This window comes from Leuresthes tenuis, unplaced genomic scaffold (genome assembly GCF_036924035.1).
Source record: "Leuresthes tenuis unplaced genomic scaffold, fLeuTen1.0.hap1 SCAF_12, whole genome shotgun sequence".
In the NCBI taxonomy this organism is placed as follows: domain Eukaryota; kingdom Metazoa; phylum Chordata; class Actinopteri; order Atheriniformes; family Atherinopsidae; genus Leuresthes; species Leuresthes tenuis.
In genome coordinates, this window is record NW_027325366.1 from 2022675 (window position 1) to 2094287 (window position 71613).

Consider the following 71613-nt stretch of genomic DNA (forward strand, 5'->3'; position numbering starts at 1 on the left):
TACATAACATCTAATATTTCATCTGATATTTTTCAGGAAGAAAAGGAAAATAAGAAACATCCATATTGTCCCCATTTATGAAGCAGTGAAAGACGGCAGCACAGAGGGACCGGGGGGGGGGGCCTCAGACCATGAGGCAAGCTCCTGCGCAGGGGTCAGAACATCACCTCAAACTCCTGCGTTCATCACACAGGAAATAAGCTTCCTGAAGGCAACATGGTCTGGGTGTTACTGAAGGGAAGGTTGAACATCAGTGGCCACATTCAGTCCTTTTTCAGCCATGCTGTCCATCACTGTGAGTCAGAGAAACTGGTTTCTTCTTTTAATCTCTGTCATCAAAGTTATTCTGGGTCTTTTATTATTGTGTTGAAGCAAATCAGTGAGGTACCTAAATGTTTCCTGCTGATGGTGTCGGTGATACTTTCTCCTGATAGTTTACACAGAGAGAGGCTGACAGGGGCACTAAAACCCCACCCGAGAAAAGAAAAAGCTCGCTGTGACAGTTTGTTCCATGCAAACACATTTCTGTCCAGGACTCAGATATCCTGGCATGTTTTTCAAATACTTTTTTCACTCTCCAGTATGTGGCAGCACTTCCCTCTTAGTGATATCTCAGCTGTTTCCGCAGCTCCATCAGCTTGCTGAACTCTGCTGCCCCCCTGTGGTGTTAAGGTTGTATTGACGCCCCATTCATCGTCTCCCAGTTTAACCTGTCTGGTGTTCCTCCTCCAGATGAAGTACATCACACACATGGCAATGTGAGATGATATATACCAGAGTATATATATATATGTGTGTGGTTTGCACTGGTCTCATCTGTGCTCACTACTGTGTAAAGTCCATATTAAACCAAATGATCTCACACATTATATCTCATTTCGCGGATATCACAGTGACACACCAATAACTGTTAACTGAAGAGTTTATTGCTTTTTTGTGACATTTTAAGTGTACTGCAAAAAAACAAGAGTTATTTTTAAAAATCTATAAAGCATTTCAGTATATTTACAACATGTCAGTAACCCATTTGAGCTGAACACTTAAGGGGAAGTGATACCTTAACACTGCTTCTCAGGTCCATCTTTAGACGTTACGAGTGAGTCAGGGTCATTTGCCACATGGAGATGGGACTCTGTCTGGTATAAGGTCTTCCCCCAAGCACCAGCAGCAGATCAGGGAGATGCTGGTAGATATCCCCGTCCTCCTCACCAAGCAGCTCCTCTTCTGTGCAGCTCCACTGCTTCCTGAAAGCTTTATTCTCAAATGTCAAACAGCTTCCAGTCAACTGCGGTTTGTTCCTCATGCCAGCCTGGTTGCTGCTGCTGTCCACTTCTGAAGAAGGGTGTGTTTTGCTTTTGTAACATTTCTCAGGAGTGAACGTCTCCAGCTCGATAGCGCCCTCTGACCCCAGAAAAGTGAGTTGTGCTGGGAAGAGTTTGTTTTTAAAAGGCCTGACTTTCCCATCCAGCTGCCTGGACTGGAGCGTGGAGCTGGGGCAGGGGCTGCTGGACCTGTAACTGGGACCGAGCCCGGCGCAGCAGTGCTGGATTTTGTCCGGGGGGCTGGAGCCCGGCAGGGCGGCGACCTGGCTCCAGGTCTGGGTGGTGAAGCTGTACATCCACAGACAGCCGGTGGGAGAGTTCTGGCTCTCGCCACCTCCAAACAGAAGCATACTGTCTTTGTAGGCCACAGCTGAGTGGCCCATCAGTCTCGGGGGCCCGGACCTAAAAACAAACATCAGTGGTGTTAGTAGGATGGAGCACTGTCTGGGGGGGGGGGGGTGCAGATGTGGCTCAGCAGACAGAGACAGATGTGTTCATCCGAGAGAGATGCTCTGAAGATAGAATAAGTGTGAATGTGGCTCGTATTGTGGAGAGCTCTCCAACCGTTTTCCCTTATTCAATGAACTGGATTTGATTGGATTGTGATTGCAATGATTTGGACTCTAAATGTATTATTGAAGTGCTTTGAGAAGACATTTGTCTTTGAATGAATAAATAGAATGAACATAAACATGTAAAAGTATACATGCTGTCTTAGTGCAGATCTACTTCTAATGTACACCCTCCAGTATGCAGCAGCACTTCCTGGGTCCAAGCAGTCCCATCATGCAACAGTTTGCTGAACTCTGCTGCCCCCCTGAGGTATTAAGGTGTACTGAAGCCATCATTTTCATCTCCCACATTCAGTTTAAATTAAACAGAGCATTAGCTCAGTGCTCATCACACTCTTTAAAGAGTGTGGATCTTAAAAGATGAAGGAGTCATTTCCTAAACATGTGAGAGAAATATCCACATCCTCCTTCTGTTTCCTCTGAGAAGAATCATTCCTTCAGTTAAAGTCAAACAGCCAAACTTACTACTCACTTGTTTTTAAGACAAGTCCACATGTGGTTGGTGGAGTTCCACCTCCAGAAGTCTCTCTGCTCACGCAAACCCTTTAGGCCACCAAAAAGGTACATGCAGCTCTGGTAGGCCATGGCAGAGTGACTGTGTCTGGGGCCAGGGCCAGAGGAGCCCTGCTGGGAGCCACTCAGAAGGGACCAAACCGTGCCATCTGCCAAACACAGGAAGAGAATAATGCTGTGGCTTACAAAGGGAGTTAAAACGAGTTAAAACGCTGAGCTCCAACATGCTTCCATCAGCTGAAACTACAAAGTAAAAGGTCTGATGCTGAATCTTATGTATGTCTCTCTTTTATTTTTCTATAATGTGTCTGTTTATTAACAAAATATTTATTAATATAACATTCAACAGGAAGCTGGTTTTATCAGATGACACTGGACGTGTTTGTTCTGTAAGATTTACTGTGAAAAAGACAATAAAATACTAAAGAAAAGAAAGAAACGACCAGCTGACAGTATCTGTAATCTGCAGACGTGTGAGGCTCTTCCACAGATCCTCGCCACGAGTTACAGACCCCAAACCTCAAATAATGAAGGTCCTGCCTGAGATGGGGCATGTTAAAAGAACAAATAAACACTTTCCATGTGCCTGAGAGCGTGTGTTCAGGAGAAGTTACCCTGAAAACCCTAAAAACTTCCCCAGCCGGGGCTGCCTGGGACTAAAAATATCTGGTTCAGGGGACTCGGTGTGTTTTCCCAACCTGAGATCAGTGCCAGCTCTCCCAGTGTTTGACACTGAGGTTCGTGGTTTATTTCATTCTCAGCATGTTTTCTAACAGTTTGAGAAACATTTAAATGTGTGGCTCCAGGCCAGACGTATCTTTAGAGATTAAGATTCCTCTAAACCCTGTTTAAGTTTGCACGATCACTCAAGCTGTAACACACCCGGATGAAAAGAAGCCTGGAGTCCTGCTGCTAACTATGGTTTCAAAGGAGATCTCTGTGGCTTTTAGTTAGGAAAAAAGCAGAATATTTTTCTTTTAACAGTTGTGATCAACAGAGAGAAGCATTGAGATGTTTTTTATGGGACTCACCAAAATTCAGACTCCAGAAGTCCTGCGAGGATCCTTTAATGTCGACCAAACCTCCGTACATCAGCATGGCCGAGCCGATCACCACGGCACTGTGAGCCTTCCTGTTGGTTGGCCTCTGAGTCTGCAGGCACGTGAAAACACACACAAGCATCACCAGGAGCCGCTCATCAGCTGAAGGTGAACTAAAACTTTGCTGGTCTGGTTTGGGGCCCGTGGACGCGAGTTTGTGCACTCATTCAGGTGTGACGGGTTCACTTAATTTCAAGGCTTTCGAGGCTTTTTAAGCTCAATACTCAATTTAATCAATGTTTCTTTGGTTTGTGACAATCTGAAAATTGTGGCGTTATAATGACGCTCGCTGGAACCGGAAAAAGACGCTCTGATGCTTGAAAGAGCCGGCGGGAGAAGCATTTTATGGGGGGAGTCAGTTGGAGAGAGAGAAAGAAAGAATCATCAGGAACCGGAGCAAGGCTCAGTGTGCAGCGACTTAGAGACGACCAGAAAATCAGCTGGAGCGCAACCGTCATCTCACTGATTTATTTTGAAGAATTGAACTGAACTTTATTTTGAAGAACTGAACTTTATTTTGAAGAACTGAACTGAACTTTATTTTGAAGAATTGAACTGAACTTTATTTTGAAGAACTGAAATTGAATGAACTGATTTATTTTGAAGAACTGAACTTTATTTTGAAGAACTGAAATTGAATGAACTGATTTATTTTGAAGAACTGAACTTTGTTTTGAAGAACTGAACTTTATTTTGAAGAACTGAACTTTATTTTGAAGAATTGAACTGAACTTTATTTTGAAGAACTGAAATTGAATGAACTGATTTATTTTGAAGAACTGAACTTTATTTTGAAGAACTGAACTTTATTTTGAAGAACTGAACTTTATTTTGAAGAATTGAACTGAACTTTATTTTGAAGAACTGAAATTGAATGAACTGATTTATTTTGAAGAACTGAACTTTATTTTGAAGAACTGAACTTTGTTTTGAAGAACTGAACTTTATTTTGAAGAATTGAACTGAACATTATTTTGAAGAACTGAAATTGAATGAACTGATTTATTTTGAAGAACTGAACTGAACTTTATTTTGAAGAATTGAACTGAACTTTATTTTGAAGAACTGAAATTGAATGAACTGATTTATTTTGAAGAACTGAACTTTATTTTGAAGAACTGAAATTGAATGAACTGATTTATTTTGAAGAACTGAACTGAACTTTATTTTGAAGAACTGAACTTTATTTTGAAGAATTGAACTGAGCTTTATTTTGAAGAACTGAAATTGAATGAACTGATTTATTTTGAAGAACTGAACTGAACTTTATTTTGAAGAATTGAACTGAGCTTTATTTTGAAGAACTGAAATTGAATGAACTGATTTATTTTGAAGAACTGAACTTTGTTTTGTAGAATTGAAATTGAATGAACTGATTTCTTTGAAAAACAGAACTAAACTGCTTGTTTTCGTTTCCAGTTAATTACAACAGAGGGTGGTGCTATTTCAGGTTTCATCCTGTATGGTGTGTTTTGGGGAGTGTGTCTTGACTATCTTAAATGCCAGGAGAGAAACCCAAATCGTCACAGGTTTTGTCCAAAATTATTCTTCAAGTTTGACTTTGAGCCTCGGCAGCTTCCGTAGCCGACACTAACATTTAGGTACTAATGTATTTTCTAAGGTCTTATGATCCATGATGGGAGCACAGAACTGTGTCTACATGAACTTTAAAAGATGCTCTTCATCTGTCGTCTGTAAGAATGCTGACAGAAACTTTGCAAAGCGAGCGCTCTCCAGTGTGACTCCTGCTTCCCATCGCTGTGATATGAAAAGTGCTCTGTACCTGGGGGGGGCGTGTCTTTCCCTGGCAGTGCACCCACTTCTGCTTCGCTGAAACATGACAAAAATAAGGTCAAACAGAGCTTGTAACTCCAGATGAAACATTGAACAATAACTCAGCTGTGTAAGAGCACAGTAAACATCTCTCAGCCTCGATACAAACTATTCAAAAGTAAAGTGCTAAGGAGCTTTCAAGGGAAAATCAATGAAAAACAATGAAGAAATTGATCACAAAATGGGAGCAAAGCTCTGAAAAAATCTATTAATACGTTCCCGTTGTTCTCAAGTAGCTCATGTTGAAATGTAAAAGAATGAGGAGAATTAAAGGGGAACTCCGGTATTTTTAAACCTTTTTTAGACCTTATTTCTGGCATGAAATACGTTCATCTGCTCACCGAACAGTTTGGCGAAAGTCGGCGTGAGTAGATGAACATATTTCATGCCAGAAATAATGTCCAGGTGTAAAAATACCGGAGTTCCCCTTTAAGACCAGCTGTAACAGGCAGTGCCTGAACAGACAAAGGTAAGAAGCTAAGAAAACACAAGAGCCAGCAAGTTGTGGAATTTTACTGAGCAGGAAAAACATGCTGCTAAGCTCCAGGAGTCTGCTTTGGCACAGTTCTTTCATGTAACGGACATTTGACGTTTCATTCATCTATTTGCTTCTGTATTCTATCTTTTATTTATCTAGTTATTTAAAATCAGTATTCAGGAATATGTGTGGTTTGAGGACGTGTGTTTTTAAAGAACAGGCTTCACACACTGCTGGGATCTGCGGTAGGGAATGATTTCCCATGATCTGGAGACTGGAGCCAACATGAAACAACATGTTTAATCAGTTCAGCTAATTTGCTGGCACTAAGAATTTCTTCCCAGAGTAAATTGCACCTTCACAGTGAAACTCACCGATGTCAAACACCCAGAGGGCATATCTGCACTTTGTGTATGCAGAGTCCAACATGCCTCCAAACACATACAGGAAACCCTGGAAAGGTCAAAATGATAAAACATACAGAGGACAGCAGAAAATATGTTACGTGCTTCATGTCTTTGTGTTTTAGTGGAGAAACGTGAAGAAAATTGTATCATTTGTACCTCATGAGCCACCATAGAATGTTCCTCCAGCTCCTCTGGTGCAGCTTCGCCGGTGCAGTTCAACTCTGTCCATTCGTCGCTCACTGAAACATTAATATGAAAATATTAATAAATGCATCGCACGGGGTGGTGACATTTATGTATATGCCAGAGTCCTTCACATCATCGCACCATGAACGCTTCATGAACGTACCGTGAACGCAACATTAACGCACCGTGAACGCACCGTGAACGCACCATGAACGCTTCATGAACGTACCGTGAACGCAACATTAACGCACCGTGAACGCACCGTGAACGCACCATGAACGCATCGTGAACGCACCGTGAACGCACCATTAACGCACCGTGAACGCACCGTGAACGCACCGTGAACGCACCATTAACGCACCGTGAACGCACCGTGAACGCACCATGAACGCACCATGAACGCACCTTGAACGCACCGTGAACGCATCGTGAACGCATCGTGAACGCACCGTGAACGCATCGTGAACACACCATGAAAGCACCTTGAACGCACCGTGAACGCACCGTGAACGCATCGTGAACGCACCATGAACGCACCATAAACTCACCATAAATGCACAATTAACGCACCTTGAACGCACCGTGAACGCATCGTGAACGCACCATAAACGCACAATTAACGCACCTTGAACGCACCTTTAACGCATCGTGAACGCACCGTGAACGCACCATTAACGCACCGTGAATGCACCGTGAACGCACCGTGAACGCACCGTGAACGCATCATGAACGCACCATGAACGCACCTTGAACGCACCGTGAACGCATCGTGAACGCACCGTGAACGCATCGTGAACGCACCATGAACGCACCATAAACTCACCATAAATGCACAATTAACGCACCTTGAACGCACCGTGAACGCACCATAAACGCACAATTAACGCACCTTGAACGCACCTTTAACGCACCTTTAACGCATCGTGAACGCACCGTGAACGCACCATTAACGCACCGTGAATGCACCGTGAACGCACCGTGAACGCATCATGAACGCACCATGAACGCACCTTGAACGCACCGTGAACGCATCGTGAACGCACCGTGAACGCACCTTGAACGCACCGTGAACGCATCGTGAACGCACCGTGAACGCATCGTGAACACACCGTGAACGCATCGTGAACGCACCATGAAGGCACCGTGAACGCATCATGAACGCACCATAAACTAACCATAAATGCACAATTAACGCACCTTGAACGCACCGTGAACGCATCGTGAACGCACCGTAAACGCACAATTAACGCACCTTGAACGCACCATAAACGCACAATTAACGCATCGTGAACGCACCATAAACGCACCATGAAGGCACCTTGAACGCACCGTGAACGCACCATTAACGCACCTTGAACGCACCATGAACGCATCATGAAGGCACCTTGAACGCATCATGAACGCACCATAAACACACAATTAACGCACCGTGAACGCATCATGGACGCACCATAAACGCACAATTAAGGCACCATAAATGCACAATTAACGCACCTTGAACGCACCGTGAACGCACCATGAACGCATCATGAACGCACCATAAACGCACAATTAAGGCACCATAAATGCACAATTAACGCACCTTGAACGCACCGTGAACGCACCGTGAACGCACCATGAACGCATCATGAACGCACCATAAACGCACAATTAAGGCACCATAAATGCACAATTAACGCACCTTGAATGCACCTTCAACGCACCGTGAACGCACCATAAACGCACAATTAAGGCACCATAAATGCACAATTAACGCAGCGTGAACGCATCGTGAACGCACTATGAACGCACCATAAACACACAATTAACGCACCTTGAACGCACCGTGATCGCATCATGAACGCACCATAAACGTACAATTAACGCACCTTGAATGCACCTTCAACGCACCATGAACGCACCATAAACGCACAATTAACGCACCGTGAACGCATCATGACCGCACCGTAAATGCACAATAAAACACAATTAACGCACCACGAACGCATCATAAACGCACCGTGAACGCACCGTGAACGCACCACGAACCCACCACGAACGCACCACGAACGCATCACGAACGCACCGTGAACGCACCCTGAACGCACCGTGAACGCACCACGAACGCATCACGAACGCATCACGAATGCACCACGAACGCACCACGAACGCATCACGAACGCATCACGAACTCACCATAAACGCACCGTGAACGCACCACGAACGCATCACGAACGCACCACGAACGCATCATGAATTCCTTCACTTTTGCCAGCAGTCATAAAAATCCAAGTTACTGGCATAATAGATTGAAAACTTTCCGCTACCTCCCACTGTCCAAACAAACGTGAGCGCGCCCGTCGTCTGTAACAAAGGTTTGGTGAAGGGTGGAGACATGACGTTGGGTGCAGCCCACTGCCTCGGTCACGTGGACGGTGCATTTCTCAGTTTATCTTAAACAGTTAGCTGTTAGTTGAACCTGGAAAATGGCTGCACTCACACTGTCCTCTGCGTGCCGCTGCCTGTGCTCCACCGGTGGCACATGTGCCGCAGTCTGGGAAGCGTGGACATACAGTAAATTCTCTAAACTTGAATCAGTAGCAGTCCTTACCCACACTGTACTTCCAGAAGTCCCTCAGACTGTCATTTTTTCTGCCTCCCAGGACATAGACATTTCCACCAAAGCTGCAGCAGGCGTGCTTGTAGCGGTCACACGGGGACCGGCTGCTCTGAGGGAGCTGCCTCCACAGGCAAGGATTACTTTGACTCATAGCTGGAATCCATCAATCTCACCAGACCATTTTCTAAAAGAAGCAAGACGGGAATGTTAAGAAACAGATAATATAAAATGACCCAATCAATCAATGAGACCTTTGGTTTCAGAGCCTCTAAATGTAAAGTAAAGTGCAATAAACCCAACATACAACATTAAAAACTCTATCTCATTTAGAGCAACAGCTCTTACTTTTGAAATCAGAGGTTCAAACTGAGAAAGTTTCTGAGTGAAAAATCATCAAACAGTGTTTCCCAACCCTGGTCCTTAAGCCCCCCCCCCCCGTTTTCCATGTTTCCCTGCTCCGGCACACCTGAATCAAATGAATGGGTCAGGTCTTTAAGGTGCCTTGGGACCAGGACTGGGAAACACTGCCTTACGACACCGGCTTTGTGGGCAGACTGTGGAGGTTGTTCCAACTCTGGACTTCAAACTGTGAGTGAACCTGTGTGAGCTGGGTGGAGCTCGGTGTGATGTGCACCTGGGACTGTGACCCACAGAGCACATGACAGCTAATAAAGGCCTCGGTGTCGGGGGGAACACACTGACTCCAGGGAGAAAGTCTCCATGTGCAAAATGTTCTTCCACTTATGACGGCTTTAGTTTCTGCATTGAACTTCAAACCATGACTGAACACAGCTCCACTAACTTTATGCATCAGCCATGATGTCTGAACACTGAATCTGATGTGCAGCAGCTGATGCATGATGGGAAACACAGCTTCATCACAGCCTTTGAGCTTAGGAGCTGCTCCATTCTTTCAGTAAGAGCACGCTTTGCTTTGTTGTGAACATCACGTGAGAGCGTTTCCGTGTGATGACATCACAATCAGGCTCTGTAGCGCTGGGCTTACATCTGGTCCCAGATCGCTCAGGACTTTTCATTATATCAGGAACATGATTAATGTTTGTTTGTGTTTCTGTGTAATAATCAACCCTTTCAGCTCTGCTGAATACTTCCTGTATTTACAAAGCAGGCGGGGGTCAGGCTGGGTTGGACACCTGAGCCGTGCAGAGGAAACATTAAAAATGCAGGTATGTCACTTGATGCAGGTGGAATTTTACACCACATGCTGTGAAATGATTTTTTTCTTTTTCATGCATCAGTTGATCTGTAAAACATGAGAAAGTCCAACTGATTCTGTGTTTAAAACAGGCCGGAAGCATCAAATCATGGTCATGTTGAAAAGATGACGCCACTAACTTATTAAAAGCTATTATTTTCTGTCTCCCGACTAACTGATAAAACACTTAAAGTCCCACCTTGAAATGAACTCGTTCAGACAGCTGTTGGTTTGTTCAGGGCCGATCCACTGATTAATTAGGCTGTTCTGCATCTTTGTTTTGAACACAGGTTCCTCTGTCAGGTTATTCTGCAGGAACACCACCCGCACATCCACTTATCACAGGACTGTCTGACTGGATGTCATTTAAACTCTTTAAGGTTGTGCTCAGCTGGTTAGCCTGAGGCACCACTTCTGATAGTTAACCTGACGGAGGCCTGTTTTTCACTTGGTTTAGTCGTTTCTACAAAGATGCCTTCTATCTCTGTTCATGTTATTTAAAGATATAACTTTGTTCTTATGAAGATGGTGGAAGGTCGGGACCACAGAACCCGGCTCTAACTCCTCTCTGCATGGCTTTCAAACTGCACACCTGTGAGTCCACAGAGAGACTTCACCTGTGTTACCTGCTGACGCCACATGTTGCCAGGCAACAAGCACAACACCCCGACACAGTCGAGGGGTCCTCTGGAGATTTCAGCCACCTCTCTCTGCTACACTTTAACACTTTGTAAACTGATTATGATGTATGAATATATTGAGAATTATCATAAGTAATGACGCATTTTCCTCCATAATTTATAGTGAAACCACAGAAGTTCCCTTTGGGGATGAATTTAATTCAGTTTCATTTCAAACAGAGACACATTCATCTCTTCCACTGTTACACAATCAGTCATAGCCATGCCATCCACTATATCCCAACAAAGTGCAAACAGCTGTAAGGTCGTGTGTTGAAGAGACAACCACCTCCTTTCTACTTACTTAAAGAGACACTCACCTCCTTTCTACTTACTTAAAGAGACACTCACCTCCTTTCTACTTACTTAAAGAGACATGCACCTCCTTTCTACTTACTTAAAGAGACACCCACCTCCTTTCCACTTACTTAAAGAGACACTCACCTCCTTTCTACTTACTTAAAGAGACACTCACCTCCTTTCTACTTACTTAGAGAGACACTCACCTCCTTTCTACTTACTTAAAGAGACACTCACCTCCTTTCTACTTACTTAAAGAGACACTCACCTCCTTTCTACTTACTTAAAGAGACACTCACCTCCTTTCTACTTACTTAAAGAGACACTCACCTCCTTTCTACTTACTTAAAGAGACATGCACCTCCTTTCTACTTACTTAAAGAGACACCCACCTCCTTTCCACTTACTTAAAGAGACACTCACCTCCTTTCTACTTACTTAAAGAGACATGCACCTCCTTTCCACTTACTTAAAGAGACACTCACCTCCTTTCCACTTACTTAAAGAGACACTCACCTCCTTTCTACTTACTTAAAGAGACACTCACCTCCTTTCTACTTACTTAAAGAGACACTCACCTCCTTTCTACTTACTTAAAGAGACATGCACCTCCTTTCCACTTACTTAAAGAGACACTCACCTCCTTTCTACTTATTTAAAGATACACTCACCTCCTTTCCACTTACTTAAAGAGACATGCACCTCCTTTCCACTTACTTAAAGAGACACTCACCTCCTTTCTACTTATTTAAAGATACACTCACCTCCTTTCCACTTACTTAAAGAGACACTCACCTCCTTTCTACTTACTTAAAGAGACACTCACCTCCTTTCTACTTACTTAAAGAGACACTCACCTCCTTTCTACTTACTTAAAGAGACACCCACCTCCTTTCTACTTACTTAAAGAGACACGCACCTCCTTTCTACTTACTTAAAGAGACACTCACCTCCTTTCCACTTACTTAAAGAGACACGCACCTCCTTTCTACTTACTTAAAGAGACACCCACCTCCTTTCTACTTACTTAAAGAGACACTCACCTCCTTTCTACTTCCTTAAAGAGACACTCACTTCCTTTCTACTTACTTAAAGAGACACTCACCTCCTTTCCACTTACTTAAAGAGACATGCACCTCCTTTCTACTTACTTAAAGATACACTCACCTCCTTTCTACTTACTTAAAGAGACACTCACCTCCTTTCCACTTACTTAAAGAGACATGCACCTCCTTTCTACTTACTTAAAGAGACACTCACCTCCTTTCTACTTAGTTAAAGAGACACTCACCTCCTTTCTACTTACTTAAAGAGACATGCACCTCCTTTCTACTTACTTAAAGATACACTCACCTCCTTTCTACTTACTTAAAGAGACACTCACCTCCTTTCCACTTACGTAAAGAGACATGCACCTCCTTTCTACTTACTTAAAGAGACACTCACCTCCTTTCTACTTACTTAAAGAGACACTCACCTCCTTTCTACTTACTTAAAGATACACTCACCTCCTTTCTACTTACTTAAAGAGACACCCACCTCCTTTCTACTTACTTAAAGAGACACTCACCTCCTTTCCACTTACTTAAAGAGACATGCACCTCCTTTCTACTTACTTAAAGATACACTCACCTCCTTTCTACTTACTTAAAGAGACACTCACCTCCTTTCCACTTACTTAAAGAGACATGCACATCCTTTCTACTTACTTAAAGAGACACTCACCTCCTTTCTACTTACTTAAAGAGACACTCACCTCCTTTCTACTTACTTAAAGAGACATGCACCTCCTTTCTACTTACTTAAAGATACACTCACCTCCTTTCTACTTACTTAAAGAGACACTCACCTCCTTTCCACTTACATAAAGAGACATGCACCTCCTTTCTACTTACTTAAAGATACACTCACCTCCTTTCTACTTACTTAAAGAGACACCCACCTCCTTTCTACTTCCTTAAAGAGACACTCACCTCCTTTCTACTTACTTAAAGAGACATGCACCTCCTTTCTACTTACTTAAAGAGACACTTGCCTCCTTTCTACTTACTTAAAGAGACACTCGCCTCCTTTCTACTTACTTAGAGAGACACTCACCTCCTTTCTACTTACTTAAAGAGACATTCACCTCCTTTCTACTTACTTAAAGAGACATTCACCTCCTTTCTACTTACTTAAAGAGACACGCACCTCCTTTATACTTACTTAAAGAGACACGCACCTCCTTTATACTTACTTAAAGAGACACGCACCTCCTTTATACTTACTTAAAGATACATGCACCTCCTTTCTACTTACTTAAAGAGACACTCACCTCCTTTCTACTTACTTAAATAGACACCCACCTCCTTTCTACTTACTTAAAGAGACACGCACCTCCTTTATACTTACTTAAAGATACATGCACCTCCTTTCTACTTACTTAAAGAGACACTCACCTCCTTTCTACTTACATAAAGAGACACTCACCTCCTTTCTACTTACTTAAATAGACACCCACCTCCTTTCTACTTACTTAAAGAGACACTCACCTCCTTTTTACTTAGAGACATGCACCTCCTTTCTACTTACTTAAAGAGACACTCACCTCCTTTCTACTTACTTAAAGAGACACTCACCTCCTTTCTACTTACTTAAAGAGACACTCAGCTCCTTTCTACTTACTTAAAGAGACACTCACCTCCTTTCTACTTACTTAGAGACACTCACCTCCTTTCTACTTACTTAAAGAGACATACACCTCCTTTCTACTTACTTAAATAGACACCCACCTCCTTTCTACTTACTTAAAGAGACACTCACCTCCTTTTTACTTAGAGACATGCACCTCCTTTCTACTTACTTAAAGAGACACTCACCTCCTTTCTACTTACTTAAAGAGACACTCACCTCCTTTCCACTTACTTAAAGAGACACGCACCTCCTTTCTACTTACTTAAAGAGACACTCACCTCCTTTCTACTTACTTAAAGAGACACTCACCTCCTTTCTACTTACTTAAAGAGACACTCACCTCCTTTCTACTTACTTAAAGAGACATTCACCTCCTTTCTACTTACTTAAAGAGACACGCACCTCCTTTATACTTACTTAAAGAGACACGCACCTCCTTTATACTTACTTAAAGATACATGCACCTCCTTTCTACTTACTTAAAGAGACACTCACCTCCTTTCTACTTACTTAAATAGACACCCACCTCCTTTCTACTTACTTAAAGAGACACGCACCTCCTTTATACTTACTTAAAGATACATGCACCTCCTTTCTACTTACTTAAAGAGACACTCACCTCCTTTCTACTTACATAAAGAGACACTCACCTCCTTTCTACTTACTTAAATAGACACCCACCTCCTTTCTACTTACTTAAAGAGACACTCACCTCCTTTTTACTTAGAGACATGCACCTCCTTTCTACTTACTTAAAGAGACACTCACCTCCTTTCTACTTACTTAAAGAGACACTCACCTCCTTTCCACTTACTTAAAGAGACACGCACCTCCTTTCTACTTACTTAAAGAGACACTCACCTCCTTTCTACTTACTTAAAGAGACACTCACCTCCTTTCTACTTACTTAGAAACACTCACCTCCTTTCTACTTACTTAAAGAGACACTCAGCTCCTTTCTACTTACTTAAAGAGACACTCACCTCCTTTCTACTTACTTAGAGACACTCACCTCCTTTCTACTTACTTAAAGAGACACTCACCTCCTTTCTACTTACTTAAATAGACACCCACCTCCTTTCTACTTACTTAAAGAGGCACTCACCTCCTTTTTACTTAGAGACATGCACCTCCTTTCTACTTACTTAAAGAGACACTCACCTCCTTTCTACTTACTTAAAGAGACACGCACCTCCTTTCTACTTACTTAAAGAGACACTCACCTCCTTTCTACTTACTTAAAGAGACACTCACCTCCTTTCTACTTACTTAAAGAGACACTCACCTCCTTTCTACTTACTTAGAAACACTCACCTCCTTTCTACTTACTTAAAGAGACACTCACCTCCTTTCTACTTACTTAAAGAGACACTCACCTCCTTTCTACTTACTTAAAGAGACACTCACCTCCTTTCTACTTACTTAGAGACACTCACCTCCTTTCTACTTACTTAAAGAGACACTCACCTCCTTTCTACTTACTTAGAGACACTCACCTCCTTTCTACTTACTTAAAGAGACATACACCTCCTTTCTACTTACTTAGAGACACTCACCTCCTTTCTACTTACTTAGAGACACTCACCTCCTTTCTACTTACTTAAAGAGACACTCACCTCCTTTCTACTTACTTAAATAGACACCCACCTCCTTTCTACTTACTTAAAGAGGCACTCACCTCCTTTTTACTTAGAGACATGCACCTCCTTTCTACTTACTTAAAGAGACACTCACCTCCTTTCTACTTACTTAAAGAGACACTCACCTCCTTTCCACTTACTTAAAGAGACACGCACCTCCTTTCTACTTACTTAAAGAGACACTCACCTCCTTTCTACTTACTTAAAGAGACACTCACCTCCTTTCTACTTACTTAAAGAGACACTCACCTCCTTTCTACTTACTTAGAAACACTCACCTCCTTTCTACTTACTTAAAGAGACACTCACCTCCTTTCTACTTACTTAAAGAGACACTCACCTCCTTTCTACTTACTTAAAGAGACACTCACCTCCTTTCTACTTACTTAGAGACACTCACCTCCTTTCTACTTACTTAAAGAGACACTCACCTCCTTTCTACTTACTTAGAGACACTCACCTCCTTTCTACTTACTTAAAGAGACATACACCTCCTTTCTACTTACTTAGAGACACTCACCTCCTTTCTACTTACTTAAAGAGACACTCACAGAGTATTACTAAGCTATCATACCGAGTAATACCAAAGATCTAAAACTATTCTTTACTTTGATGTGATGTCTGTTGTTTATTGTCCTATTTGGATCATTTTACGCGGAATACTGATCGATAATGACACATTATTTGACCAAATAACACCTGCCGTCAGCCTTCTGACTCATGCTCATCTGACTGTACAGCCACACACCCTGTTGGAGAGAAGTTAGGACACCGTGTAATGGTCTCCCACAAAGCCAGTCAAAGTGACTTCGGCCCACCTATTTTCCGACTTGCACCAGACATTTCTGAGCATCTATCAGGTCACATTTAGTTAGCTAACGTGTGGAAATGTTGGCTGCTCCTGACTCCGCCTTTTGAAAGATAAGACAACTACTTTAGGAGGAATGTGAACCGTTAACTCAGATAAGCAACGATGCATATTTTTGGGATTCCAGATGCTGTTAACTCACAAAGTCAAGTTAGCACCATCTGTAAACTCAATCTGACAATTTACAGAGGACCGACACGGTTAAAACAGTTAGGCTGAAGAAGAGGAAATGAGATGGAACTTTTTGAGCTCCTTTACGACTGAGACGCTGTTTCCCACGCAAACAAGAGTCAGCGAAGACATGTTTCCATGCCTAACTATGAAACAGATATTTCGAGTACAAAACAAAAGGTGTTACACTGTTACAGACGGTACTTACGGCAACTTCACGGCGCCTCTCTGGTCGCCAGTTACTCCTCTGAGCCCCTCGGTCTGTGCTCCGAACGGATATTTGCTACATTCAATGTTGCCTCGTAAAATGCGCTTCCCTAATTTGGGGAGTTGTTGCAGAAAGAACACATACATTTTGGTTTTTCAACTAAATATGTAGCCATATGAATGTGGGAATGTTTCGTGTCATACAATCATAAGCTTCCGCAAATATACTAACCTAAATGCACCAGTGTGCAGACTTTATCTTTACGTGTGGTATTCATCTCCAGTTCTCACGAGGACAACCAAAAGAGGAGATGACACAACTGCGAATTTCAACATAGACTTCAAGATACTTTTTGGCCTCATACGGAAGTAAAACCGCTTTATTAAAAAAGAAAGCATTTTATTTTAGATCAGCTCGCTGAAACTGTCGCAAACTGTGCTGTCTTAGAGTGACATTTACCGAAACTGAGCCATGTTACCAGCCTCCTCAGTACTTTACCTGCTTTTACAAGCGGGAATGTTTCGATACATCTGCAGCAAACTAACTGCTATATTTGTTTCAAAAGCCTCGAATGAGAAGTAACGTAAAGAAGGTGAAGAAAGTAAAAGTAAAAGTAAAGTAAAGAAGAAAAGAGAATCCGTGACAGCTTTTTTTTCATATTACATGCGTAATTACTGCTTTGGAATCATGCAATATTGGTAATTTGCAAAAAAATGAGAATTCACAATCTTGAAATAACAGTGAAAGTAGCCTAATTGTACTCCTCAGTGGGAGGGGTTGTGTGCTGAGGGAGGGATGAGCACATGGACCATGTTTAAGAGGCTTAAAGAATTTTAACTCACTCTATGTCGTAAACAGCTGACCATATTTATGGTATGATAGTAGTTATAGTACGATAAACATGTTCCTGTCTGTGAATGTGCTTTTGCAATCATGTACTGGACTTTAAGCTAGATAGATAGATGGGTAAGAAAAAATTTATTATCATCATTTTACAACTGGAAATATGTTACTGATGATGCACTGGGACCTGGTCTGGAAATGTGAACATTTCACCACATTATGTGAACAGACAATGTTGTGCATATTGCATGCTTTCCCTCATGGGCACACAGGTCATGCTGAGCCTCACATCACCTCCAATGTGTGCATTTGTGTGTAATTGTGTGAAAAAATGTGAATTTGGCTTGAAAAGCTCTTTAAATGTTCAAAAAAGAAAAAAAAATCCACACAAACAGCCTTAAACAACATTTTATCAAACAAACTTTGATCACTGAAGCACAACACTGACATTAAAGACAGAATTATGTTGTTTAAAATATTTACAAAGGAATAAATTAGATGAATGGAAGGCCTTGTACAATTCAGCATAAAACAATATGATATGATGCTCGCTGCCCCCCTGAATTTAACTGTTGGCCGTATTCTAGAGAACATCTCCAGGTTATTTCAAACCTTTTCCACCTGACAGAATACAGCTGGCTCTGTATCACACACTTTTAGCCAGCTGAGTGGTGTGTGTTCACAGTTGAGTCAGGCTGCTGTCCTCAGGAGCTTTGTGGCAGTGGATGTTCAGAATACCAGTCCAGAGTCTGATTAGCAGAGTTGGGCTCTCACAGGTCTAGATTCTTGTAGGTGCCTTCTACATCATTTTTGTCAGTCTCATCAGTCTCATCAGGCTCAAAGGCACGATTTTCCAGGCCGAACTTTTTGGTTGTGTCACCGTCGACAGCTTCCGAGGACGGGGCCTCCATGTCTTCATCACCCAAGCCATGGCTAAAACGCTTTTTATAAACCTGGTAGCCTGAAGAGGAAAACACATGGATTCAGAAACAATGTTTGACCATCTTATTGTGTAGCCTCTAAAACAGCTTCTGCTGCTTTTATTATCACTTCCTTACAATTACAAAGATACAAATTCAAAGAGAGTTATCATGGGGCAAACCATAGGGATCCATTTGTTGACTTAACACAGTTAAATCTACAGCTCCATCATTAATTGCCAGCAGCTCAGACTGTCTCTCTGACAATGGATGAAAGCCCATCACCTCCAACTAAACCTTTCTAAAACTGAACTGCTTGTCTTCCCAGCCAAACCAACCATACACCACAGCATCTGCATCCAAACTGAGTCCCTATCTCTTGCTCCATCAAAGGTTGCTGAAACTACAAACCTTTTAACCTTCAAAGATCACGTTACCTCTGTTGCTCGTTCATGCCGCTTCGCTAAACATAAGAAAGATCAGACCATACCTAACCCAACATGCCACCCAGCTAGTGTTGGGAAGTTCGACTCTTTTGACTGAATTGGATCTTTTAATCTCGAACCGTAAATTGAACGAGTCTTTGAACAAGTCATTTTGTTCATTTTCCCAGCAGGTGGCGCTGTAGCCCTACTGTGGGCGTTGCACAAAACGGCCACGGTTCTAAACACTTAACACTGAAGGCAACAAAGTTTGCTTCAGCTGAGCTAACAAAATACAATACACAAAATGTCCTGCTGACTGAGTTTATGCAGCTGCCGCCTGCCATGTGGCGAGAGAGGGTACTGCATGAACATGAACGAATCACTCACTGAGACTACTCGTTACTCCCGAGTCACATAAAAGATTAGTTCATATCGAACATATCGTTCGTGAACGACACATCACTACACCCAACTCCTGGTGCAGGCTATGGTCATCTCCCGCCTTGACTACTGCAACGCTCTCCTAACTGGTCTCCCAGCCTGTACTATGAAACCTCTGCAGATGGTCCAGAACGCGGCGGCGCGTCTGGTCTTGGATCAGCCTAAAAGAACACGTCACCCCTCTGTTCATTGAACTCCATTGGCTACCCTATGCTAAATGCATAAAGATAAACATCTGTGCCTGTCAAACCCTTACCTCCAACAGCAATGAGCGCGACTGCTACCTGGAAGATGCTGTAGATAAGGGGGAAGGCAAACATGACGTTGAGCTCCTCTTGGCTGAAGGACAGCTGGATAATGGTGCTGCACAACTGGGAGTTCTGCATGCCCGTCTCCAGCGCAATGGTTCGACATCTGAAGAATGGGATAATGAACAACCACTTCAGAGGATAAATTTTGTGACAATCGTTTCATGGTTTCTTTTTAGAATTATGATGAAAACTGTTTAAACTGCACTTGGCAGTAGCTAAAACAAGCAATCAAACATGATAAATTGATCATTCTAGCATGAGTTCAAAACTGTCCCCCCACCTCTCCCACGGCTGACCCACAAAGCGGGCCATGAAGAACCCCAGGCTATATCCAATAACGGGGTAGATAGCTCCAATTATCCACAAGGAGGGAGAAATGGTCCAGGAAGATTGGTAGAGGACTCCTCCAACCACAGCCAGGACGATAATGAGAACAAAGCCAACAATGGACCCCACCTGTGCAAAGCAGTCATGATTTATTAAAACCCTGTCCAGGACTTTTCATTTCTTAAGCTAATGCTAAATGTAAACATCACAAGAACTCTCTTTGTACGATTTTGCAATAAAATGTTGACCATTTCTACCTTGAGGATTATTTTCGCCTTGTCGGGCCATCTGCGCTTGACATACATTCCCACAGCAATGGGAATAATAAAGCCTGCAAGTGTGATACCTGAAAAACACAGATAAATATCAGACTAAATCTTATTGACATTCCACCAATATTACATCTGCAGACACTGTAGCTGTTTGGTTACCAATGCTGTCGTATGGAATCTGAATGGCATCTCCAGAAGTCCATACACTCGTGTAAACGTATAGACAGAGAGGCATCATCCCCAAGGCCAAGATAGAGGAACAGGCCGTCATACTGATGCTGCAGAGGGGAGAATATAACAATCACAAGGAGAAAATACTGTATTGATCCTGAAGAGTAAACTGGATCATATTGAATTCAATTCAAGAAGAAACATAGAGGCATATGACAGCTTTAATGGGAAACACTTTGTTTAGCCCTTTGTAGAACCTAGTCACGCTTTCAATGCAACATAAATGTGGGCCTTTCTTCTGGATGTTACATCAAATGTGGTTTAAATATACACACAACACAAAACTGAAAACTCTTATCTTCAAATCCTCCCCCAGCAACAGTGGACCATTGATATTAAATGGGTTTCCAGCCCTGTGTCTTACCTCAGGTCCATGTCTCCATCCAGCCAGAAGCAGATGATGTTTGAGCTTGAACCTCCAGGACAGCAGCCCATAATGATGACGGCTATGGCCTGCACAGGCAGCACCCCAAAGGCAAATGACAGGGCAAAAGCTGTGAAGGGCATGATGCCAAACTGGCAGATGAATCCAATGATGATGCCCCAGGGCCTCCTGATGTGGCCCCACAGCCTTTTGGCTTCCACAGTGCAACCCATGGAAAACATGACCAGAGCAAGCATTACTGTGACCGATATGCTCATCACCAAGCTCAGAACAGAATTGAAGTTGCTGGGAGGAACAATGCAGTTTGCTCCTGAACAGACTGCGGCAGCAGGATCACAGGTAGAAGGAACCATGGCTGTCGCCCTCAGAGCGGACATTGTGGACAAGGCAAAGGAGGAAAAAAATGAAGGAAAGTTTCAGCAGGACCTGAGTTTCCACCTAACTTCTCAAATGTGTCCTCCCCTCTGTGATGATGATGACAGTGACAGGAAGCTTACAACTCACTGCTATTTATACCTGCAGTGATTCAGTCATAAAAAAAGTCATTCAGAAAATCTGAATAAAATATTAACCAATACTTAATGTTTTATAGGGTCAGTGTTCAGAGGTGAAAGCATATAAAAAGAAAATCATACTGATATACAAAAAGCGATTGCTCTGTGGATTAAACTTTTATAGCCCCTTGGCTATCAAAAGTTTACAGTTGTGGCATGCTGTGTTATCATATCAATGGCAGCAAAGAGGAAAGATGCATGTCTCAATGACTAGTTTTCCCCTTTGACCTCTTTTTAGATATAAAACACGGACAGTGGTTGTTGGAAAAAAAAGGTTAAATTATCCATCCATCCATCATCTACAGCTTTTCCAGGGGTCGGGTCGCGGGGGCAGCAGCTTTAACAGAGAAACCCAGACGTCCCTGTCCCCGGCCACTTCCTCCAGCTCTTCCGGGGGGACCCCGAGGTGTTCCCAGGCCAGCCGAGAGACATAGTCTCTCCAACATGTCCTGGGTCTAAATTTTCTCAGGATTAATTTAATCTTAGACTATGGTTCTCAGCTGGAAGAGGGTGGAATGCTCTCTCTGGGTCGGGAATGAGATCCTTCCCCAAGTGGAGGAGTTCAAGTATCTCGGGGTCTTGTTCACAGTGAGGGACGAATGGAGCGTGAGATTGACGGCGGATCGGTGCAGCGTCTGCAGTGTTGCTCTGCACCGACCCGTCGTTGTGAAGAAGGAGCTGAGCCAGAAGGTGAAGCTCTCTATTTACTGGTCAATCTAGGTTCCCATTTATATTTCTAGATTTTCTAGAAATCCTCACCTATGGTCACGAGTTGTGGGTAGTGACTGAAAGAACGAATACAAGCGGCCGAAATGGGTTTCCTCCGCAGGGTGTCTGGGCCTCCCTTAGAGATAGGGTGAGAAGCTCAGTCATCCGGGAGGGGCTCGGAGTAGAACCGCTGCTCCTCCGCATTGAGAGGAGTCAGATGAGGTGGCATCTGGTTAGGATGCCCCCTGGACGCCTCCCTGGGGAGGTGTTCTGGGCCCGTCCCACTGGGAGGAGACCCCGGGGAAGACCCAGGACACGTTGGAGAGACTGGCCTGGGAACGCCTCGGGGTCCCCCCGGAAGAGCTGGAGGAAGTGGCCGGGGACAGGGACGCCTGGGTTTCTCTGTTAAAGCTGCTGCCCCCGCGACCCGACCCCCGGAGAAGCTGTAGATGATGGATGGATGGATATTGCTGTTGTTAGCTCAGAGAGATCAACTGGGCAGAAGCTGTCTAAATATAAATCAGGTTCTAAAGATACTTCTAAAGCTGCTCTACTTGATGATACATCAGTGATAATAATGGGAAGGATTCCATTAATCTTCTCTCTGATAGAAACAATTTTATTGATGAAGAATCTCATGAAATCATCACTGCTGAGAGTTAAAGGAATACATGGCTCAACAGAGCTCGGACTCTTTGTCAGCCTGGCAACAGTGCTGAAAAGAAACCTGGGATTATTCTTATTCTCTTCTATCAATGATGAATAATAAGCAGTTCTAGCTTTACGAAGGGCTTTCTTATACGTTATTAAACTATCTTTCCAGACTAATTGAGACTCTTCTAAATTAGAGGAACGCCACTGTCTCTCCAGCTTTCTTGCAGTCTGCTTTAAAGCAGCTGTGAATTATACCAAGGAGCCAACCTCTTCTGACTGATTACCTTCCTTTTCAGAGGGGCAACATTGTCCAGTGTTGTACGCATTGAAGCTATAGTGCTGTCAACAAGAGAGTCAAGTTCTACTGGAGTAAAATTTAGGTAGCCGTCCTCTGTCATATCTGCACATGGCAGTGAAGAAAAGGATGATGAAATCAACTCTTTAAATCTGGTTACAGCATTCTCTGATAGACACCTTCTATATGTAAAATTCTTCTCAGAAGCCGTGTAGTCAAGTAATGTAAATTCAAAAGTTATTAAAAAATGGTCAGACAAGACAGGGTTATGAGGCAACACTGTTAACTGTTCACTCTCAATGCCATAAGTCAGCACAAGGTCAAGGGTATGATTAAGGCAGTGAGTAGGTCTGTGGACACTTTGAGAAAATCCAGTAGAGTCTAATATAGAATTAAAGTTAATATTTAGGCTGTCATTTTCAACATCTACATGAATATTAAAGTCACCCACTACAATGACTTTATCTGTACTCAGCACTAACTGGGATAAAAACTCTGAGAATTCAGTCAGAAACTCAGAATAAGGGCCAGGTGGACGATACACAACAACAAACACAAGAGGTTTTTGTGATTTCCACTTTGGGAAAAACTGAGAATCAGAGATTCAAAAGAGCTCAAACTAATCTTGGGTCTAGGACTGATTAGTAACCCTGATCTGAAGATAGCTGCCAATCCTCCTCCTCTGCTGTGGTTGGAGGAACGTGAACATTTAAATAGTCAGAGGGAGTTGATTCATTAATGCTAACATGATCCTCCTGCTGCAGCCAGGTTTCTGTAAGACAAAATATATCAATATGATGATCACAGATCAAATCTTGGAAGACTTGGAAAGGAGAGATCTAATATTCAGAAAACCACATTTAATTGTTTTTTGCTCAGTTAAAGTTTTGTCTTAATTTTTTCAAGGTTTTCTGGATTTGCTCCTTTTGTGTTTATTGATTGTCATGTTTTTGATATTTACTTTGTCCATATTTCTAGATATGAGAGCTGCTCCTTCCAAAGTGGGCCCAGGTTTTCTCCAGAAAGATTGCCAATTAGGCCGGAGGGAACGGAGGAAAAAGGTCAGGGAAATGGCCAAAAGCTGAAACCAGACAGAAAAACATAACAATACGTAGATCGTAGTGTAGTGGTATGATTTCCACCTTCCATGTGGGAGACCTGAGTTCAAATCCCCTGCATGAAAGGTACTATCTCCAGTAGGGGTCCTTAGGCAAGACCCCCTTACCCTACCTGTAAGTTGTTTTGGATAAAAGCGTCTGCTAAATGCAGAAACATAGATTGTGGGACATCTTTTTGGCTGGAATGATACAAATGAAAGTTTTTCAAAGTTTGAATAACGCATCCAGATAATGCAAATGGAAAATGCAAATTACTCCTACATGTATGCTTTCAGTTGTACTCACTGACCAAGGAACTCTGGGTAAACCCCACCACTTCTGTCCTTTGACCAGGAAATAAAAGAATAATAACGTACAGAAGTAGAAGCCAGTAAGAGCAGACAAGAAACACAGTTTTCTCATTCAAAGAATCATGAAGCATGCAGCACAATCATCTTAAAGCTGTACATTCAACCTGTTAATATCTTACCACCAGGTAACGTGTTTGTCAGTAACCTGGTGGTAACTGGTGAAAGGGGCGTATCACCACCTACTGTAGTAAAGTCGGACAAACCTCCGTCCATAATTGGATTCCCTCCTGTGCTTGTGTAGTGGGAACAATAGTTCAGTAAATTCAGCCAGAACCGTAACACCACTGAACTGTACATGTGAACATACTGAGGACACCTCTATAAAAGTTGGTGAATCGTATTTGTTCAGTACAATATACGTCAGTATAAAGGATATTTCAGTAAAGCCATGAGAAGAAACGAAAAGTTTAAACAAGCTGACAGAAAATAAGTAGAAGTGCAATGACTCCTTTCTGAAACGTCTCTTTAATATAACACAGTGCATATGTTACAATACAGTGGAATAATCGAGCCAGAATGTGTATTAAAATACACAGAGATAACTGTAAACCTTTGTTACTTCAGTTGGGAAAATGTCTAGCTTACTTATGACATGAAAAACTGAGGACAAGTCTCCCAGTGGTGTAAGACCTCTAACTTCTAACTCTCTGACTTCTGCCTCTCTTGTAGCTTTACGTGACATCTCTATCAGACTTCTTGTCATGTGGTTGGTTTATTTTGTTTTTCTGTTTGTAGAACGGTTATTAAAAAAGTTATGAATGGATGTGCATCACATTTTAGCAGAGGTGGAACATGGCCCAAGTAAAGTTATTCAGTTCTGAGTTTGAGACAGCTTTTGTTCCAGACAAAGAGTAGTGAAGCCTGCACACCTGTTTTAACTCTATGTTGTACTCTGAGATCCTCTGTAGTGACTTTGTTTAGAAAAGTGCTCATCGGCTAAATTATGGAAGTCACAAAATCACTGTAGCTGTATCCATCTTTACATTGCTGCACAAATATCTGACAGAAAATCCACACAAACAGCCTTAAACAACATTTTATCAAACTAACTTTGATCACTGAAGCACAACACTGACATTAAAGACATCTCCAGTTTATTTCAAACCTTTTCCACCTGACAGAATACAGCTGGCTCTGTATCACACACTTTTAGCCAGCTGAGTGGTGTGTGTTCACAGTTGAGTCAGGCTGCTGTCCTCAGGAGCTTTGTGGCAGTGGATGTTCAGAATACCAGTCCAGAGTCTGATTAGCAGAGTTGGGCTCTCACAGCTCTATATTCTTGTAGGTGCCTTTCACATAATTTTTGTCAGTCTCATCAGGCTCAAAGGCACGATTTTCCAGGCCGTACTTTTTGGTTGTGTCACCGTCGACAGCTTCCGAGGATGGGGCCTCCATGTCTTCATCACCCAAGCCACGGCTAAAACGCTTTTTATAAACCTGGTAGCCTGAAGAGGAAAACACATGGATTCAGAAACAATGTTTGACCATCTTATTGTGTAGCCTCTAAAACAGCCTCTGCTGCTTTTATTATCACTTCCTTAGAATTACAAAGATACAAATTCAAAGAAACAGAACATGAGGAATTTGATATATAACAGCTGAAATGACTTCACCACCAAAACCACTTCTGACCTTGTGAACCCTGGATCCTAGAGGAAAAACAACCCAGAACCCTTCTGGGGTCAGTGCCTCTGATAGATTCAGTTATCGAGGGGCAAACCATAGGGTTCAATTTGCTGACTTAACACGGTTAAATCTACAGGTCTATCATTAACTGCCAGCATCTGTGCCTGTCAAACCCTTACCTCCAACAGCAACAAGTGCGACAGCTAGCTGGAAGATGCTGTAGATAAGGGGGAAGGCAAACATGATTTCTAGCTCCTCTTGGCTGAAGGACAGCTGGACAATAGTGCTGCACAACTGGGAGTTCTGCATGCCCGTCTCCAGCGCAATGGTTCGACATCTGAATGAAGGAAGGGATAATGAACAACCATTTCCAAGGATAAATTTTGTGACAATCGTTTCATGGTTTCTTTTTGGAATTATGATGAAAACTGTTTAAACTGCACTTGGCAGTAGCTAAAACAAGCAATCAAACATGATAAATTGATCATTCTACCATGAGTTCAAAACTGTCCCCCCACCTGTCCCACGGCTGACCCACAAAGCGGGCCATGAAGAACCCCAGGCTATATCCAATAACGGGGTAGATAGCTCCAATTATCCACAAGGAGGGAGAAATGGTCCAGGAAGATTGGTAGAGGACTCCTCCAACCACAGCCAGGACGATAATGAGAACAAAGCCAACAATGGACCCCACCTGTGCAAAGCAGTCATGATTTATTAAAACCCTGTCCAGGACTTTTCATTTCTTAATCTAATGCTAAATGTAAACATCACAAGAACTCTCTTTGTACGATTTTGCAATAAAATGTTGACCATTTCTACCTTGAGGATTATTTTCGCCTTGTCGGGCCATCTGCGCTTGACATACATTCCCACAGCAATGGGGATAAGAAGGCCTGCAAGTGTGATACCTGAAAAACACAGATAAATCCATCCATTTTCTATACCGTCAATCGGGTAGCGGGGGGGGTTGGAGCCTATCTCAGCAGTCATCGGGCGAAAGGGGGGGTACACCCTGGACAGGTCGCCAGTCCATCACAGGGCCACACATAGAGACAAACGAGACAAACAACCATGCACGCTCACACTCACTCCTACGGACAATTTAGAGTCACCGATTAACCTAACATGCATGTTTTTGGACAGTGGGAGGAAGCTGGAGAGAAGCCACGCATACACGGGGAGAACATGCAGACTCCACACAGAAAGGCCCCCGGCAGGGATTGAACCTGGAGCCCTCTTGCTGTGAGGTGATGGTGCTAACCACCACACCACCGCGCAGCCCAACACAGATAAATATCAGACTAAATCTTATTGACATTCCACCAATATTACATCTGCAGACACTGTAGCTGTTTGGTTACCAATGCTGTCGTATGGAATCTGAATGGCATCTCCAGAAGTCCATACACTCGTGTAAACGTATAGACAGAGAGGCATCATCCCCAAGGCCAAGATAGAGGAACAGGCCGTCATACTGATGCTGCAGAGGGGAGAATATAACAATCACAAGGAGAAAATACTGTATTGATCCTGAAGAGTAAACTGGATCATATTGAAATTTAACCAATTCAAGAAGAAACATAGAGGCATATGACAGCTTTGATGGGGAAACACTTTGTTTATGTTTATGCATTTAGCAGACGCTTTTATCCAAAGCGACTTACAGCTAGGCAGATAGGATAAGGGGGTCTTGCCTAAGGACCCCTACTGGAGATAGCACCTTTCATGCAGGGGTTTTGAACCCAGATCTCCCACATGTAAGGTGGCAACCATATCACTACACTATCCAGTGTTTAGCCCTTTGTAGAACCTAATCATGCTATGTTACATGTTGCTATGTTGTCTGGATGTTACATCAAATGTGGTTTAAATATACACACAACACAAAACTGAAAACTCTTCTCTTCAAATCCTCCCCAGCAACAGTGGACCATTGATATTAAATGGGTTTCCAGCCCTGTGTCTTACCTCAGGTCCATGTCTCCATCCAGCCAGAAGCAGATGATGTTTGAGCTTGAACCTCCAGGACAGCAGCCCATAATGATTATGACTATGGCCTGCACAGGCAGCACCCCAAAGGCAAGTGACAGGGCAAAAGCTGTGAAGGGCATGATGCCAAACTGGCAGATGAATCCAATGATGATGCCCCAGGGCCTCCTGATGTGGCCCCACAGCCTTTTGGCTTCCACAGTGCAACCCATGGCAAACATGACCAGAGCAAGCATTACTGTGACCGATATGCTCATCACCAAGCTCAGAACAGCATTGAAGTTACTGGGAGGAACAATGCAGTTTGCTCCTGAACAGACTGCGGCAGCAGGATCACAGGTAGAAGGAACCATGGCTGTCGCCCTCAGAGCGGACATTGTGGACAAGGCAAAGGAGGAAAAAAATGAAGGAAAGTTTCAGCAGGATCTGAGTTTCCACCTAACTTCTCCAATGTGTCCTCCTCTCTGTGATGATGATGATGACAGTGACAGGAAGCTTACAACTCACTGCTCTTTATGCCTGCAGTGATTCAGTCTAATAAAATAGGGAGGGAAAATATTAACCAAAACTTAATGTTTTATGGGATGCATGTAAAAAGAAAATCATCCTGAAACACAAAAAATGATTGCTCTGTGGCTTAACTTTTATAGCTTCTTGGCTATTAAAAGTTTACAGCTGTGGCATGCTGTGTTATCAATGGCAGCAAAGAGGAAATATGCTTGCATGTCTCAATGACTAGTTTTCTCACAGGTCCTTTAAGAATGATCCCCTTTGACCTCTTTTTAGATATAAAACACAGACAGTGGTTGTTGGAAAAAAAAGATTAAATTAATCCTGAGAAAATGTATTTTCTGTAAAAGTAGAAGCAACTGATTTACAACTGATTTACAGACACTGATTTGTCTTCAACTGATTTACAAAGAATGGTTCTGAAGGTTGGAGGTAGAAATAATCCATTTGGTTACAGAGAAGTATTGAACCCAGAAATATTCAAAGGAACTGAATGCCAGATTGTCAGAATGTACAGCAGACACACTAGATCCTAATTATGAACCAGTTCTGGGGTCAAACTTGAATTTAAAACACATGTAGCTCAAACTGTGTTGCAGTACTTTTCAGCTGGTAGATTTGATCCTGTCTGGGAAGCACTTTGGTAAATGGACTTGTACTTGTATAGCGCTTTTCTAGTCTAACTGACCACTCAAAGCGCTTCACTACATGCTGCATTCACCCCACTCACACACATTCATACAGCACGTCTTAACTACATGCTTATTCTATGTGCCCCCCAGTGTATCCCAAATGATACACTGGGGGGCAACGTGGGTTTCAGTGTCTTGCCCAAGGACTCTTCGACATGTAGCCCGGGGAAGCCAGAGTCGAACCACCGACCTTCCGATTGGTCAACTTCCTCTTCCTCCTGAGCTACAGCCGCACTTTGTAACAGTATGTTTTCAATTTAATTTAGATACTTTAATCACAGTTTAATTTTTATCAATTTATTCAGCAAAATACTGAACAAATGGAACAAAAGGTAAAAGTGGTGAGAACCTCCTCATTCACTTATTTTCACTCCACATTTGCAGTATTGTATGTGAGTCTTTTTGGTTTTTAGTGTCATGATATCTCACTTATATCCAGTTAATGCTGTTAAACAATAGAATAACAAAAGGGAAGAGGGAATTTTACAAAAGCTGTAAGGCAACAAGTGGAGACAATAAAAAGTTTCATTATGATTCAATCCAAAGCCTCTAATCAGAGTTAGATTTTTTTGTTTTCAGTTTTCATGAAAATTTGTGTAATCAAGATGTTCTTACCTTCATGTCTCCTGCTGCAGTGTTACGCTACTGTGTCAGCGTTAAAGGGGTAATGCCTAACTTTATAGTTAAAGGAAAACCAGCAAATCACCAACTGAAAAGGGTTTCACATTTTATTGAAAATTCAAATCTGCTCAAGCAGCTATGTAGCTACGTCTACAAAAATAAAATGAATGAAGATGAACAAGTTGCTCTCACTTGTTTGTTTAATTTTAGTGGAGATGTTTAAAAAAGATCTAATGCAATCAAGAGGACAAAGGAGAGAACCAAAGCACAGTTTCAACAGTTTCAGACAAGTTCTGGTTTAAGGATTTCTGAAACCAAAGTTTGTGATACTGTTGTTTTGCTGCTACTTGAAAGAATTTTAATTTACCATAAAACTGCTCAATTGTTGCATGTATTTTGTAAAATAATAATAATAATAGTAATAGTAATAATTATTAATCCATTTTAGTTTTAGTAAAACATAGCTGTGGAATTTCTTAAAACACAAATTGCAGTTATATTGATGTTAGAACTGGTGTCCAGTAATTTTAAATAAAGCCTCTATCATTGCCACATTAACGTGATGCTTGTATTCGTTTTCTTCTTTCTCCTTTAAGCCAAGAAGGTGAAAATTTAAAAAAATTAAACCCTTAACACATATTCTCAGAGCACCACTATGAACATGTAAACAAAAAGATTACGTCATGATTCCAGTCACAGGCTGTCATTACCCTTACTCTCATTTGAAATACAGAGTTCCAGTTTGCACTTTGGCCAAACTTGTTAAAAAGTTGATGACGCTAACAACCGTTAGGAAAGCTCTGAGAGTTAATTGTGGCAAGAAAACTTTTCTTAACAAGTTAATTTTAATAGTACTGTGTGGACTGCTTTTATTGTTACCATCCAGCACAACTGTTGATTCACATTAGTGAATCTGTCTTTTAGAATGTGTTGATTTACATGTTACAAGTATAACAGTGATAATGAATTACCTTCGACAAAGATCTTTCTGTGTTTTCTGTGTCAATCTGCTTTGTAAAATGGTGACATGACAACTGCAACATCCTTGCAGTTAGATGATATCTGGTGCCTTTGGGGGCCACGGAGAAATAGCTTCGAGTTCAGGCCTCCAGCTGTTGTGGCGCACCAAGATGGTAAGAACCATTCATCAGGTGTTGTTTCAGTCTGCTACCACAGGCATGAATCAAACTCAAATGTTTTCTTTGTGATCATGTCTGTCAGCTGTGTGAAAAACATATGATAAAAGTGTGAAAACAAATAAAAGAAGAATAAGAGGGGTTTGTGAAATGTCAAAGGGATTTAACAGGGTCCCCTATGTAGAATCGCCATCTTAACGTGGAGGGGTTTGAGTATCCCTGTGATCTTGAACTGTTATTGGGGGTGTTAACACCTATTAGGGTCTCTGTTAGAAAAATTATGGAGTTATATTATGAGAAAAGCTGCAGTAATAAAGGTTTGTGATGGGGGAGGCTTCCTCATATCTTTTGGTTATCATAACACTGTGTAGCAAGCAAAATTGTATTTGACTGTCTGAACTCGTTTTCCCATAACACTGAATGGCTAGTAATGTTAGTTTCCCATAACATTGTGTGGCCATTTAATATAAATAATATAAATAGCAATAGTATAATTTTGTGAGTCAGACAACTCTGAGCCAGCTTCCTGATAGGTTGTGTGGACTTGTCTCTTTCTTGCAAGAAATAGATGTTTTGTGTTAATCGTATCCAACGACTCTGAGCCTAATCTTGAGAGATTTTTTCTAACAGTCTCTCATGGCAAATTGGTTTCAGGAGTGTGGTCAGACAAAGAGTGATTCAAAGACCTCGAAGGAACAACACCAGGGGAAATTGTGTTCTAGGGGAACACAATTTCCAGTGCGGTCACTGGTCCCTTATCCAGTGACCGCACCTGGATAAGGGAAACTGAGACACCTCAACTGGAGCCAGGCCTGGAGGAACTCGCTGGCGAGCACCTGGAGGCCGAGCTTAGCCCAAAGAGGAATCAGGAAGTTACTTCCACATGGGCCCACCACTCGTAGGGAGAATATTCGCGATCTCGCGATCTAGCTCTATCGGTCACTACCACAGCTCGTGACCATAGGTTGTGGCTCAGCTCCGTCTTTAGCACGATGGACCGGTGCAGAGCCAACCCTCCAACCCTCACCGGAAAGACGTCCGACTTACTGCCGGCAATGCGGAGCGGACTCTGACACCGGTCATACAGAGGCCGAACAGCCCCTAAGTGGTCTGGCACTCCCCCACAATACTCCCCGAGGGACACGGTCGAATGCCTTCTCCAAGTCCACAAAACACACCCCAGTTGGGTGAACTCCCATGCACTCTCCAGGACTCTGTTGGGGGTGTACAGCTGGTCCACTGTTCCACGGCCAGGACGAAAACCACACTACACCTCCTGAGTCCGAGATTCGACTATCCGACGGAGCCTCCTCTCCAGTACCCCCGAATAGACCTTACCAGTGAGGCTGAGGAGTGTGATACCCCTATAGTTGGAACACACCCTCCGGTCCCCCATTTTAAAGAGGGGGACCACCACCACGATCTGCCAGTCCAGAGGCACTCTTACCGATGTCCACGCAATGTTGCAGAGGCATGTCAACCAAGACAGCCTTACAATATCCAGAGCCTTGAGAAACTCTGGACGGACCTCATCCACCCTTGGGGCCTTACAACCGAGGAGCTTTTTGACCACTTCGGCAACCTCAGCTCCAGAAATGGGAGGCTCCATCTCCGAGCTCTCCGACTCTGTTTCCTTATCTGAGGGCGTGTTGGTAGGATTGAGGAGGTCCTCAAAGTATTCCCTCCACTGACTCACAATGTCCCTAGCTGAGGTCAGCAGAGCTCCGTAGAGTGATGTTTGCGGAAACCAGACTGAAATGCCTCATGGATGTTACTTTGATCCAGGAATAATGACAGAAGACCACCTTCTCTAGGATCTAGGACAAGTGTGGTAGCTTTGAAATAGGCCTGAAATTACTGCGGACAGTCGGGTCTTTTTAAGTAAAGGCTCCACTATGGCATGCTTAAATGTATTGGGAAACACACCTGAAGAAAGAGAGAGGTTTACAATTTCGGTAACCCAGGGCCAATTACATCAAACACTTTCACAAAGGCCTCCAGGGAAGGACGTCAGATGAGCAGGAGGAGGGTTTCATCTTGGTCAACAGTGCAGAGATATCAGCAAGAGTCACAGACTTAAATGAGGACCACAAGCTTGAGACAGGCTCAATGACAGCAGGGGTTCCACACAAAGGGGGAGGGATTTTCTCCTTTATCATCTTAATTTTGTCAATAAAAAATGTCAACAGTGCATTGCTGTCAGCTTTACAAGAAACAGGAGTAACTGGCGCAGCAGGACATACAAGAGAATTAATCGTGTCAAACAACACTTTGAGGTTTTTCTTATTTACTGTCACCAGTTGACAAATATAATCAGATCTGGCATTTTCCATCATCTCATTGTATGAGGACACAAGATCCCTGAGATAAAGTCTGTGCACCTCAAGCTTAGTGGATTTCCACAGACGTTCAGTCTTTCGACATAGTCTCTTCAGACAGAGGGAACTCAGAGTGGAGCTGCTCCTCCACATTGAAAAGAGTCAGTTGAGATGGTTCGGGCATCTGATTATGATGCCCCCTGGTAACCTCCGTTTGGAGTTTTTCCGAGCACATCCAACTGGGAGAGATTATACATCCCTTCTGGCCTAGGAACACCTGGGAATCCCCCAGCAGGAGCTACAGAGTGTCACTAGGGATGTCTAGGCTTCTTCTCCTCAACTCGTTGCCTTCGCGACCCAAACTCAGATAAGCAGAAGACAATAGATGGATATTTTCATATTTCTTATTTGTCATTTTAGATGATTCGTTATTAAACATACTGAAAAACTGCACCTATATTTCACTTTTTCTGATTTGAGATTGAATATCTTAAATTACATTTGAGTTGATACACGTTCTCACAGCAAAACCTATTACAACACAACAGATGAAGAAGTTTTTCTTTTTTTTCTTAGAAAAATACAGTATTACACTCAGATTAGCACTGTGATGGACTGGCGACCTGTTCAGGGTGTACCTCTCCTCTCGCCTGATGACCGCTGGGATAGGCTCCAGCAACCCGATCGATGGATTAAGCAGGTATAGAAAATGGATGGATGGATGGACATATGCCAATAATATCACGGTTCAGTGGTGGAGGCAAGGAAGGAGGACCCAGGTGCAGATACGGAGCAGGAGCCAGGGGGGGTCACTTAAACTCAGTTTATTTAGAATAGAAACACAGACCACAGCCACAAATTTAAACTAGTAAAAACAAAAAAAAAACCCTGAGAAATAACAAAAATCAGACTGACGGGATAACCAGGGGTACAACGACAAGGATCGGAATAAAACCGGTGTCTACATACTGTGTGGAGAGTGATTGGTGAATGAGTGCAGCTGAGGATAAGTGAAGACTAGTGAAGAGAGTGAAGCTGGCATCACCAGGCATTCAAGGTAAACACAAGAAACTTGTACTAAAGAAAAAATGGACCAGACTCAATGAATAATTCCCTGTAATCCCTATATAGACCAGTAGGCAGTGCTGGCCAACATGTTAATGTTTCTGCATTTATCAGACGCTTTTATCCAAAGCGACTTACAAATGAAGATATAACAAGCTATATAGAAAGCTAACAATAAGCTACATGGAAGGAACCCAGGAGTCCGACTCTGTCAGAGGTGACAGAGTAGAGATAGGGTGCAGGCATAGAGGGAAGTGCAGAAAGATAAAGTGCAGAGATAGAGGGGGTAGGGAAGTACAGGATAAGTGCTGGGATAGGAGATGCTCTCTGAAGTGCTGGGTTTTCAGGAGCTTCTTGAAGAAAGTCAGGGACGCCCCTGTTCTGGTAATGCTCGGTAGGTCATTCCCTCATCGTGGAATGACACATGAAAAGAGTTTGGATTGTCTTGAGCGTGGTGTAGGAGCTGCTAGACGACAATCCTGCGACGACTGGAGGGACCGAGTTGGGACAGAAGCCTTTGCAAAAGCATTCAAGTGGATGGGAGCCGTTCCATTAAGCACTTTGTAGGCTAACATCAGTGATTTGAATTTGATGTGAGCGGCTAAGGGTGACGTGTGTTCTTTTAGGCTGATCGAAACGCGCCGCCCCGTTCTGGACCATCTGCAGAGGTTTCACAGCACAGGCTGGGAGACCAGTTAGGAGAGTGTTGCAATAGTCAAGGCCGGAGATGACCATGGCCTGCACCAGGAGCTGGGTGGCATGTTTGGTTAGGTAGGGTCTGATCTTTCTTATGTTTAGCAATGCAAAGCGGCATGAACGAGCAGCAGAAGTAACGTGATCTTTAAAGCTTTCATCGGTGTTTCGTCTAGTTAGGCCCACAACTAGGAGGCTAGACAGCGATCACTGGCGTCCCAGAGTCACTCCCCTAATGCCAGCCATCACTGCTCCTCACACCACAACAACCATCTTCTTTTTTTTTTCCCACAACCACAAGCTACCCCAGCCTCTCACCAAGTGCACATTAGTCATAGCGGGGTGGGGATACAAACCTTGGTTCGGGTAGGGGGTAATGAAAGTGCTTTATCCTAAGTGCTCACCCTGCTGGGCCCCCAGATACTATTGCTTCTTCTAATCCAAATCCACTGACTGGACTTTACTGCCTCATATGACACTTCCTTCACCCAACTCCCTCAACAATGAGACAGACTTTGCAACAAATCCTCTACATCCTACTTCCACTGGACAGATCCTAACTTTCCATCCTCGCTGCTCTGCTTCTGCCCCATCTCCGCATACCTAAGCTTTTTCCTTTCATATGCTTCTCCCACTAATTCCTCCCAAGGAACAGTCAGCTCTATGACTCTCATTCTACTCCTAGATAACAAGACTATATCAGGCCTTAGATTTGTAGAGGCTATTTCCTGGGGAACAACAAGCTTTCCTTCTAAATCGAGCTGCATCTCCCAATCACAAGCATCCTCTAAGTTGCCTTGCCTCATTATTGTCGTATTAACGTCTTCACCTTGGACCCTCCAAAATTTACCTGCCTTCATTTATTTTCAATACCTGAAGCTAAGCTTCCTGATACTTGGTTATGCCACCACGTATACCGGCCTTGTGACAGACTGACCTTACAGCCTGACAAAATGTGCCTTAGAGTTGCAGTACCTGAACATAACAAACATAACGGGTCTCCATTTACCCAGAGTTTTAGGTTCTGGGAAGATGGCAACACATCGTATGTTGCCCCTATGAAAAATCTGATACTCCTTTCCTCCATACTCCACAGCTCTTTTCAACCTGCTCAACAACTAGCTTTCTCTTCTCCTTGGGACCTGCTCTACTCCACACTGGTTTGCCAGGACCAAGCCCCAAGCCTCCCCAGCTTATTTGAACATTACCCACAATCTCTGTGTGTCTAAGAGTTGCTTCTGCCGCCTGAGCTGCCATTCTTGGATTACATTTCCTCCCCTTGGTTGGGTTTGAACACACCTTACTAACTACCACATCTTTACTCTTAGCTAACAGGAGCTCTGTCCCAACTTTAGTACATTTGACTTCCTCTACTAGACTAGATGCTGGGAGCTGGACTATGCCTTTCGCATACAGTGCCATAATACTTAAGCATCTAGGAACACCTAGCCACTTCCGAATGTAAAAGCTAACTAATCTTTCCATTTTTTTCTGCAACAGATAATGGAATCTCATACGCAGACAAGCTTTTTCAGACCACAGCTTCAACTTTCCTGGAAGCCCTGATTTATCTATTCTATCCAGTCCCTCAGGAACATCTTTCTGAAACTGCACTGCCTGCTCTGCATCATTCACATCTGACTGGTACCACCTACCTAAACCTCTTTAGGAAAACCTTTTTTCTATATCTATTACAAACTTTCTATCACATAATTTCCGCCTACTTATTGAGATACTTCTAGACTTAATATGTTTGATTTTCATACCAGCTCACTCTAGATTTTGATTAAGTCTCTCAAGTATTCTCCTCATACATGGCACGGTTGTAGTCACCAACGTCATATCATCCATGTAGGCCCTAATTGGTGTAAGGCGCATGCCATCCTGACATCTCACTCCACCTACAACTCCACACAAACAGCCTTAAACAACATTTTATCAAACTAACTTTGATCACTGAAGCACAACACTGACATTAAATACATCTCCAGGTTATTTCAAACCTTTACCACCTGACAGAATACAGCTGGCTCTGTATCACACACTTTTAGCCAGCTGAGTGGTGTGTGTTCACAGTTGAGTCAGGCTGCTGTCCTCAGGAGCTTTGTGGCTGTGGATGTTCAGAATACCAGTCCAGAGTCTGATTAGCAGAGTTGGGCTCTCACTGCTCTATATTCTTGTAGGTGCCTTTCACATAATTTTTGTAAGTCTCATCAGGCTCAAAGGCACGATTTTCCAGGCCGTACTTTTTGGTTGTGTCACCGTTGACAGCTTCCGAGGACGGGGCCTCCATGTCTTCATCACCCAAGCCACGGCTAAAACGCTTTTTATAAACCTGGTAGCCTGAAGAGGAAAACACATGGATTCAGAAACAATGTTTGACCATCTTATTGTGTAGCCTCTAAAACAGCCTCTGCTGCTTTTATTATCACTTCCTTACAATTACAAAGACACAAATTCAAAGCGTTATCATGGGGCAAACTATAGGGTTCAATTTGCTGACTTAAAGGGGAACTCCGGTATTTTCAAACCGTTTTGGCGAAAGTCGGCGCCCCTCCGTTAGCTCTCCTATAGCTGCAAGTAGCCACATAACAGTAGCTATGAGCTAACAGAGCAATAGTACTTGTTTGTTCATTCATTCGTCTTAAAGTATTGGTGAAATAAAGACAGAAAATGCCTTATTTAGAGGCTGCATCGTCTGCTCTGTTCACTCCGTTATATGGATCGCGAGTTATCTAAATAGCTTCCAAAGGACACCAGCGTTCGCCAAGTTGTTCTCGGTGAGTAGATGAACGTATTTCTGAAACTGAAAACTCTTCTCTTCAAATCCTCCCCCGGCAACAGTGGACCATTGATATTAAATGGGTTTCCAGCCCTGTGTCTTACCTCAGGTCCATGTCTCCATCCAGCCAGAAGCAGATGATGTTTGAGCTTGAACCTCCAGGACAGCAGCCCATAATGATGACGGCTATGGCCTGCACAGGCAGCACCCCAAAGGCAAGTGACAGGGCAAAAGCTGTGAAGGGCATGATGCCAAACTGGCAGATGAATCCAATGATGATGCCCCAGGGCCTCCTGATGTGGCCCCACAGCCTTTTGGCTTCCACAGTGCAACCCATGGCAAACATGACCAGAGCAAGCATTACTGTGACCGATATGCTCATCACCAAGCTCAGAACAGCATTGAAGTTACTGGGAGGAACAATGCAGTTTGCTCCTGAACAGACTGCGGCAGCAGGATCACAGGTAGAAGGAACCATGGCTGTCGCCCTCAGAGCGGACATTGTGGACAAGGCACGGGAGCAACAAAATGAAGGAAAATTTCAGCAGGACCTGAGTTTCCACCTAACTTCTCCAAAGTGTCCTCCACTCTGTGATGATGATGATGACAGTGACAGGAAGCTTACAACTCACTGCTCATTATGCCTGCAGTGATTCAGTCAAATAAAATTAGGAGGGAAAATCAGATGGATATCAGATTGCATCATACAGAAATACAAAAAAGGGATTGCTCTGTGGCTTAACTTTTATAGCCCCATGGCTAATAAAAGTTTGGAATGCTGTATTATCATATAAATGCCAACAAAGAGGAAAGATGCTTGCATGTCTCAATGTCTAGTTTTCTCACAGTTCCACAGTTCCTGAACAAATGGAACAAAAGGTAAAAATGGTGAGAACTCCTTATTCACTTATTTTGCACTCAGCATTCGCAGTACAGGATGTGAGTCTTTTTGGGTTTTAGTGTCATGATATGATATCTCACTTATATCCAGCTAATGCTGTTAAACAATAAAATAATAAAAGGGAAGAGGGAATTTTACAACCCTATGTGTAAAAACTGTAAGACAATGTGTGGAGACAATAAAAAGACAATTTTTTCAAGATGTTCTTACCTTCATGTCTCCTGCTGAAAAGTTACAGAAGAGTCTGCTGACGTATGGAATCTGGAAGAACCCACCAGTACAGACAGGATTACTGGTGGGCAGAACACAAAAAGCAGCTCCTTCTCATCTAACCCTACCCGTGACCGTTCAACTAGGCTACATCACCCAGGTGCCTGTAGCTTTAGTGGCCTCGGGAGCTGAACAGAACGTCCTGGAAACTGGTGTGGCCTCCCTGCTTCATCTTCCTCCGGAGCCCCTGCCTACACCCATCATGGTCTCCGCCCTGGATGGAGATAGTTTAACCACAATCAGTCACAAGACCAAACCTGTCACTTTAATTGTCTCTGGAAATCATAGTGAAGTAATTGAGTTCCTCCTGGCCCGGGCTCTAGTGTTCCCATAATCCTTGGATTTTCCTAGTTTTACATAATCCACACATCCTCTGGCCAGACCATCGGATTGAGAGCTGGAGCATTTACTATCTCAGAATGTTTAAAATCAGCCCTCCAGTCTTCCGGTCAACCCACATCAGATACTTTAGTTCCTCCAGCAGATTTATCCTTGGTTCCCACTGAATACCATGACCTCAGCACAGTCTTCAGTAAAGACAGGGTCTTATCACTACCTCCTCTCTGCCCCCGATGACTGTGCAATAGATCTTCCAACTTATCGTCCTGAGCGTGAGGCTATGGAGATTTATATTCAAGAGTCTCTAGCGGCAGGAATGTTTTGGTCATCTTCTTCACCTGTGGGAGCTGGATTCTTTTTTTGTGCAAAAGACAGATAAGAGCCAGCAACCCTGCATTGACTAACAGGGCCTTAATCAGATCACCATGAAAAATAAATATCCCTTGTCTCTCATCTCGTCCGCTTTTGAGTCTATCAAGTTGGCAACTATCTTTACGAAACTCGATCTCCCCAACGCTTACCACCTGATCAGAATTCGTGAGGGAGTGAATGGATGATGGCCTTCAACAACACCCTTAGGTCATTTTGAGTACTTGGTCTTGCCGCTAGGCCTCATGAATGCTCCCGCAATTTTTCAAGTCTTCATTAAGGACATTCTGAGAGATTATCTAAATCTGTTTGTCTTTGTCTATCTTAATGACATCCTGATCTTTTCCAAGTCTCCCGCAGAACACGTAGAACATGTTCAGTTGGTACTTCAGAGACTCCTGGGCAATGGCTTCTACATCAAGGCTGAGAAGTGTGAGTTCCACGCATTTCCTCAGTAACTTTCCTCGGATATCTTTCAAACTTTTATGGTTGATTCATCCGTAACTACAGCATCATCACATCTCCACTAACCAAATGACCCTCTATGAAAACCCCCTTTTACTGGACCGCTGAAGCCGACTTGGAATTCCAGCAGCTGAAGGAGAGGTTCACCTCTTCACCCATCCTTGTTCAACCCAACCGCAATCAGCAGTTCGTTCTGGAGGTGGATTCTTCGGACTCAGGTGTGGAGACAGTACTATCCCAGAGGTCTGAGTCTGAGGGTAAGCTAGACAACTCTCCAAAACTGTCTGCAGCCGAACAAAATTATGATGTTGATAACCAGGAACTACCAAAATCATAAAGCTTCTTTGGAGGAATGGAGGCACTGGTTTGAGGGAGATCAACTGCCTTTTATTGTGTGAACCGACCATAAGAACCTCACTTACCTCCAGAATGCTAAGAGGCTACATTTCTCACCATCCAGGGACTCGTAATGTTAAGCTAGATGCCTGTCCCAACAGTTCACATCAGGGGAACAGTCAGAACAACCAGTCTGGATTCTCTCCTCTACCTATCGAATGGGTGGGATCTAGTCACAGATTGAGAACCAGATCTGCCAGGGGTTAGTCTCAGACCCAGATCCATGCAGTGGACCCCTTGGTCGTTGGTTTGTACCTTCTGCAGCCCTCTCCGCCGTCATCCATTGGGCCCACACTGCTAAGAAGCTTGTCATGCAGGAGTTCATAGAACCATCACTCTTCTTCAACGCTATTTTTGATGGCCATCTCTTGAAACAGATACCAAGGGAGTATGTGGGCGGCCGTAGCTCAGTGTGGGTGGCCGTAGCGCAGTGGTTAGAGTAGGTTGTTAAATAACTGGAAGGTTGGCAGTTTGAGTCCCACTTCCCACTTATGCAACTTCTTGGTCCTGCTTTTAGCCCTGGTCTCATATCTCTCTGGATTTCATCACTGGATGACCTCCCTCGCAAGGTAGGACTACCATACTCACCATTATCAATCGTTTTTCAAAGGCTGCTCATTTCAGTCAAGCATCTTTATTTGTCGCATGTACAATGAAATTGAAAAGTGTCCTCTAGTCAGTGCATTAAAAACGTAAAAAAGCATAGAAAAACAGATGACTAAATAACATACAAGCATACATATGAGCATTATTGCACCGATCTATCATTATTGCACCGATAGCAACCCTTAGACAAACTGCCACCATCCTCCAAGACTATGGATCTTCTGGTCAAACATGTTTTTCGTCTACATAGGTTTCCATTTCAAGTGGCCCCTAAATGCATCGGTCCCTATGTAATTGAGTCCACTATCAACACTTCCGCTGTTTGTCTCAGGTTCCCAGCCCATATGTCTTATTAAACCTATGTCTTCCAGCCTGTTGTGCCCTCCGGCCAATCCCCCTCCACTTGCCCAGGTCGTGGAGGTCTGCCGCATCCTGGATATCCACCGTTGGAGTCACAGCCTACAAAACCTGATGGACTGGGAGGGTTAATGTCCGGAAAAGCGTTCCTGGATTTCTCGTCGGTTAATCTTGGACCCTTCCCTCATCACTGACTTCAACAGATCATGGGGGGATGAGTCTTCCAGCATGCCTGGGCAGCCATGAGGGGGATCATGTCATAATCATGCTTTGCTGTGGTGTTTGTTTTGGTTTCTGAGCCTTAGGTGGGCTGAGCAGGTACCAGGAACTCTGGAGCAGAGTCTGGTTCTGCTCTCACACCTGTTCCTCTTCTGCCCTCATCAAGGCGTCTTCTTAAGGACCTGTAGGAGCAACCAGTCTCCGGAGAACCAATAATCATCTTCCTCTCCTCTCAGAGACTCCTGTTCACCTGGACCCCCCCTCTCCACACCAACTTTTTATGAATAAACCTAGTCTTTACTCAAGCTCTATTTCTGCATCTGCTCTTGGTTACTTTTTCAATTTAATTTCAATAATTTCTCAAAAAATCATTTTTTTGCTCTAAATTTGACCAGCTACTCCTTGTTTTTTGTCAAATCACACAAAGTTTCCCACGGCCTCCTGAGTCACTTCAAGACCATGCCAGTACAAGCAGCAATTACCAGCCAGATCACGAGTTGTAGCGTGCATCCCCTTGGTTTCTACACCAAACTCCATGGCATCTAATGGCATCTGGCATCTTATGGTCTCCCTCCTACGGTTACGTAGGACCACTGAGTAAAAACCTAACCCTACCCTGGGATTTCTTAAAACACAAACTGCAATGACATTGATGAACTGGTGTCCACCCATTTTAAATAAGGCCTCTATCATCATATTGCCACATTAACGTGATGCTTGTATTATTTTTTTCTTTCTCCATTCAGCCAAGAAGGTGCCACTGAGATACAAGATATTTTCTTCCAAGGTTTCCTGGTCAAGATGACAGCACAAACGGTTCTCAGAGTTTAGGGAAAACAACAGATGAAATTAAACCCTTAACACGTATTCTCAGAGCACCACTATGAACATGTAAACAAAAAGATTATGACATGATTCCAGTCACAGGCTGTCATTACCCTTACTCTCATTTGAAATACAGAGTTCCAGTTTGCACTTTGGCCAAGCTTGTTAAAAGGTTGATGACGCTAACAACCGTTACCTTGGTTACCAAGTGTTTTGAATGGAGAGGCAATATCGATGATATCTGGTGCCTTTGGGGGCCACAGAGGAATAGCTTCGAGTTCAGGCCTCCAGCTGTTGTGGCGCACCAAGATGGTAAGAACCATTCATCAGGTGTTGTTTCAGTCTGCTACCACAGGCATGAATCAAACTCAAATGTTTTCTTTGTGATCATGTCTGTCAGCTGTGTGAAAAACAGCGTGTGAAACAAGTGTGAAAACAAAAGAAGAATAAGAGGGGTCTGTGAGATTTCAATGGGATTTACCAGGGTGTGCTTTACCTAAATAAGTACAGGTTTAAGGAACTACTTTGATTTCATTTTCTACATTTAATATATTAACAGATTAACAATGTATTAACATGAATTAATTACTTAATTATTATTAGATGAAGAAAATAAGATTTAGTTTGATTTCACCTAAAAAAAAAGAAAAACTGTTTAAGATCAAATTCACAACTTATAAATTATATATATAAGTTATATATACTTATATAAACTTATATAAAAAATAGCAACTTGACTTCACAAATTGGAGCCCTTATAATCCTTTTAGATTTTTAATCTGAAGAAGTTCTTTGGCATCGTATAATAATATGAATATAAGTTTGTGCAACAGAAGATTGTTTCGACTCTTTTTTTTTGGCCACCAGCTGAAAATCCAACTCTTCTCATCAGCCCAACAACAGCCTCCTCACAGTGGAGCACGGTGGGGCCGTGTCATGCTTTGAGGTCTTCACCAGAAGGGAAATTGGATTGAATATTAAAAAGTGTGGTTCAGAGCCATCCAAGCAAATACTTTCAGAGAATTCAGACTGAGACAAATTCTGACAGATCAGCGTGACAATGACCCAGAGCATATTCCTCAACCAACAGGGGGAAATATTTAAATATCTTGAACCCCATGTTTGTCAAAGCTGAGTTTTCAGTCTTAGAGTATATGGTCTCCAGACTGAAAGAGTTGAAGCAGATCTCTGATTTATGTATTTATTGTTTCACAAAATGGTAGCTATGTTGTGATGATCAAAGAACACACTCAAATCAATCCATTTTAATTCCAAGCTGTAAGAAAATTGCCAAGGAGGAGAATACTTTCTAAAGGAACAATAAAAATATGAATATTCAAATACAAATGATTTTAAAAACACCCCAGAGCAGCCCCAACATTAAAATGCAGCATTTATAATTTGATAATATCATGTACTGTGTCATTTTGCTCGTAAGCAGTAGTCGGTTAACATAAATATTCCATTAGATGTAGATTAAATTATTCATTTAAGGAAGTTGGTGTAATTAAACGGTTTTAAAATGACACCCATTCTGGAAGGCCTCGTGCAGAAATGTGCAAAGTATCCTTCATTCTGTGCACGTTCACAGTAAGAGGAAGGGGATCATGCGACTCTACTTGTTCTGAGGGAGCCTTATCAGTCTTTACGTGTCCCATCAGCTTTTATCTTTTTGTCTCCATCTGACCCGTCTTTTATTCAGGCTGCAGTAAACTTTAAGTATGTTTTGTTTCTAATGTGTAAATGAGTATGTGAAGGTTTGCGTTATATCATGGCCATTATCTTAGAAATCTGTGTCCAGATAACAATCTGATCTGATATGTCCACATTACACAGCGTGTCATTGCTCCACAGTAAAATAAGGAAACGGAGATAAAACATTTTGGTGAATTGTTCAGCTGGATCATGTAACAGGATGACTGTGGAGGACAAAAGACAGAATGAGTCAGTGAGCCTTTACGTATAAAACCTTGACCTCCTGTAGCGTATCATCAATATAAAGGTTTATGGCAGAATGTTTGTTGATCATTTCAGTTTTCAGCTTCCATTCAGAGCATGTGTTCAAATGAGCTGCATCTTCCAGCAAAGACAAACAGAACCAAGATACAAACACCTCCACCTTGTTCTTAAAGAAAAAAAAAAAAGTCTGTGTCTGTATTGGCCATCTTATCTAAACAAATGTATTTGATAAATGCAATGAAAAAAAAAGCATTTATTTTATTATGGTGATATTATAAAGCAACAGATGCTGTAGTTTCTCTAGAGTCTGTTTAAAATGTGGCTGATTCGACCCTCAACACACGGAAAACAGCACGAAGACGAGTTTCCACGAACAGGATGCGTTGCACAGCTTAAATAAAGCCATTTAGTTGAATGACAATTTCCTGCAGCCCCATAATTACAATATAACACATTGACATAGAGCGACCTGCGTTAAATCTATAATCTACAAGTAGATCTGACAAACTACAGATCTGAGTATTCCACAGTGTTAACCTATCAGTTATCAAAAAACAAGCCTTTTTATTTCTGACAGCACAAGCTGAGAGTGCAGATTTTTTTTTTTTAGGATTTATTTGCTTTTCAGATCCAGAGTTCTAGTCGTTGAAAGCCGTGGTTGTTAAGGGTTACCACCGGGTAACAGATGGCAGAAAAAACAACACTCAGTCAAACCAACAATACTTTTTATTAGAAAATAAGAGCAGAGGAGCTGCTTCCAAGACAAATGATACGTTCTGACAGTCACTGCTTTTTATGTCAGTCAACAGAGAGACAAAGTCTGCAAAGTCCAGTTTCTCTTCAGTGGCAGGGACCGATGTGTCATCAGCTTTGAGAGGTGTCCTTCAGCCTGATGCTTCCTGTCACATGGGCAATGAAGCATCTCAACAGGTAGATTCCCAAATAATGGACAGAGCTGTTGCAGAAAGAAAGAACAGAAGCAGTCTGTAAAACAGGACAGGATCTGTAAACTGATCTCACTGTCAAACGATGATGATATGAAATGCTGCCCAACATCCACAGGTTTTATTTCCTTACAAAAATCTGTTTCATATTTCACTAAACAGTTGTGCAACTAACAGAGGCTGACTTGGACTTAAAGGACAGGACTACTGGACTTCTGTTCATGGTTCTGTCCAGGGGAGGAGCTCATTCAGAGGTGGTTTGAGGCCACAATATTCTATTAGTGTGAACACAAATCTGCCAGGTGGGGAGTTTCCAGTCAGTGAGAACACAAGAAGCCTTTTGGATTAGAGCTGAAACGTCTTCAAGAACCAGGAGAGAAGTACAGTTACCTCTACTCGAGCACCTAGGATTAGTTGACAATAAGATATAGATGATCAGGCTTTTGCTGTAAGAGAATGGAAGGCTGTCACCTGATCAGAAAAGGCTGGGGGAAGCAGCTGGAGGTCTCCGTTTTAAGCACATGCTGAAGATTCAGCAGGTTTGTCAGCAGGGCTCCATGCTTGCATTTATCAATCTTGGTCACCACCATCTGAACAGAACAAGTTCAAGTGTCAACAAGCACATTTTTACATTCCTCTGACGACATTTCAGCTGTTTTGAATAACAAGTTTCCTTCCTTCTGAGCATCAGTGCTGGATCTTTCTGTATATCCCTTTCAGATGAGGAGCAACACGTCTCCATGTCAAGCCTGATGCAAAGTGAGCTTCATATGATGTTTATGACATGTTGGCAAAAATGTTGATCAGTGGAAGGAGGACATGAGTGATAACTGACAACAACAGCTCAAGATTTAAGCCCTCAGCGGTTTATTTCACATTTGTATCTGCTGTAGATCTTGACCTTCCAATGTTGGGTATCCTGCATGTTCTTGGCCCAGCTCTCTGCTTTATATCCTCACATCAGCAGCATCAGGTAGAAATAGAAAAGTGCAACGCAGGCGTGCAGAATGGAGCATAGATGAGAGTTCAGTGAGGCACAAAGGTTCAGTTCCACATGGAGCTCAGTTATAAGCTGTTTTAAAGACTCAAAATCTACACGGATGCTTTTTTAAGCATTTAAAAGATCACACACACAAAGTTTCCTCATTATGCTGTGGAGCCAATCAGAGCGACCCGTCGCACTGGCCGGTCCAAAAAACGGTTTCTACTTCAGCACTTCATCTTTGTCCCAGTGTGTTAGAGAGTTTAATAACCTTGCAGCATGAATAATTGACTGCAGAGTGCGTAAAGACTGTGGGTGCTTCATTAAAACGTTAGTGTGGAGCTGTTTCAGAGCAGTTTTTAAATAGCAGAGTGGAAGCGTTCAGCATTAATCCAGAGTGGCTGTGATGATGACGACCCAGAAGAAGAATGAGGAATAAAGCTGGTTAATGGGATCTGTGCCCACCACAGCGTGATCTCCAGCAGGACCAGTGAGCGCTCTGCTGTTTCCCAGACTCTGCAAACCTGGGTGATAATATGACGTCTATTTGTGTGTTATAACATGTAAAAACGGCCATTTCCAAAGTCTATAGATTTTAATGTTTATAATGTCTGAGTCATACAATATTCATAAATGTGGATAAATATAAAGGGATCAGATGAGTCTGACTTTTCTTTGGCAATCATTTGGTAATATCTACAAATCTGGTTTTTTATTCTGTTTTGTCCCCATAGCCTGGGCTTCTGAGCTGGGATCATATGTAATTCTTCCCCAGAGGACATCTGCAGACAGAATGCTGCTATTTAAAGGTAAAACATCTCATTTCCCACCACATATGGACATCTGAGCTCCTCGCACATCTCCAGAGCGATCAGGTCGGCCTTCTGAAGACCAACACTGCCGTCGACCAGGAGGAACGTCCTCACCAGGCTGAGAAAACAAACAGATATGTGCTCAGAGTAAGTCAGAGCAGGAGATGGCACACTGTTCACTGCCTTGGCTGCACGTTTTAGAGTCATTTAACGGCACCGCCTGACGGGCCGGGTCACAAACAACAGGTGCTGTAACCCAGAGGGAAACTGCTGCGTTTCACCGGGTTAAAGGGCTCCTCACTGCCCTCATTTATGTCTCCAAGGTGGAATATGAGAGAAAACATGAGAGAGAAAAGATGGTGACATCCATAAAGAGAGAAACATCCCTGTGTTACATTTACTCTTCTTATAAATAAATCCTGTAAAATCATGAGGAAACATCAGCTCAGCCACTCCTTTAATGTCCAGGCAGTCAGATCAGGTGACCAATCAAGGTTTTGGGCACTAAACTGCAGCAGGAGCCCTTCTGGAACATGTGAGAACGTGCAGAGCTTCCTGGAAAGCTTCCTGGTGCACAGCATCACATTTCACTGACAAATAAAACTCTTACCTGGAAGCCTAAATGTTTCTGAAGAGTACGTGCTGATGCTAAGTGTTGATAGTACATACAATCACCAGCTTTCTTGTGGAATTATCAGTGAAATACATAAAAACCTGCAGGAGCTTCAGTTAATGTTCACATCAAATATAAAGATTTACTTGTGAGAGTACCTTGAACCTACAGGGTGGGGTTCTAAGTGGTCATCTCAGGTTTAATTTTTAACAGCTCATTAAATGTGTTACCTTCAGGTTGGACAGCAGAAACACAACGTTCAAAGAGTCTCATTTCAAAGGTTTACACCTCAGAAGAGGAGCCAGAGCTGTAATAACTACGATGATGGAGGAGCTCCTTGATGAAGCAGCAGGTGCTGACATGTCATTTGACCCGACATTGTTGTATTTAGGTTTCAAACGATGGAGCGGCTCTTCACTGCAGACCTGCCAGTTTAGCACCAGGAGCCAACAAGCAGAACTTATAATTATTGGATTAGTGGTTAGCAGCAAATTCTGGTTCAGGTCTGGAGTTGAACTCTAAGCAGAGTTCACTACGTACCGGGAAGCATTACCAGAGAAACTCGTGCTGACCCTGAACTGGACGAAGCGACTATAGAAAATGGATGGATGGAAACGTTCAGTTTCCTGACTGACTGCTCTGACAAAGTAAAAATAAGACATACTTTATGACGCTGCAGCATCATCATCATCACAGTGTACGGCTGTTACTGGCAGGAAGGTGTTGCAGCGCTGCTGAAGAAGCCTCTGACTCAACTGTTGATTCCACAGTGTGTTACGTAGAGGGTGGACGGTAACTTGTGCAGTTTTCTTCTTTCTACTATCAGCTCCAGTCCCCAACACAGAACTAAAACTGATTCAAATGTATCAAACTATCAAAGAGCATCATAAGATGTCTGAAAGCCCTACTCAGATCCACACCCATGTTGTAAAATGTTCCACATAAAAGAAGGGATTCCTTTTTATTGAGCATTTCAAAGCCTGGAAAAGAGAGAACAAACAAAGCATTTAATAAGCTGTTTAACAGAGCTGTTTGGACTGTGGTTTAGGTTCAAAGAGCCGAGCCTTCTCACATGCCTAAATACACCTGCAGCACGCCATTTCCTGAAACACACCTCCACGAGATGGGCTGGTGTGGCAGGGACGCTGGTCAGCTTCTGCTGTAACGGTTTACATAACGAGAGTCAGGAAAGCTGAGCTGAGTTGTTAACTAGCACCACCGGACTGCTCGTGGTTAGTAAAGCCAGATAACCAGAGGATACCCTTTCTTTGTGTGACTGGGTTTTAGCTCGCTGTGCTCCGGTGGCTTCATGCAGGGAAATGTAGCACTGACTCATGTCTGCCCACAGGAAACAGCCATTCTGTGCTTGTTCTCTTTCAGCGGGCTCATGAACCGGAGATCATCAAAGTTCTTCACCACTGTCAGCTGAACGGGCCGTGGTACTGAAAGACAGCATCTCTGGATACACTTTCAGCACACGGCCGTGTTTTTCATGTGTGCACCTTTTCCAGTTGTTCTGGCATCACATTCAAACGGAGCCCGTCTCTAAAATAACCTCAACTGCTGCTTTTTGGAAATGTGGTTGTAAAATGGGACCCGTCTGCAGAGTTCTGCATGATGCAGTCATGTCCAGCACCCTGTCAGAGCTTTTCTGCTGACTCACTGAGCTTTTCTGCTGACTCACTGAGCTTTTCTGCTGACTCACTGAGCTTTTCTGCTGACTCACTGAGGTTTTGTGACGCTGCATCGTTGTAAAACATGTGAGCACATTAACATCCTCACAGAATCCCAAACCTCTGAATGAATTTCACCTCTGAAGAGCCCATCATCATAAAGACATCTGTCACGCTCCTCCATGTTATGATTCACTTCCCAGGAAGGTTACTTTGACCCGTCACACATAAGTCACGTGTGTGAGGCTTTTCATTTTGTTGTGTGAGAAAAGAGAAGTTGGACTGTTGATCAGAACAACAAAGAGCACATGGCAGCGTGCACGGAGATTCCCAAAAAGCCTAGTTTGTGAGATCCTTTTATACTTCCTGATATCAGTCTGTGGCCTCGAGCCAGTCTCTGTTGGGCGCCACCGTGCCTGAGATTGCATCTTCGTCATCCTGTGGGTCGGCGACCTTTAACGCTCTACGAGCCATTTGGACCCGGTGTCCACGGAAAAGAAAACACTGGGAGCTGCAAATACTTCCTGACTTCTAAAATGAAGACATTTTGTATGAACAACTATGGTGTGTTGCTCACGAAATCCATGAAGTGCTACGGAGAAAATGAATTTTACTAATGTAATGAACACATTTTGAACTCTTAAAATAAGAATAAAAAACACGGCGAGTTGAATTTCTTACAGTAAATTATCCATGCAGCAAAGCCCCCATCCTTATTTGGCCTCTGGGCCTTCTTCAGATGTTTCTTTTCCTACATTTCTCCATACTTGGCCTACCTGGGGTTGAAAGTCTTGATAAATGCACATTTTGGGCCGGCACATAACGGCTTTCGGCGAGTGTGACGCATACTTTGAGCGGCAAAAAGTAATAAAAATAATAAAATATTTTAATATTTCAAGATTACAATAATATTCCAATTTAGAACTACAATAAAAAACGAACTAACACAAATAAAATACTCTTCATTTGGATACTTTTTCATTTATTTTCCCAAGCCACGCAGAGCCCCGGCAGAAGGATGAAAGAGCCGAGCCGACGCAGACAGAGACATGCTGATCCTCAACAATATGCGGTCCCAGCAGCCTCCGGGCCCTGCTGTCCCCACAGACTGGTGCAGAAATGAGGCTTCCCCTGGCAGCTAGCCCCAGATAGAGGGAAGGACTTACTTTTTCCTGGTGTGAAGGTAAGGCTCCACCATGTCCACGAAGTCTCTGGGTGCTCTGTGTCCGTAGCCTGGCATGTCCACCATGGTGAAGGCTCTGCCCACCCTGAAGAAGTTCATCTTCTTTGTGTGACCCTGAGGTGGGGAGCACATTTTAAAATATGTTCAGTGAATAAGAAAATGGTGAAAAAGGCATCTCACATGTGTGGGCTTGCTGCACACGGACACACGTTTGGTGTCTGTGCGTTCGTTTTGTTCACCTGGAGAACTGAAGGACAGAAATATTTCAGAGGACGCCGACTCGTTTAGACACCCCCCCCCCTTTTTCACCTTCCCGCTGCAGTGATATTCCTGCTACAGAATTCACTTCAAACCTTTGAATATACAAATGTTTTATAAAGATTGAGCTACTGCCTCCTGTCACTCTGAGACCAATATCTGAGTGGAAAACCCCTCCATCCATCTTCTCCACCCGCTCAATCCGTCGGTCGGCTGCGGGGGGGCCGGAGCCTATCCTGGACCCTGGACAGGTCCATCACAGGGCAAAACCCGCTTCCAGTTTGCTTTTTGATATCAAGGATAATGAAGAAAATTGGTTGGAACATGTTGGTCGTGGGTTAATCATCAAACTCTTTTACTGACCCTTAATCCCTCGTCTGTCTGCGCTTCCCATCTGCCTTACAGCATAAATCAGTAAGATGCACAGTAAGATGCAGACAGGGTGCCAGGGATTGTTGAAACACAACCACTATATTCTTACTTGGAAGTAGCACATTCATTGTGGGTTGGTGAGCTCCACGGTTACCATGGATACCAGAGACAATAGAATAAAAATACACGAGAAATTAAACTCATGTTTATTAAGTCATTCATTCCCAGAGCATTTCATGTTTTAAAGTTAACACCTTAAAACCCTTCGTGTAATGTTCCATCATAAATGACTTTACAAAACACCTCTTTTAAGGAGCAGAATCAGCCGCGACACAAATCTTAGGTTACTGCACTTTAACGTGTGACATCTCACCCTCCACCATCCTTACAGCCAACGCCGGGCAGGAGGAACGCTGCGTGGTAAGATTACAGACATTCCAGCCCTGATACAACACACTGGTACAGTTTAGAGCCACCTCAGCTCTCAGTGGGTTGACATGTTCAGGCAACAAAGGGCAATAAAAAGGTCTGTAAAGCTTTCCCAGCAGCATGAGCCACACACAGCTTTGTAGGTTGGACATGTGAAGTCAAACCAGACAAGACAAGACTTCTACATTATTATTTCTAATTATAGGATCATCTCGTCACCATGGTAACGTGTTTTCTACATGACCTGATATTCAAGGTCAAAGCAAGGTGTTGTTGTCCCGTTCCTACCGGCCCGACGTTGTTTGTAACAGATGAGCTGCACTTTTCACTGTTTTTTCCAACAAATGCACTAAAATGCAGTGCATGTGAGATTTCAAGCCTTGAAATAGTGTATGTTGAGCACGCACACACACAGACACACATAAGAAAAACAACCTTTTCCCATGTGGAGGGGAGGCTGCATGCAAAGCTCTCGGATGAGCAGATATCCACCACTGATCGATCCGACTACTTACTGGAGTTTTGGAGACTCGGACTTCCACCTCAGGAGACAGAGAAAACAGAGCTTTGATGAGGGATGACTTGCCCACGTTGCTTCTGCCAATGAAGCACACCTGGAAAAACAAACAGAGCAGAATCACCTCCAGACAGTGTCGGTGAGTTCTGGTGCTGTGCTGTGCTTCCAGAGCTATTCATCAAAGGAACCTCTACCTGTAATTTGCTGATACTGTCAGCTTCGCACATCCTCTCAACCCATTCAACATCTTAACAGAGCTACCTGCTCTGGCTGCTATCGTGTTGCCTGGAGTCCCACAGGACACAGCTCAGACTCATCTATCCCTCCAACACAAGACAGATGGATGGAGGCTGCCAGCGAACTGCGAATACATCACGGTCTGACAGAGGCAGAGTGGTAACGAAGTCTGCATGCCAAAGAGAGCCCGCCACCCTGTCAACACAGTGTTCCATTCTGAGCCCTCTGCTGAACACTGCTGTCTGTGAGCTTATAAATCTGCTCATTTATTATCAAGTGTCAACTCCAGCTCACTTATGCATGAGGCCGCAAGAGGGTAAAGAGATATTATGCTACATTTTTTACAGGCTGGGCCCATATTTTAGAGCAAAGACAGAGCGACTTCTCATTTAACGTCCCGACCCAAACCACATTCTCCTCTTACGTTTTCTGTTTATGCATTTAGCAGACGCTTTTATCCAAAGCGACTTACAGGTAGGCATGTAGGGTAAGGGGGTCTTGCCTAAGGACCCCTACTGGAGGTAGTACTTTTCATATTTGATATCAGGGGATTTGAACTCAGGTCTCCCACATGGAAGGTGGTAATCATACCACAACACTATCCAGTCCCATTCCGTTTGTGTCCGTTTTCTGTTTGTGGGCATGCTGATGAAGCCGGTTTGAAAGCTTGCAACATCTCACTGGCTTAGCTGAGTTAAACTGTTCTATGCTTGTTAGCTGCTGGACCTCCGCTCATCACTTTTATACAAACAGCCAGAAATACATATGACAGTTTAGAGAAAAGGCCGTCACTGCAGTGTGAGAACGCACAAAATTGAGAAGAAGAAGATTTAAAGGAACCATACAGTGCAGTCTGAACTGGAGCCAACAGAACAGGAAGGAGTGGAGGAAGATGGAGAAGAAGATGTAGATTTAAAGGAACCATACAGTCTGAACTGGAGCCAACAGAACAGGAAGCAGTGGAGGAAGATGGAGAAGAAGAAGAAGAAGAAGAAGAAGAAGAAGAAGATGTTGTGGTAAATAAATAAAGTTTCAGCAAATGGAAAAGAAGTGAAAAGCAAAGTAATGCCACCAGCAGCGGAGCCCCCCCCCCCCACACACAGAGAGACTGAGTTAGACAGCCAAAACAACAGGAAATGCTGCTTCTGGGCAGTAAAGGACTGAACATGCACTTTTTCTTCTTTCTTTTTTTTATGTGTGTAAAGGTAGCTGTGAAACCATGAAAAATCAGTGGAAAAATCCAAATGAGTGTGTGATCATCTCATGTTTACAGATGAGTTCACAGCTTCCGTACCTGCAGAGAAAGGTACCGACTGAAGTGTGTTCAACAGACTCTGACAGACGTTAACGACCAAGTCAAAAGACTCAAACTGTTCATTTTCCTTCTCAGGACTAAATGAACTTTGAATTTTGAACAGGAATAAAAAACAATCCCACTGCCTGGTAAAAAAAGTGATGACCAAAGCTACAAATCTGTTCTTTAAAGTAAAAAGTGAAACACTTACTTTAATGTAAATCTATTCTCTAATAAAGTTCAAAGTGAATCAGAGTTTATTTAGTCTTTCCCTCAATCAAATCAAACTTTATTTCTACAAAACATGATAAAATAAATACGTACATAAACTCACACACTCATCTGATCTTATTACACACATCACACTCTTTTCCACACACATCATCACCCTGACAACCACACCGCACACCTCTACACCCAAGACATCCATCTAAAATAAAGCTGGAGATAAAAATCTGAAGGCATAAACATCAACATCTGGCTTGATGCTGAGGTGAAGTCTTTCCAACACAAAGCCTTTTTTCTGATGGATGGCTGGTTTTATTCTACCGGTTAATGATATTTAAAACGCACGTGAAACAGCAGACAGTTACCAGCAAAAAGCAACCAAAGCAGCACAACTGGAGCGTGTGATGTCACCGTGATGAAGTCCTGCCTGGACCCTCTTTGCTGCTTTAATAAGCTACAGTAGAGTGTTTGGGGACCTAATCTTTTGGGGAAACTCTGTGTTTGGTTCCTGCCAGAAGCACTGAGGCCCCATAAGGGCCCTTCAGTTCAGCCTCTGACTCCGCAGATCATCCTCACAAAGCTTCTTTTGTGCGTCTTCAACATTGTTACGATCATCAGACCTGAGAAATGTTCAGCATGTTGAACCCCCCCCCCGGGTTTGTCTGTAAGAGGGATCCCCAGCTCAGCATATCAGATGACCTCTAACACACACTATAGTTAACCCGTGAAAAAATAGCTCATTTAATGTCAGTTTAAATGAAAACGCTGGAAAACATTTGCTGGCTCTGGGACTGATAAGTCTGTTAACAGCTCACTCTGGTGTACTTTTGTTAGTGTTTGCCTCCCTCTTCTGCTCTGGTTCCAATCATTGCTCCCAGCCTGCCATGTTCACTGTGACAACCAATCCAGCAAAGGGGGATCCTTTGTCATGTCTGTCACGAGTCTGTCATGTTTTTAAATCTTTGTGGTGTTTTTGGACTCTGCCTCAGCCTAACTGACTGATCTCCACTGTTTCATGCAGTCGAATGTAGTTTTAGTGATTACACTTTTCTGTAAGTCCTCCTCATGCAGGAGCAGCGGTGCCTCCTCATCGCTCCAGGCATGCCTGACAGGACTGGTGCCCCAGCATCTGCTGCCTTCAACCTGCAGCCGGTCTGTGATCTGGGCAGCTGTGTTTTCAGTGAACTGTATTGAGGTACTTGTTTAACTTCAGGCTTTTGTTTCACTCCCACAGTAAAGATTCTTCTCTCAGATTCACTTGGAACAGGGGTGTTACCTTCATGTCTGATTGTTTAAAGAGATCATTTGATTATTGGTGCTCCTTTGTTTGTTTTAACACTGATTTAACCTCATTTAGATGCTGATCATTTCCAGTTGCAGTTTTATCTTTGTTACACGTTTTCACTTTGAATCATTTAATATTTAATATCTCTTTCTTTCCATAAAGTTTATTTTTTCTTACTGAGCTGGGTTGTAACAGCTGAACGTTTGACATCTTTGCAGTTTGAGTTACTTCATTGTCCAGATGCAGGTGAAGTAATGAGACACAGCAGGTGGGCCTTTCTTCTTCTTTGGTTCTGTTTGAAGGGTCATTGCAGTGTGTTGTGCTACAATGTGCCTTCATGTTCTGCTGGCAGTGCTTTGTGAAAGCTGTGGTGGCAGATGCTTGGAGTTCCTTGAACAGGAGGCAACAGGTGAAGCAGAAATGATGCCGTTTACTTTGCAACACAAAGAGAACAGCAGACGAGGCTCCTTATTGTGTTAATATGTGCACTGCATGTATCTGCATCCATAATAGTGAGGAGGGAGCAGAACGCAGCGTACAGGTGAGCTGAGGAGGAGAAAAAATCTCACCAGCACACACACTCACACACAAACTGCAGCCGGAAAAGCTCTGGAATATTTACTGATGTGTCCATACTTTAGCTAGAAACATTTATAGAGCATTTGAGGGCTCGAGTGTGTGAGTGAAAGCGGCTTTAAAGGTATTTTTGTAGCACCGAACATGACAGTTTGACTGAGGCTGTGAACTAACCTCTGGCTGTTTCAGAGCAGGTGCGTGGTCCATCCTCTCTGCAGAGGAGGAGTATTCAATCTTATGAGACTCTGAAGCGCAAAAGAGCTTCTCTGCCATCAGCATGTCCTCCAAACTGGGATGGAAGAGCTGAAACTGTGTCCTGTCCACAGACCTGAAAACGTAGCTCCATTTCATTAAAAGATCCAGCTGGGAGAATACGTCACACAGTCTGTATTCAGACACCCTCTGTACCTGTCCAGGTATGCCTCCACCTCGCTGAACGGGAAAAGCAAGCTTTGCATCTTTTTGGGAGGAAGTGCAGTGGCCTTTTGAAGAGAGGCCAGTTTGTGAATGCTCCGTTGGGCCACAGCATGAACTGGAGATCCCGGCTGAAGCCTCAAACGCAGCAGCTTGCAAAACATCCTCTTCTGCTGATTTCAGACCAACCTGCAAATAAAGGAAGAGCTTCCAGCGTGATGAAGTTTAACCTGCAGCCCTGCTGTCAAACTGAATAATTATCAGTGTATTATGGCTAAATAACATGTGCTCACGGTTGTTCATAAAGTAAAAGATTAAGTGTGGATCACTTTGGAAGGGAAACGTATGATTTGTGGTATTTCTACAACCAGACACGAGGACATTTCAAACATGAAAAAAAGAGTGGAGCACTGCTGTTAAATTCAATGTTTCACCACATCATAAAACATCTGGTAACATGTGTGCAGTGTCTGTGGGCAGGTGACATCAGGGTCAAGTCCACCTAGCATGCTAGCATAACATTAGCATGACACAAACACTGTGATAAGAGTGACGGCTTGCGTGCTCATATCTGAGTTAACTCACCTCAATTCTTCTTTCTTCGTGCTCTTATTGTAACAGAACCAGGCGAAGTTAGCTCAAAATGTGTCGCCATCAGCCCTAACTGTGAGTGCTACTTCACAAACTGGGTCTTCGATCCTCCATTTTGGGTGCAGCAGTATAAGGAAGACGGAGTGAAACAAAGCGACGTTGCTATAGGTTCCGCATCTTTTCATTAAAGAGAGATCGATGGATGGATAGATAGATAGATAGATAGATAGATAGATAGATAGATAGATAGATAGATAGATAGATAGATAGATAGATAGATAGATAGATAGATAGATAGACAGATAGATAGATAGATAGATAGATAGATAGATAGATAGATAGATAGATAGATAGATAGATAGATAGATGCTCTTTTATTTTATTTTACTTTTTTAATTTAAACTAAAAGATATGCCCATGTTCATAACTGATCATAAACATGACTATGTACCACATAGTATATTTTCTGACTTTTTCTGCCTATCAGCAGAATGAAATAAGTATCAGGAGGCTAAAACTCGGGGGGTATGGTAACACCCCTATCTCTGTTCTTCTCACAACATAGGTCACTGAAGCCTTATCTGAGCATGAATCCTCTTTTAGATTCAGTTACATTCCTCACTGTGATTTATGGCTGGAGAAACATTCCTGTATTCCTGCTCTCTAGAACTCCTCCATCCATTGGGAAAGGTACCGCTCCTGCTGTCACATACGTCCTCCATCACCCTCTGTGAGGGGATTATTGAAGATTATAGTACTGACGTATAAGCAGAGCACGCCAAAGAAATGTCTTGATAAATTAAGTTATAGGAGGTGGCAGTGATAAGATGACTCTGGGCCTCTCCCCCTTTTGCATTCTTTTACACTGGTTCTCCCAGAAGAAAATGGACTTCCATCGTCATGCTGAAGTGGTGGTTGGGTCCATGAATACACCTTGTTCTGAGTTTCCTTTTCCTATTTTCCTTTCTTTTGAAGAACCTCTCATATTTACCCAGAGCTGACTCATGGTTTGACAAACAATTTTCAGTGGAAATGTGGCGCTCTTACTTCTGCTGTCTGTAAAGCTCTCCCACACTCTTCTCTCCCCACATGGTGGCAGTGTAGACTGCTGAAAGCAGCACACAGACTAATAAGTTGGATATCTGCCTTTACCACCTTGTGCCAGTCCTCCTGCTGCTCCATCTGGGTTTTCTATGACCTCATGTGATTCACGGTATGTTCACTGAACAAATTAATTCACAGATACCCAATTACAGCTCCCATATTCTCCCTGTCTCTTTACATTGGAGTCTTTTAGATGGCAGGCACTTTTTCAATAAATCCCCAATTTAAGAGAGCATACTGTGCATTTCATGTGCATAAGTGCCTGATTAAAGTAGAAAATGAATCATACAATTCATAGATTCTTTCAGTCTGTCAGTCTTTCGTTGTATTTATGAGGTGTGTCTGACAAAATGAGTGCAAAGTGTTCAAATGAAACAAGGGGAAAAGAAATGGAGGTTAGTGCTGCTCATGTTATTTAGCAAATTAAAGTCTTCAAGCTGCATTACTTTTTGATTTTGTTATTTCACAAGAAGATGGTGGCAGGAGCAGAATCACCAGCAGGTGGATGTTTTTCAGATGTAGACTATCTACAAAGCTATTAGCACCACAGGACCATGAACAAAACCTTTCAATCCGCTCATCACAGGGGTTTTTAAAAAGCGCTTGTGCGAGAAACAAGACAATGAAGGATATATAACGGCTGAGGGAATAGATAAATGAGTGGATCTAGTGAGAGGGAAGGGCTATAAAAGGGACAGAAGGAGGAGGAGAGCGGAGTGGAGGGCAGCCATGGGTGCTCCCACGACTCCAACATCCTATCCTTCACTGTGAGCCACAGGATCAAATGCCAGACCAATCAATCATCCTCCTAACAGACATCTACAGTGCAGGCTATGATGGCATTTACCTCCCCAGGGTGCATATCAATAAAATAAAAAAAGATATCATACAAAATTGATTGTCTTCCCCCCACAGCATGCACACCCACACCATTAAGCCAGCCATGTGCCATCATCATTTGTTCCTTTGGTGTTCATTTGCCCTCTGTCTGTTCTTACTTTAATACTTTTTGTTCCTTTGTCTGTTCCAACCTTTCATTGTTAATGACTGATGTCCAGCAGACATGGTTTGCAGATCTCTTTTTTTTAACAAAGTAGCAGAGGGAAAGAAGTCCAGCTGCAATGCTGACCAGCCACCCACACACACAGTTCTACGAAGCTATAATCTCACAAGTATCACCATGGACCTCTATGACCTTTCAGAGCCTTTAAATAGTTCATTTGCATGTTAACCAGGAAAGCCTACCCAGCCCCCACGCCCAGCCTCTTCTACCTCCCACAGCGACATGACAGCACTACAATGGGACGAGTGCTGCCAGAATACCAAAGCCTTCATCATCCTAGCTTAGGTTTGTCCAGGAGGGAGTATATAGTAGTTTATCAAGTCAAGAGGTCAAACTGTCAATGCACCTCAGACAAACACCCTCAGATGTCAAATACACTCGGTGCTAGGGCATGAAGACGACTTGAGTTTAACACGTGCAGTATTTGTTCTGTTGCCCATCTGGCAGAGCGGAAGGCTGTCAGGCCCAACACCTGTGCCAAACATACACCATTTTCTCCAGCAGTTAGGGAAGATCTCTTCTTGTGGAAGCAAATGCTGGATATTTAAATCACCACTCAACCCCCACCCCCTCCCCTCAAATAACTGTCTGTCTGTGATAAGTAAACATGGCTGCCCTCTCTCTCTCTCTCTCTCTCTCTTAAAAAAGGGTCAAAAAGAAACTGTTACAAATGAGGTCATTTACTCTGCTGTAACCTCAATCAATGTTATTCATATTCCTCATCAGACTTGAGCTGAGACTGAAAAAAACCGAGCTAAGCTAAGAGCACTTGCCCTGCAGCTTCTATTAAGTTTAGCAAAAAAGCATTACTCATGAGCTACTGTGATGTGAGCCTCACTGTGCCCTCTATAGGATCCCAGCAAGCCACCAGCTGTGTCTTTCCCTGTTCCTATGTGTTCCCTAAGCATCTCCCATGAATACAGCATAAATATTTTGGCAGGTGTTGCTGGGAGGATATTAGAGCACAAGCACCAAGCGCTCAGGGATATCGATTTTGCTTTAGCAGCCAAGAACCTTGGCTCTACTGGCATCAATATGTGGAGGAGAGTAGGCTGAATGAGGAGAAATGACCTTGAGCCAGGAAGCAATCTTGATAAATAAAGCCCCGGGAAGGAAAGGCAGGGAAACAAAACACAGAATGTCACACTGCAGACACTCAAGGGTGACACAAGCAATGCAACACACATCAAGTGCTGAAAATATGTGATGTCTGAAGGAACCTAATACCCCCCCAATTGTTAGTGGTGTGGAGTTACAATAATTTAGATTCAGAGTGGAAACTACCACAGTCTCAAAGAAATGCTTTCTTTTACCTGTTTTCTTTTATGATAGGTATGTGATCATTTTTGGAAATCACTATTAGTAGCAAATATATTTTTAACACAGTTTTGGTCTGTGTTAAATGTACAAAATGGGTTACAGTTGTATTGTTCAGTTTGTACAGTTGTACAGTTGATGGTTCGGTCGCTCTGAAGGAGGCCAGTTACAGTATCGCACTCAGTTTAAGCAGGAGTTAGTGAGAGATGGTCAACTCTATCACTTTAAAAAAAGTTCAGAAAGAAATAGTTGGACTCGGTCCTCTATTTGATGTCAGAAAGATGGGGCAATCTATTTCAGACTTCTGATGGGGCACACTGCTTTATTCTTCATCCAAACTACATTTCTGATAGTTTCACACTCCCCACAACTGTCTGAGTTTAGCAGTCATGGTGAGATGTGCAGAGATAAGAAAGAACAAACTGAACCTACTTTATTAGTCCTCTTTTTTTCATTTGAAACTCAACTATTTGCAACCTTTAATGAACAGCTGAATGGAAAGTCTTACTGCCTTAAAATCCCAACAAGTCGTCCAATTAAAGCAACCAAATGCATTGCTTGTTCATACTCTACAATATGACCACCAGGGGCATCCTCCAAACTCCTACCCCTACAGACAGGGGGAGAAAGTTTCCTTTAACAAGCCACAGAGTCCTCTTTGCAATTATGTGCAGTGCTTTCAACCACGAGACACAAGTCAGACACCCAGTTATAACAACCGTTATACGGTAAGTCAATTAGACAGTCGCTGTTTCTCCTCATAAATCACACATGTCAAACAGAGGAAGCTCAGCTCTGCATCGCTGTGTCCGAACACATCAATCCGGCGTTGCAGAATCAGCGACAGTGACAACAGCACTGTTGGTTAGAATGGTGAATTCTGCGATGGCGGCTCAGTGTTTGTAGGCACACATGAGGAGAGAGCAGATTGACATACTCAGATGCATGTCAGCAGCGGATATACTTTGACCCCCAGTACACATGACGTGATGTGCAGTGAGGGCGCGCTTCACAATGTCCCAGCTTCACAATGTATATGTGAAAGAGGCTTTAACGTGAGTCTGACGATTGCTTTGGTTTTTCTTCTGTTCTCTGGTTTAGTTTTTCTCAGTGTCTTTGCTCAGTCTCTGATCTGTCTCTTGGTTCAGTTCCTGTTTGAGTTAGAACATGAGATGGAACACAACTGTGTGTGTGTGTGCATAAACATGCAAAATATATGGTACAGGTTTCACATGAATTGTGCTCAGGTATGAGTGCAGAGGGCCCCAGGCCACCAGCAGTCCCCACGGAGCACAGAGACTGAGCAGCCATCCACCCAGAAGACAGCAGAGGAAGCAACAACCACCCAGACACCAGTCGAGCACAGGACCCGGGCCCCACGAGCCCAAGCGTATCATAGATTTTTGCCATATTTAACTATTCTTATTTCTGTGAGGTTTTTTTATGCTACCGTCTATCTCAGGTCAAGTAAAAATGGAGTTTGACTGGTGTTTACATGCTCCAAGAAGAGAAAAAACTGGAGGAAATAGGCAAACGAATATAGTTGTTCTTCTGTGCTGACAGGCCTGAATCTACAAAATCAAACACTTGTTTATTCCTCTGATGTGAACTTGTCTCTTCGTCAGTGTGGAAATGAAATGTGAAAATACAGTGGCACTGCTTCATAACAGGCCTCAGCTGGTTATCAGCACAGTGCTGTGCAGCGGTGTAGGGTAAACTTTAGATTTATTAGGTCATGATTCAGGATTTAGACTGCTCCCAACCTCGACCACTGCCAGCTCCTCCTTTTTTCTGTTGCTCTCCATTTACTCTTTGGCTCTTTCTCTCTCACTCTCACTCACACTCACACACACACATACAAACTGAAGCACAAAATCACAATCCTCTTTGTGCCTCTGCCTTTCTCGCTTTCATTCCACAGAGATGATTTATTTTGTTTCTCCTCTCTCCTCCTACAGTCCTCATCCGCCCTCGGGGTCAGCACCGAGCTCCATCACTCTGTCTGGATTCTTAATCCCCACACTGGAGACTCCCGTGCCAATACAGAAGAATAACAGATTAAAAAACACATCCCAAGCCCTGAGCATCTCCCTTTTCTCTCACTATGTCTCTCTGTCTCCTCCTTCCTCACAACAGATAAGTGGAAAATAAACTTGGGGAAGCTAAGCCGGAGTTGAGAGGCGAGCCACTGACAGAGAAGTTTCCAGCACGGTGTTTAATGAAGGTGATGCAGCAAAGCAAAGCCCTCTGTGGAGCTATCTCTGAGTTATACCACTACAGCCTTGGGAGGCGACCTGTTTGCAAGCAGGACAGCTTCCGCTTGGCTGCAATTTTTCTATAAGGAAGATATATGGTTGACCCTCGGGCAAAAATCTAAGTAGCAACACATAAAGGAAATTAAATAAAGTGTTCCTATATTTTTACAAAAACAAAATGGATGACAATTTCACATACATGGGGTCAGTGTTAAGATATGGTGTGAATGGGACGGAGGCAATATTTGAATACTCAAATGTTCTGGGTAATGCAGTCCCCTCATTTGTGTGTGAGGCTCCCTTCCCTGTTGTGTGGGGAGAGGAAGGAGGAGCAGGGGTGGTGTGGAGCGCTACAAGACAGATAATGGCTGTGTCAGTTTCCCACTGCTGTCCTCATGAAAGCAGGACTTAGAGGTGGCTGAGAGGGAAGAGCCATGCAAGTGCACATGTGGATGCATGTGGTTACATGCCTGAGTGCCTAGGAGCTACAAGGAAAAAAAATTAAATCTTAAATTTTTTAAAAACTGATGAAAGACTAAACATAGTTTCTGTTGCCAATGAAGTAACGGCAAAAAAAAGTTACTTTGTATTTTTAAATGACTTCTTTTTAAACTCCCGCAGCCACACATGCAACAAGTCCTTCAGTCAAAATAACAAAATAAATATTTTGTTCATACCCTTATATATAAAGGCATATTCTAAACTAACATCTTCTACAGGCAGAAGGAGGGAAATACACCTCAGCGTTTTTTATTTTTTATTTTGGAGCAAATGTCAGCCTTAAGTGCTTCTTTTCACAGGCTACGAGTTCTCTAAAGGAGAAAGGAACACTTTCTACCATAGGACATTATGGTTGACAGTGTCAATAAAATCATACTTTACCAACCCATTAACCCATGACTAGCCCATTAATGCTGTCATTACATGTTTATGTTTATGCATTTGGCAGACACTTTTATCCAAAGCGACTTACAAGTGACAATATGTTTGTATCTAATGTGCCACTGATGATCAGCTTCACAAATATATCAGAACGCATCTCAATAAGCAGCTAACAGAAACCAGTGAAGAGTACACTCCATCCATCCATTTCCATCCGCTTATCCAAGGTTGGGTTGTGGAGGCAACAGGTTCAGGAGAGAAACCCAGACATGCCTCTCTCCAGCGATACTCTCCAGCTCCTCCTGGGGGATCGTGAGGCGTTCCCAGGCCAGGAGGGTCACATAATCTCACAGATGTATTCTGGGTCTGTCCCAGGACCTCCTCCTAGCTGGATGTGTCTGGAAAACCTCCAAAGAGAGGTGACCAGGAGGCAGCTTAACCAAATGCCGGAACCACCTCCTTTCGATGCGAAGGAGCAACGGCTCTACTTCGAGATCCCTCCGGAAGGTGGAGCTGAGCCCAGCCCCCCTCTGATGGAAACCCATTTCAGCTGCTTGTATCTGAGATTCTGTTCTTTCAGTAACTACCCAGATCTCGTAACCATAGGTGAAGGTTGGAACAACGATGGACCAGTAAATTTAAAAGCTTCGTCTTCCAGCTGAGCTCCCTCTTTACCACAATGGACTGGAGCGGCGCCCTCGTTACTGCTGACAAAGCCCCAATCTGTCCCCAGATAATTAAACTCCTCCACCTGAGGCAGGGACTCATCTCCAATCCGAAGAGAGCGTTCCACCTTTTCCTGGTTGAGAACCATGGCCATGGATTTGGAAGAGCTGACCTTCATCCTGGCTGCTTCACACTCACACTTCACACTGTGAACCGCTCTAGTGTGTGCTAAAGGTCATAGCTTGAAGAAGCCAATAGAACCACATCATCTGCAAAAAGGAGAGATGCAAAACTGAGGTTCCCAAATCAGATGTCCTTCTCTCCACAACTACACCTTGAGATTCTGTCCATGAAAATAAAAAAACAGGATTGGTGACAAGGGGCAGCCCTGGTGAAGTCCAACAGTCTTTGTAAACAAAAACGACTTAGTGCCAAGAAAATGGACACAGCTCTTGCTTTGGCTATAGCTAGCTAGCTAAGGAAACCAGCAGATTGCACCGAAACTTGTCATCAGTCTAATCTCCCATCCTGAGCCTGTGGCAACTGTGGAAAGGAACGACTCCCTTTAACAGGAAGAAACCTCTGGCAGAACCAGAACCAGGAAGAAACCTCTGGCAGAACCAGACTCAGGAAGAAACCTCTGGCAGAACCAGAACCAGGAAGGGTGGCCATCCGCCTCGACCAGCTGGGGTTTGAGAAGACAGAAAAGAGGGAAAAGAGGGGGGAAAAACACCATAACACCATTCAAAGGAGACCTGTTGGAACAGGGAGACACAAGTTAATGACCCCAATAATGTCACATGGACATAATAATATACACAACTCTGTGAGGTTAAAGATCTGGTCCACTGTTCCACGACCTGGGCAAAAACCACACTGCTTCTCCTGAATCTGAGGTTCAACAATAGGTCAGAGCCTCCTCTCAAACACCCTGGAGTAAACATTTCTGGCGAGGCTGAGTAGTGTGATCCCCTGCAGTTGGAGCAAACTCTCTGGTCACCTTTTTTCAAAAATGGGAAGCACCACCCAGGTCTGCCACTCCATAGGTGTTGTACCAGACCTCCATGGACATTGTAGTGTCAGCCAAGCCAACCCCACCATGTCCACAGCCTTTAGTATCTCAGGGTGAATCTCGTCCATCCCTGGTGCTTTGCCACCGGGAAGCTTTTTAACAACTTCAGGGACTTCTGCCAAGGTGATGGACAAGTCTTCCCCCATGCCCCCAGACTTTGCATCCTCAGTGGAGTACATGCTAGTCAGGTTGAGGAGATCCTCAAAGTTCTCCTTCCACTGCCTGACAATATCCTCCGTTCCGATCAGCAGTTCTCCACTCAGGTCAAGCACAACCTGCCTCAGGTGACCCCCAGGACAACCAAGCCCAAAAGGCCTCCTTCTTGAGCTTGACGGCTTCTGCTGGTGGTCATCAGCAGGTCCTCTGGGTCACCGCCACGACAACCTTCAGGCCACAACTCTTGGAAACTGCATCCGCAGTGGAGGTCCTGAACACGGTCGATTCAGATTCCATGTCCCTAACCTCCCCTTGCATGTGAGAAAAGTTCTCCTGGAGATGTGAGTTGAAAACCTCACAGACAGGGGCCTCCAACAGATGTTCCCTTTTCATCCATGACAAGCACAGAAGTCCAAAAACGAAACACCACTCAGATTCACATCAGGGAGGCCGTTTCTCCTGATCATGCTTTTCCAGGTAACTCCATCATTGCCAACATGGGCAATGGGCATGGGCCCTTAGAAGAACAATGGATTCTCCAGGTGGCACCTCCCCCAGGACCCCACCCAGAGACTTAAATAAGTAATCTGAGCTGCTGTTTGGTGCATATGCACAAATAACAGTCACAATTGTTGAGGAGAGCTCCAACAGACTACCTTTAATAATAGTCATGATAATATTAATGAGCTATTTTGGGTCACTATTTTTGGGACATATTTGATGTCCTTGATGGAATTTGTAGTCCTGTCAGGACCAAATCAAAGCACAGTTTAAATACAAGTCATAGCATCATGTTAACCCAAAAAAATGTGTGTGTGTGTGTTTAGAGTGTGTGTTATCATCATCATTGTTTAGTCCTTCACACCCCCGTGACTCTATGGGAAGAGAACAAAGTGCAAGGAAGGTGGGGTGACTGGGACGCTCCTTGAACGCCATCAGCCTTCCCCGTCCTCCCTTTCTGTCTCATCTCATTTCTTCCCTCTGGACCTACAGAAAGTCTTAAGACCCTGACAGCGGGGCATCCCTCTCCTGTGGCTTCACCACGGTCAGAACTTACACTGCTGGCACATTGTGACTCGCTGGACTCTGACAGCACAGCCTGAACACAATGTGTTTATTGGACACGGCTTCATGTGGAGCTTCACCCCTCCCACCCCCACCCACATGGGGCCCCTGAGCCCCGTCTGTGTGGTGCCGCTGGCAGGTGGGGGGCTTGGCTGGACGGTGAGGTCATCTGTGTGAGGACAATGAAGAGGCAGAGGAGAGGGTACAGGCCAAAGTGAGTAGCTAAAAACATGGCGTGCAAGGAGGGAAAGAGAGGAAGAGAGCAGGGAGAGTGCATCTGCAGGAGCAAAGAGGATTAGGGTTAGAATTGTGTTGACATAGAGAGGGATGGGAGGAGGTAAACAGTGAACAAGAATAAAATCTTGTTCAGGTTCTTTGGGGAGGTTGGTGGAAACATTTTTGCGCTACACTTCTGTAACTGAATCAATCAGCAGCCTCTTGATCCACAGTATTGTATAGTTCTGTTGTAGACATCCCTTATCCATGACAAAAAATGTCTATATATATATGTATATATTTATAAATGATTTTATATAATAGTATAAATCATTCAGTGTAATAATAATAATACATTTGAATTGCTCTAAAATGTTGCATTAACAGAAATGGAAATTATGTTTACTGGCGTTAAGTACTTGAAGAAATTTAAAAGGCCAATCCAGGACAAAAGAATGACTTACTCTGTGCATACCAACACACGGTAACACCTGGTCAAGCTGCCTCGACAACATGCCACAATGGTGAACATGCTTTTTATCAATCGAGTACTTTCATGACCACACACAAACATGACTTCCAGACCATCAATACATATGTACTGCTGAAAACCCAGAATCAGACGATAATGTTCTGCAGGAGCTGTCAGCATGCCGGAATCTCTGCGTAAGGATCAGATTTCTCATATTGTTTAAAGCACTTCACACTTTGCTCATTTTATCTGAACACATTCCCAAAACAAAACTTAGAAAGAATCTCACAGATAAGAAAGTAAAAGATGGGGGAGCCTCATGACATCATGGACTATTGAGTGCATGAATGAGATCATATGTTGATATCAGGCTAACACACATCTACTCACCCATTTCCTATTTCTGGGTTTTTACCTGGGGGACCTTCTTGTTGTGATGCAGCAGTGCTATGGAGTCGCTACACCACCATGCTGCCTGGGCAAACCTACATGTTCAGTAAAGGAAAGGAAAAAAGGAGAAAACGTTACAGTTGTTATTCTGCCATGCTCACATTCTTATTGTTAAAGTGGTCTTTAGCTGGGATGGTTCTCCACAATCACCATTGTAGCTTTCAGCACATTAGCAGGCTGCTGTCCAGATGAGCACAAAACACAACGTACGGCGAGGGGAAAAGTTAGAAAATACAAGTAGATGTTTAGATTTTAGACTGTGTTGCTGTGGCTGCCTCCTGCAGGGTCATGTGTGCAGGACTCCGGGGCCAGAAATGAAACAGCTTTTGAAGCATCTTTCAGGAGATCTTAAGCCTATAAAACAAACATCCCACAGAGACACTGTTTCTGTTGTCTGCCTGTGATATCTTTTTGGTCCAGACTTTGCATTGTGTGTGTGCCACTCCACTCTGAGTGTGGAATTTCAATCTCTTGGTAAGAACAACACACTGCCCTCGGTCTTGTTAGAGAGGTGATTGATTGAGCAGGTCTGGCAGTCCTGAGCCCCCTGTGCGGTTCATTTGTTATACATTTATAGTTCATAATCCATCTGTCTGCACCATTTCACATTCCACTCCATTTTTCATTTTGTTTTATCAGGGGATGTCATTTTTCTATACATCTGTGATAGATTGTTTGGTGTCTGCAGTCATTAATTGGCCAAGTTACTGGGAAGACTCACATGTGTTTATCATTATAGCCTCAGTTTGTGTTAAGATCTCCTCATCATTATTCACATTGGGTGTCCACACTGAGTTATGGACTAAATCAATTCAAGCCACTTCCTAGATAAGTTTGGGGGCATGTTAATGTTCTAAAATAGCAGCATTTGATGTAGATTTGACATGACGGCAGAAAATACATTTCTGTGTAGTTTTAGCTGTTTTTGTGTTTCAAAGTGCAGTTCATCCATGCTGCTTATGACCAGAAGGTGCCAGTAGAAGCCCATGCATGACTGAGACGTGGCTGCGTCAGCTGCAGGAGCTCCTTGGACATGCAGACATGGGAGGTAGACCTAAAACTAGTGACTTAGACTCTCCCCACTTTTTATTAGTTTTTTTTTCTCTACAATTCTCCACAATTCCTCGCTCCATTTTCCCAGGTCACTTCATTTATTCATTTGTTTATTTATTTCTCTATGTCTCTATTTTCTTTAGTTTACCAAACCCAAGGTAAGCTCAGACTATCCAACCCCCCACAAAGGTAGCAAGAAGAAAAGGTATTCAGAAAGAAAATAGTTTTCAAGAGATTATGAGCCCCACTCGAGCCAATGGAAAAAAAGCTGGGAAGCCACAAATGCTGTATAACATTCAGTTAGCATTAAGCTAGCAATAACACCAACTACAGGGCAGCGGAACTTATTGACCCCAATATGTGGTTGACTGATCAGCGGGGTTGTAAAGATCTGGGATTAATGTTGACCTATTTCCCAAAGAGGGATTTTCAGATTCATCAGCACAACTTCTTCAGTTGTACTTAACCTTTGAATCAGGAAAACTCCAAGTTACTGTTAGAAAAAAGGATGATTTATCGTGGTTAGAGGCAGTTTTGATTCGTTCAAGCTGTCGCCTTTTTTAATCTGGAATAAACGTGCCATTATGTTTTTGCTGTTATTTGATTACATTCGTGTAAAAGTAATTAGGCAAAGTTAGGGTAAAAACATACTTGAGGGGAATGTTAATAGAAAATAACCTGAAAAGTTTTTTCCTCTATCTTACATATGTTTATCTACGATGGCTGTGGAAAGCATAATTTATTTCTGGACCTTAGGTGAATACAACACAAATTCCAGACATTATTTATAGATGATATCAGGTGCAGCACTCCAAGCTATTCTACGTTTCACAAATGAATAAGTTCATCCTCAGCCTCCTGTTTGTCATGCCATGACTCAGCTGTAGCGCTGAACACTCTGATGAAGATCAGATAGAGGTGCTCCACAGAAAATAGGGAAATGGTATCACCCATCTGCAACCCCCTCAGTGGGTGTTGTAATCTGTATGGATGACTGACCTCCATGTGTGTGAGAAAGTGTCAGAGGGGGAGAATCCTCAAAGCAAAAGGAGGGAGGTGTAAAAAGAGAAAGAAGGAGCAGGTGGAGAAGGTCCAATCTTTCTTTCTGTGCTACTGAATGCACACTTTGGTGCCGATGAGGCCCCCGGTGGCTCGTTCCCCTTCTTTGTCCTCTTCGCTTCAGAGGTCAGCAGTGCTTCAGGAGGTGATGAGGATCCTTTTTGGTCCGGCACACTGTCAGCCATGATGGAATAAAATGGTCCTGTAGCCGTAAACATTATCTCCCGAGAGCTGCGCTGGTATACTGAGCTGCAGTTCACATGGGGACCATATGAGGTCATGATATTTATTTTGGGTGGGGGAGGGGGGGCTGATGATAATAACTGATGAAGAAATTCTTTTACTATTTGGTAAAGATGTGAAAGAACACGAGTGATAAGTACAGGGCTGGAATAAGGATGTTTAGCCTTGCTAAGCATGAATACTGAAGGCAGGAAGCAAACCCCTTTTTCTGTCCAAAGCAGAGAAGAAGGCCGTTAAATTCCACGCAATAAAACATGAGCTGTGCCCCTTCTGTCAACTCTTTGTATACATTATCAAACCAACTGTCAGACATATTCAGGAAACTGAAGTACTGCAGCCTTAAATGCTTTTAAAAACACATCTTAGTCTTGTGTGAGGGAGTTTATCTTGAAGCAGTGCAAGGCCTTTTCCATTGAGATTCACTGTATCTGTAATGATTTGATCATTATGACGTTGTTTAAAGCTGCATTTTAAAACCCAAAGGCCATCTGAAAAAGTTCAGAGTCGTTAGTTCACTGAAACCTTTATTATCATCTTCAGAAAAACAATATGAATACGACATCTAAGAGGTTAAACCTTCAGTCCCTACTGTAAATTATTGATTAGTTTTGCCCTTTATTCAAACAGTATCATAGGAATAAATATATATATGTATATATAAATATATAAGTCGATATGTATAAGAAAATGATGAAAAGCCTGATGTAATATGAAAACATGTAATATGAGCATCAAAAGTTAAAAATTCCCCCCAGGTCTTAAAGGGGAGATAAAGGCACATGTTCATTACGGTCTCTTTGGCTTAAATACTCAGTTTACTTGTTTAAACTTTAAAAGTTTGAATAAATGGCTCAAATACATTAAGCACGATATTTGCAACCTTTTAAAGCACGTCTTCTGAACCACTCAAGGTTTGTGTGTGTATTCATCTGAAGATGCTCGGTTTTCTGCCTTCATTGTCAGTCTTCCTGCAGTCTTTGGTCATATAAGTGTTTAAAAAAGAAGTGATCAGATCAGTGATCAGGGCTCAGATGTTCGTCTCCTCCCCCGGCGTCTGACACGCACACATCCACCCACACACACACACCCCCACACACACACACACACACAGGTTCATTCAACAGAAATGCTCAGAGGAACCAAAACTACGGCTTCTATATCTTATTATTTTTTCCTGGACAAAGAGAAGCACTAAGTGTCTCAGATTTGTCTTCTTTTAAGATGCAATTGAGATTTTATCAAGTTCTAAAATATATGACTTCCTAAATCACTTCCTCTTCTTAGTCTAAACTTTTATTTGATTTGATGGACGACTGATTGAGTTTTAAACCACTTTAAGCCGTCCTCTACGGGTCCAGTATGCTGCCTGTATGCTTCAGTCACTTTTTTCC

At 43.1% G+C, this 71613-nt stretch overlaps 4 protein-coding genes across 5 annotated transcripts; all 4 read right to left on the bottom strand.

The window, feature by feature from the left end:
* Positions 1 to 979: 979 nt before the first annotated feature.
* On the bottom strand, positions 980 to 16885 carry klhdc3l (kelch domain containing 3-like). Its single transcript, XM_072397823.1, has 8 exons — positions 16767 to 16885; positions 9002 to 9194; positions 6382 to 6464; positions 6193 to 6271; positions 5291 to 5337; positions 3439 to 3559; positions 2367 to 2556; positions 980 to 1724 (listed from the first exon to the last, which is right to left on the bottom strand). The coding sequence occupies exons 2-8, from the start codon at positions 9159 to 9161 to the stop codon at positions 1091 to 1093; spliced, it is 1314 nt and encodes a 437-aa protein (XP_072253924.1). The 5' UTR covers positions 9162 to 9194; positions 16767 to 16885; the 3' UTR covers positions 980 to 1090.
* Positions 16886 to 18379: 1494 nt separating this feature from the next.
* LOC140319882 (ileal sodium/bile acid cotransporter-like) lies at positions 18380 to 21298 on the bottom strand. The gene is made up of 6 exons (XM_072397658.1): positions 20901 to 21298; positions 20465 to 20583; positions 20291 to 20379; positions 19987 to 20162; positions 19652 to 19809; positions 18380 to 18570 (listed from the first exon to the last, which is right to left on the bottom strand). The coding sequence occupies exons 1-6, from the start codon at positions 21296 to 21298 to the stop codon at positions 18380 to 18382; spliced, it is 1131 nt and encodes a 376-aa protein (XP_072253759.1).
* A 4408-nt stretch (positions 21299 to 25706) lies between these two features.
* On the bottom strand, positions 25707 to 28595 carry LOC140319827 (ileal sodium/bile acid cotransporter-like). The gene is made up of 6 exons (XM_072397614.1): positions 28198 to 28595; positions 27591 to 27709; positions 27049 to 27137; positions 26745 to 26920; positions 26406 to 26563; positions 25707 to 26045 (listed from the first exon to the last, which is right to left on the bottom strand). Exons 1-6 carry the CDS (start codon positions 28593 to 28595, stop codon positions 25864 to 25866), a joined length of 1122 nt encoding a protein of 373 aa, XP_072253715.1. The 3' UTR covers positions 25707 to 25863.
* A 16972-nt stretch (positions 28596 to 45567) lies between these two features.
* Positions 45568 to 57273, bottom strand: gtpbp8 (GTP binding protein 8). 2 transcript variants are annotated; one of them, XM_072397824.1, is made up of 8 exons: positions 57144 to 57273; positions 56553 to 56747; positions 56319 to 56472; positions 52523 to 52621; positions 50932 to 51062; positions 47498 to 47597; positions 46157 to 46275; positions 45568 to 45696 (listed from the first exon to the last, which is right to left on the bottom strand). In XM_072397824.1, the coding sequence occupies exons 2-8, from the start codon at positions 56720 to 56722 to the stop codon at positions 45606 to 45608; spliced, it is 864 nt and encodes a 287-aa protein (XP_072253925.1). In that variant the 5' UTR covers positions 56723 to 56747; positions 57144 to 57273; the 3' UTR covers positions 45568 to 45605. The 2 variants fall into 2 exon arrangements, with proteins under 2 accessions (XP_072253925.1, XP_072253926.1); XM_072397825.1 differs by lacking the exon at positions 52523 to 52621.
* Positions 57274 to 71613: the final 14340 nt, after the last annotated feature.

Coding starts and splice junctions, on each gene's coding strand:
- klhdc3l (XM_072397823.1), bottom strand. CDS start 9,161: ATGAGTCAAAGTAATCCTTGCCTGTGGAGGCAGCTCCCTCAGAGCAGC. Junction 6,272..6,381: donor ATTCTATGGTGGCTCATGAG/GTACAAATGATA, acceptor TGACCTTTCCAG/GGTTTCCTGTATGTGTTTGG. Junction 2,557..3,438: donor CTTCTGGAGTCTGAATTTTG/GTGAGTCCCATA, acceptor TGTGTTTGGCAG/ATGGCACGGTTTGGTCCCTT.
- gtpbp8 (XM_072397824.1), bottom strand. CDS start 56,722: ATGTTTTGCAAGCTGCTGCGTTTGAGGCTTCAGCCGGGATCTCCAGTT. Junction 52,622..56,318: donor CTGCTCTGAAACAGCCAGAG/GTTAGTTCACAG, acceptor TTGTTTTTCCAG/GTGTGCTTCATTGGCAGAAG. Junction 47,598..50,931: donor TACCTTCACACCAGGAAAAA/GTAAGTCCTTCC, acceptor TTGTTTTCTCAG/CCTGGTGAGGACGTTCCTCC.
- LOC140319882 (XM_072397658.1), bottom strand. CDS start 21,298: ATGTCCGCTCTGAGGGCGACAGCCATGGTTCCTTCTACCTGTGATCCT. Junction 20,163..20,290: donor AGGCGAAAATAATCCTCAAG/GTAGAAATGGTC, acceptor TGCTTTGCACAG/GTGGGGTCCATTGTTGGCTT. Junction 19,810..19,986: donor GTGGGTCAGCCGTGGGAGAG/GTGGGGGGACAG, acceptor CCCATTCTTCAG/ATGTCGAACCATTGCGCTGG.
- LOC140319827 (XM_072397614.1), bottom strand. CDS start 28,595: ATGTCCGCTCTGAGGGCGACAGCCATGGTTCCTTCTACCTGTGATCCT. Junction 27,710..28,197: donor GATGGAGACATGGACCTGAG/GTAAGACACAGG, acceptor TCCCCTCTGCAG/CATCAGTATGACGGCCTGTT. Junction 27,138..27,590: donor GATTCCATACGACAGCATTG/GTAACCAAACAG, acceptor TGTGTTTTTCAG/GTATCACACTTGCAGGCCTT.